At 31.7% G+C, this 60,948-nt stretch overlaps 1 protein-coding gene across 8 annotated transcripts; it reads left to right on the top strand.

The window, feature by feature from the left end:
* The first annotated feature begins 292 nt into the window (after nt 1–292).
* Nucleotides 293–54,281, top strand: LOC118197914 (tyrosyl-DNA phosphodiesterase 2-like). Of its 8 annotated transcripts, XM_085818362.1 has the most exons (9): nt 363–449; nt 15,990–16,042; nt 19,772–19,927; nt 20,673–20,761; nt 24,593–24,784; nt 29,542–29,752; nt 45,870–46,040; nt 51,091–51,374; nt 53,927–54,281. In XM_085818362.1, coding segments are annotated over exons 4-9 (921 nt in total). In that variant the 5' UTR covers nt 363–449; nt 15,990–16,042; nt 19,772–19,927; nt 20,673–20,699; the 3' UTR covers nt 53,928–54,281. The 8 variants fall into 8 exon arrangements, with proteins under 8 accessions (XP_085674484.1, XP_085674485.1, XP_085674483.1 ...); XM_085818357.1 differs by lacking the exon at nt 19,772–19,927 and having other exon boundaries at nt 294–449; nt 15,990–16,046; XM_085818361.1 differs by lacking the exon at nt 15,990–16,042 and having other exon boundaries at nt 310–449.
* Nucleotides 54,282–60,948: the final 6,667 nt, after the last annotated feature.

The following is a 60,948-nucleotide window of genomic DNA, read 5'->3' as shown; positions in this document are numbered from 1 at the left end:
ACAGCGCTACGATGCCTGGATACCTCATCGCCAACGAGATGTCTTATCGACATTGGTCACACCCCCTGCATCTGCTATCCTGTCTCTTGTGAATATGCAAGGCGCGCAGCGAAACATTTATCTCAGTAGCAGATGCTAGGCAAAGTCCATGCTTTGAAATACAGCTGTACGTTCCCACTGCTGCACTAGTGAAATAAATAATTATCTCTTTAGAGAATACATTTATCATCTTCTGCGATATCCTTCGTTTTATCATTCCAGTTATTCTTTATATATATATATCTAACTGTAAAGTCTCCAATTTTAGCATGAGTTCAGATGAGAGTGACAATGAAGACATTCCAGAAGTCTCTGAATGTGAACGTTTAGTTCAAGAATTTGCTAAAGTAACTGGAACGGACACTGCGTGTGCCCAGTTCTATTTGCAAGATCGGAATTGGAATTTAGATGTAAATATTTATAGTTCTTAGTCTCTAGATATATCTTTTATCTTGTGTAACCATCATGTTCTTGTGCTGCAAAATAAGCTTACATCGCATTTGTTCATTGTGTTTGATTTAAATGCTTGCATAACCATTCTGTTTTCCTTAGTGCTAAGAAAAGGGTGTGTATGAAACATTACAAAATGTTTCTGTTATTAAAAATGGAAAGTCTTTCTATATCTTGCATTGCATAAGTTTGGTAAAATCCTAGTGTACGGTGCAGCCTTGGCGCGATTCGAAAATTACCGCCAACACCAAAAATGACCCAAAGAACGTCTATGTATATACTATACACTATATACATAATATGTACTATGTATAATTATATTCTTTGAAGGACCCGTTTACTACTCATCGTATATGTACCGTTTTTATGGTTCGAATCCCGCAAACGGGCTGGCTGCATGGGTGTTTTCATGATTTTCCCCATGTGTAACATGTATACGAGCCAGTTTCCCTTAAAGAGTCCTCCACGAAGGCATTCCTCCCATTAGGCAGACAGTCCTCGAGGCTTTGCCATAATTAAATAACCTATGATGTCCCATTTTTGCTCATCATAAAAGTAGCCAAATCCCGTGTGCACTGGATACTAGGATTAAACACATAAGTTTATTTAATTTAAATAACTTTAATGCTTTTTATGTTGAATTATCAGCATAAAATGGCAGGGAAAAAATGATTTGAATTATATTTTTTTTATTATATTTTGATTATATTTTTTTCCTTTAATCTTAAAATTCAGTCCAAGATTGAAAAGACTCATTTTGTTAAAATATGTTTTGGAATTTTTTATTTTTCTTCTAAATTTTTCTCGAGGGCTATCTGCTTAATGGGAGGAATGCTTTTAAGGACATTTTGGATATAGTACCAGGTTTTAATTTCCACTATTCCATTGGTATTTAATAGAACTAAGATTTGAAATTTCCAGATGTTTCTCATCATATAAATTACATTTTCTAGACTTTTCAGGTCTAATTTAAGTTGGGCTTTCTCTTTATCTCGTTTTTTCTTCTTAAGGTATTGGGATTTCTTACTAGTCTTTGTTAAGCAGCAATGAATAAGAAGGTATATCTTACCATTAGCTGATGTTACAATGAAAGTAAGTGTTAAACCATAACCAGGGATTCCACGTGACTCAACTGGTTATTCCACAAGTCAAAACCAGAATTTAAATGAATTTTTGAATGCCATGTAAACTGTTTAAGTTACCCTAAACGCTCTAGTGTATAATTGGGTGCCCCTTCGATTAATGACAAATTTTTTTAAATTTTGGCGATGAAACCTCATTTCTGGTTATCATGATAGTTTTAACTTTGTTTTAGCTACCTGATTTTTTTTTAATGAAAATAGATTGATGTGTAGATGGACAAATTTAAGGCAGTGCACAATGCCTATTTTGTGCAATTCTGGGATTTTTTTTTAAGTGAAAACAGATCGATGTGTACTTGGACACAGAGTTTGTGCAATTCTTTGACTTCTTATTTTGGTTTTGTGTAGCGGCCATCTTGAAATGGTGCCTTCCTGGTGCCAATCTTGGCATAAAAAAAGAATCGCCAAAGAACAAGCGGCATCCATATGTAAACAATTAAAAGAATAAATTAAGTATTATTTTTCTATTTTTATTGTTTACACTCTGCTAAAGTAGTATGAAGTAGATCTATTAGTATTTAACCCGCTAGCAGCACGCTGGGTCCAATGGACTCACCTGATTAAAGAAACCTTTATGAAAACGTCCCTATTTTTCTCAAGTGGTGGTGGTTCAGTGTAGTCTCCTCCAAGGCCATCATCTTTATGTTTCCGAAGTCATTCGCCGGAAATTTTATTCGAAGTTTTTTTTTAACCAGATCGGGTCTTTCAGACCCAGCATGCGTATTCGCATTGCTGTAAGGTAGTTCATTTGTGGTAGCACAGAAAGCTGCAAACATGTCGCGTAATTTATCCTATAAGAAAGAAATGTTACATTTGCAAAAATTATTAGATGTATCAACTATTGAAGACTCCATTGAAGAAACTGATGATGAAAGTTATAATGAATTTTTTAGTTCTCATGATACTGATTCAGAAATCAATATGCATTCTGAAAACGAAAATGATAATGTCATTTATTGCTTTATTGGAAAAGACAAAAAAACCCAATGGTAAAAAAAAAGCCTAAAGCTGATGTTAGAACTCCTGCTCATAATATTACTAAACTGCCTGGAAGCATCGGTAAGGCAAAATATATGTAGACTCCAGATGAATCATGGGAACTTTTACTAACTGAACAAATGTTGCTGAAACTTGTCAGTTATACAAACATTTATATTGCATCTATTTCTGGCAGCTTTCAAAGAGAGAGAAATGATCATAACACAACTCTAACTGAAATTCGAACTTTTATATTTTTGTGACATATGTCATCTCATGTAAATGTACGGAATCTGCGGGCAGCAGACGGAACTGGCTTGGAAATTTTCCACAAAACCTACAAATTTTCCTACAAATGTTTTTTTTTTTTTTTTTTTTTTTTTTTATCAAGATGTTTGCATTTTGATAACGTAAGAACTTGCGTTGTTGAGAAAGAATCAGGTAAACTGCACCTATAAGAGAGTTTTTTGAATAACTGCCAGAAATATTACACTGTCGGTAAGTTCATAACAATTAATGAAAAACTTACCGAGGAATACATAACAATTAATGAAAAGCCTACCGAGGAAGATGTATGAACCTGAATAATAATTCCTGAATAACATGAATAATAATATAATGAATTCCTATTAAATTCTATATTAATATAATATGTTTTATATTCCTTTAAAAAAATTTTATTTCAGAAAAATATTATAGAAATAGAAATTTTAATTTTTATAGTTTGCAAATTTTTAAGTTTGATCTTAAAATTTTGGCATAAATGTAACACTTTTACCTGAAGAGTCGCACTTTTTCTTCAAAAAACGCGAGCTGGGTCTTTTGGACCCAGTGCTCACGCTCGTGTAACTCAAAAGAGTGCTGGTGGGTCTAGTATTATTAGCACAATCACCTTGGTGCAGTTTGGAGATTTTTTACAGAAGAAAAAATTGATTGGTAGAATTTCGAATTGCACCTTTACAATGGATATAGTTACTGGATGAACTCTTATGTGCATAATTGTCAGAGGTTGGAGAATTCTGAAAATTTGGTGAATTCTGTTAAAATGGTTGTGATAATACAGTACAAAGTCCGTAATCCGGACTCGCCGGGACTTCGGCGATTCCGGATTATAGATCATTTATGAAATAAAGAGGAATTATGATATAAAGGGTATCAAAATTTACAAAAAAAAAAAAAAAAGCTTAATGTTTATTTGTTTACTTTATTAAACATTTCTTTCAATGTAAGTTGTTTAAGTTGCTTCATTTTTTGTGCTAATACTTTCTCTTTAATTCTATAAACAAACATAATTTCTTGTTCAGTTACAAAGTTCCACCTATTGGAAGCAGTATTTTCTGGATTTAGAACCATACTACAGATTTTGCCGTCCATTAATTGATTGATGATTGGGGCATTTTCGTCGCAATGAAAAACTTCTGTTATATCATCTTCATTTATTACTGCTTCTCCATATTTCTTTACAAAATCCAATAACTGGAAAATTTCACCTTTAGTTTGCAATGTCCGAAAACCTTCAAATTTGCGGCTATCATCTTCATCGTCCTCACAATGAAATATGGCAGCTGGCCATAAATTATGCCAAGCATTTTTTAACGTATCTGGAGACACATATTTCCAACGTGCATGCTTAGAGCCTGCCAGAAAAAAAGTTTGTGTCTTTGAGGTCCGGATTACAGACTTTGTACTGTACTAAGTACTAATCTGTTTTTATGAATATGAACCCATTCTATCCAATGACATAGCTAGAGATTTTGCGACTTTTTTCAGTGAATGCTAAAAAAGTTAAAGCTATAAAATATCAAGATGACATAAGGGAAATAAAGAAAAGCTCTGTGATAATTTTTGAAACAAAACAAAATATTAAATTTGCTTGTTTTTCTGTTAGCAAATTTGTTGATGATATTCTAGAAATTTGTTTCATTACTCCAGTTGCTCTTCTGCAGACATTACAGTTTTTACTAAATATGAAATACTCATTTATAGATGCTTCTTAACCAATTAGTGTGTAGAAAATCTCTTCTCAAAAAAAGTAACACTTATATCAATTGTGAGGAAAATTGGAAGTAGAATTACAACATTTGGAATTTCATTTTAGAATAAAGTTCAAAGCAACTGTTCTTTTACCTCTGGGTTTTGTATTTCCAAGCAAGGCTAGAAAATATAACTTTGAAATATTTCATTCTTAGTGAGAAACTCTTCCTAATTTTTGTTATTTAGACCATAATTTGATTGTAAATCATTTTCCATTCAAAATTTTTGATAAGGTAAAGAAAAGCATAGCCAGAAAGTGAAGCCATTTAATTTACTATTCAGTATAAAAATAATTTTCTCCTCAATTCAGTTTCATATGATAATTCTGCTTATCCTGATTTTTCACCTGACCAATAACTAGGAGGGCAAATGAGCTGAATATTGGTAATTCAACATGAGGTCAAGTCATAAACAGGGTGTGGCTAAACAACAGACTTTAAGTGATTTACATTATGTATAACTTTGTATTCATGCATGACATGAACACGAGCCAGTGCCTCTTTCTTAACATGTTCTCATTCTTAAGCTTTGTGCAGAGATTTTTAGTCCTTCCTTCGACTCGAAGATGCCCCACCCCTTAACTAACAGATAACTGTAATGAAATTTGCTGTAATCAAGAAATAGCGGTTGATCTTTACATTATGATAACTTGGCGAAAATTTGGCGACCAACTCTCATACAGCAACCCTCTATTTTTTTTTTCCCCGCCGCCATTTTGTCTTCACGAAGTAAAGACATGTTTCTTTTCTTTTCATCTACTGAACACTTCTTCCAACAATCTACTAGCCGAATTACACTTATGCTAGAAATTTTATCTAACAAAACTGCTTAATCATGACAAATATTCACTGCAAAATTGGGAAAAAGTGCACAATACCATACTCCTTACGCGTTTTTCAAAATAACACATACACATAAACCATGTCACGTCGACTTATTTTTACTTAAAAAAAAATCCCAGAATTGCACAAAAATGGCATTGCGCACACTCTTCACTATATCCATGTACACTGCTTTTTTCTCATAAATTAGAAAAATTTCACGAAAATGTATAACAATTTTCTGAATCTTTAAACCCGGTAAAAAGAACATATATGAAATTACCTGATCGCGTAAAAGTATATACCCTTTCCAAATATGAACATTTCCCCGTATAAAATAAATAAAATATCCAAAAACTTTTACCTCTACATTATCTATTATATTACAAACGTCACTAACTAATTCATACCGCAAACATTACAAATGGTTACAAATACTTAGTGTCAAATATTTAAATTATTTCCATGCACGTTTACGCAAATTACTTTACTTCCACCTTACATTTAGAACAATGCATAAAAATAATATCCTCAAATAATTAAAAATACTAACTTACCTATTCTTCTTCAGAATCTTGATTACGTGTCCGATAAACTTTTCTTATTTCTGTTTCAGGATCTTTAAAATCATACTTATACTTCACAGCAAGGTACCAGGTAAAATAAATAACTTAATAAAATATCTTTACTTCTATCTCGCACAACCTTAAAGAAACACTTATTACTACCCCTTTCAATCCCACTAAATACCCATTTCGAATTCGCTTTAGTTAGGGCCATGGGATCCAAAAATTAACGAACACTGTTTCACACAACACAGAATAAAGCCAAATACAAAATTTCCAGATTTTTTCCCGATTTCCCCCCCCCCCTTTTTCGATTAAAGAACCGTAATTCGTCCATTAATATCACATGACATATCCCATTATCTCTCATTTCCCTCACACAAAATAATGCGTAATCGGAACTGAGTACTGTTCACATTATTACCAAAGTCCCAGGTAGTAACCTTTATCGCCTACAAAATGTCGCCAAACTACCAGTTACCATATTCTAAAGATCAGCCGAAATATCAATTAGAGTTCCTTTGTGTAGTTCAGAGATGATTTTCCTTTTTTATGTTATTTGATTGTTTGATATAAAATGCAGCTTATTATTGAGATTATATATTTTTTTTTTTGTTGGCTGCTCTTTTGACTTTTTAAGTGAATATACACTCTTTTGCAAAAAAATCGAAGCACCGTGAAGGAAGTGGTTGTTTTTCATGAAATTGAATATGTGTATAGCTCATACACAGATAATAAAATGATTGAAAAATCAAGGTCAAAGTACCTGTTCACGGCTCACAATCATCCATCGAGTGTTCAAATTAGTAGTTGGTCAAACCGCGCCACTGTTGTTCAGTTAAGGTTCAACACTCGTTCCTCCCATATACACAGTAATCTGTTTTCGCTTAAAAAACATCAGAGAATTGCAAAAATTTTGATCCATAAAATTCAAACATTTACAAACTACAATTTCATACACTGTACATTTGCAATCTCCAAAGTCCCATTACTATTCCTTACAAAAAATTAAAAATTCTCATATGTAACAAGAACTAACATTAATAGGAAAAATGCCAGTTGAATTTGATAGTGAAATCGACTCTCGTCTGCTGTATGCATACACATACCTAAGTTGTCACATAAATACAGTTTGATGACATGGTGTTTTGTCTTTTGAATGTTTTTCAGGATGCAGATAATTAGAAAATACCCAAATTTAGTATAATTTGAATAATGATGCAAATGGTAACCATCTTTGGGATATACAATGTACTTTCGATTATCTGGGGTAATGCCAAGGAAGCAGGTCATGGATAATCCAAACTATAAATTTTCGTGCATATTGTACATGCTTTTTCTTTAAAAAAGATCAGTAATTTTTCTTTGTTTTTTGAGAATGTTTATATATTTGCCAAATTTCACTGCATATTTTTCTAAGTGCAATCTCATTGTATTTGAATTCCCTTTGGTCGCTGAAGTTCAGTAGAGTTCAAGTCATTGGTAGCTCAGGGCTAATTTAATATTCAATGTCTTCATCGCTTTTATTTTCAGTATCGCTGTCTGCCTCTTCTGTTTTGGGGACATTTAAACGCTGTCCATATCACTCAAGCATTGAAAGCCTGAATCAATCGAATTGCCATTCCTCAATGTTTTTCTGAGTCACATTTTCAATTTTTTGGCACTTCAGTTATTGCCTCGGCTTCTTCACAATTGGAGAAAACTCCAATTTTTATATTAGGAAGAATCTTTCTCCATCATCAAATCAGTGTCTTTGGTTTTACTTTTCTAACAAACCTTTGCTGCTCTATATATGGGCCATTTTAACCAAATAATTCAGTTCTCTCCAAGGTGCATAATTTCCTTAAAAAATAAGAAACAGGTGTTATGGTACATGTCTAAGGTAATTGAAAAACAATTAAGGCTATTTTCAAGTCTGTTACCATACAAAATTAATCAAATTTCATGCCTTTATCAAAGCTTCCAAAATCAACTTACTTTGAAGTGACTTATGTTCCCAAATTTTCAAACAGGATATTTGCCAGTAATACTTAAATTAAATTCAAATGATTGACATTTATAGCCACTATTTTTGACAATATCAAAATTTATGCTAAGATATTATCTGATAATAAGCTCATTGAAGTTATTGAATTTTTAAGAAAGTTGCACCTTAGTTTTTAATTAAAAAAAAAACTAGCAAGCAAAAAAAATGTAAAAGGATAAATTATATTACAGTCACAAGTCGTTAATTCGGACACCCATAATCCGGAATGATCTATAATCCGGACCTCAAAGCTAAAAACTTTCTGCGCATGCGCCGCGTTGACACATGCGCATAGGCATTTACGCGTGCGCATGAGACCTTTACGACTGCGCATAGGCATGTGCGCATATTACGTTTTCGCTTGCGCGTTTAATGTATAACGGACGGTATAAGCTAAAATTATCTAATGATCTATTTCAGTTAATGTTGATGATTGCGTTGCTTCTTAATCTTCGAATTGGATGCGGCTTATTATTTTTTGCAGACTGTAAGAGCAATTTTTTAAAAGTAAACTTGAACTTTTGATTATGACAAATAGAATTTCAGCTAATCTTTGGAATATGGTAACAGGTAGTTTGGCGACATTTTGGTAAGGCGATAAAGGTTACTAGCTAGGACTTTAGCAGTGTACATGGATAAAGTCAAGAGTGTGCGCAATGCCATTTTTGTGCAATTCTGGGATGTTTTTTTAAGTGAAAATAGGTCGACGTGTACATGGATGATACCATGTATGTGCAATTCTTAAAAACGCGGCAAGTAGTGGGCGATTCTTCACTTTCTCCCAATTTCGCACCTAATCTTTGTCATGATGTAACTTTTGTTCCATAAAAGTTCTAGCGCATAAGCGTAATTCGGCTAGTACATTGTTGGAAAAAATTTTGAGTAAAAAAAAAAAAAAAAAATAAATGTCTTTACTTCGTCAAAACAAAACTAGCAGGTTGCTGTAGCAGGGTTGGTCGCCAAAGTTTTGCCAAAAAATCGTTAAGTTACCATAATCCAAAGATTAACCAGAATTTCCCAAAGGATCTACAAAATGAAAGTATGTTTCGATGTCCGTCAAACAAAAAGTGGAATAGCTGCAAAAAATGGAAAAAGACATGAAGAAGGTGACAGAGAGGTTAGTGAAAACGAAAAAATTTCGATTGACAAGTTAGTCGGTATTCTTGGCACAGCAATTACGGGACTTGAACAGCGGAACTTTGTAACTGAACAAGAAATTATGTCTGTTTATAGAATTAACGAGAAAGTATTATCACATAAAACGAAACAACTTACATTGAAAGGAATGTTTAATAAAGTAAACAAATAAATATTAAGCTTTTTTTTTTTTTTTTTTTGGTAAATTTTGATATCCTTTAGATCATAATTGTTCTTTATTTCATAAATTACGGTTTCATATTTTTAATTTTAGAATTTCTGCATGCCATCTTACGAGATTTAAACTGATGATCTATAATCCCGAAAAATCGATAATCCGGAATTGCCGAAGTCCCGACGAGTCCGGATTAACGACTTTTGACTGTAATATGAAAATATCTTTAAAAACTGAGTGGTACCAGGCTTGACATGTGGTAATGGATTTCACCCTGATCACTTACCAAATGTCAAGTCTGTTTTTATTTAGTCTTAATGATATTTTAAGTTTATGTATACTTTGTTTCAACTAAGATATAGGGTAACCATTTTATTTAATATTCAAATTAATTAATAGGTTTGACTTGAATATATAAAAAAAAAAAAAAAAAAAAAAAAAAAAAAAACGTATCGAGTAGTTTTACACATAAATATATTAAAATAACGCTTCAAGTAACTAAGGTTTTAATATATGAAAAAATATGAGTTCATATCATATATCTAAATGTAACGACTCAAATTTCATTTTTCATCTGTATTAAGTATAAATGAAAACCTATAAATATTGTTTCCTCTGCTGTAATTTGTTCAAAATTAATGTGCATTATATCATTTTCATCATTATGAAATATTCTCTTGTTGCAGTCATTTGCTTTAACACTTTACCAATCGCTAGCGGTTGAACAGCATATGCACGTCTGACCGGCCACTCAGCCGCACATTCTCCCTGTTCTGAATAACTGTCAAGGCAATCTGATAAATCATGTGGATAAAACTCTCCAGTACCATTTTTTTTCGCTCATCGTGAATGGTAAATTTTTTAAAAAGGGTGTGAAAAGGGGGGAGTTTACAAAGCAACGCACTTAACACAAGTGGGCTATGTACCTCAATACTTATAATAAAATATAGATGATATGGCAAATGGCAGTTGTTTATCGCCATGGCTACTGATTGATAGGCTGTTTTTAGGTAGTCTCGAGGAAAAAAGCGATTAATAGGCTATCGGTCGTTAGGCATTGACGAAAAAAGCCGATTAATAGGTGGTAGGTTGGTAAAGTGTTATGATGCAAAATTTTAATTTTGCTCTTCTCATCTATTTTGTTTTGAATCACTGCAGCATATGTGTATTTCAGGTTTTTTTTTTTTTTTCTTCCCTTAATAAAATAAACTACCAAAACATGAACACCTCAGGAGATGTATTCACAGGCATTTTATCTGCTTCAGAATAAAACTCACTTTCAGAGTCAATAGATGTTTCACTCTCTGAGGAACTAGAATAGATCTTTTTAGAAAATATTTTGTGTCAAGGTTTCCTATTTTATTTAGAATGCTTTTGAAAGTACTTTCTACAGGAAAGCATTAACATTTTTTTTTTTTTGGCAATAAAAGCTGACATTCCTATAAATAATTTTCCTTTGGCATTAGAAATTATTTGATGTTAAATGTTCCAGAAAGAACTATTTCAGATGCTAAAAGTTTTTACACTGAATGAATGCCATAATTCTCAATGAAAAAAAAAAAAAAAAACCTTACCAACAGTTTTTCCTTGAATTTTTTCATAAAGTTTGTGGACATAAAAATTGGCTTCTCCATAAGATATCAAACAATTAGCCATTCTTTTATTTCAGGGCTTTTTTTCCCCTCTTCACTCTAATAAAATATACTACCAAAACATGAACACCTCCAGAGATGTGTCCACAGGCATTTTATCTGCTTCAGAATAAAACTCAGAGTCAATGGATGTTTCACTCTCTGAGAAACTAGAATAGATCTTTTTAAAGAATATTTTGTCCTTAAGGATATATTTTATTAGTGATTAAAGAAATTAATGTCTGAAACATAAAGTTTGTGGACATAAAAATTGTCTTCTCCATAAGATATCAAACAATTAGCCATTATTTTATAACTGTCCTTATGCCATCAGCAGCTCCTTTACCCTGGTCAGTTTCAAAATGCGACAGAGTGCATCCTGTAAGCCATGATCAAATAGCAAATGTGCAAACAGATAAAAATTCTTTTTTTGGTGATACTGTGTAGAAAGACCATCAGGAAAAAAAAAAAGAAATTAATGTCTGAAACATTAGGTGCCTTGAATTTTAACAATTCCAATACTGGCTTCAGGTTGGCCCATATTGCTGCTAGGCTGTGGCCATAACTGGTTGTATAAAAAGAAATGGGCTTAGTTTCATTACCAATGCTCCCTTCCTATATTTAATTTACGTCAATGACTTCCCCAAACATCCTGGTACAGAAATTGCTCAATACGCTGATGACACAGCCATATTTTCCATATCTATCAACTCTAAACATGCTCAGCATAAACTTCAACTAGCTGTAAACAATATGCAAAACTGGAAAATTAAAATCAACCCTAACAAAAGTATCAACATCATCTTTAAAAGAAGCAATAAAAACCCTGTCTGTAATCCTCTGCAAATCAATAATAGTCCTGTTATCAGAGCCAACACTGTTAAATATCTAGGCATCACTCTGGATGTGAAACTTAATTTCAAAGACCATATCTCATGTATTTGTGAAAATACCAGAAAAGCATACTTAAGCGTTTACTCCATCATTAATCATCATTCTAAACTTAGCCTTCAAACCAAGCGCATTATTTATCTACAATTAATTCGACCTGTCATGATGTATGGCTCCCCAGTTTGGGCGGCTGCCGCCAAAAGTAATAGAAAACCATTGCAAGTTTTACAAAATAAAATTATTAGGATCATCACTGGAGCTCCATGGTTTATTCGCAATATCATACTTCACAATGACCTCAAAATTAATACTATTGATGAAGAAATTCTAAGAAGTGTTCATAAATTCTATGAAAACCTTTCTGCCCATCATTCGTCTATTATTCAAAATATTGGAAATTATGATTTTACAATAGACCAGCCTTATAAAAAACCGCGCACCATTCATCACAATGTTCAATGGTAGATTGCTTAAATTGTATATATTTTTCAACTTTAGCTTTATATTTGAATGTAAAGCATTTGTTTTTTACATACTATTTACTCAAGAATTTGCACTTATAATCAAGATTTCCTATTGGTCCAGGAGGACACACCTTTATATGGAAGATTTTTATTTACTACGTACCTTCTATGCATCAGAATTTGTTTCTATTATTTATTTCAAGTATTTTACTCCTTTTCATACTACAAAAATGTAACGCCACCTGTATATAGACTTTATTATTTAAAAAATGCGCAAATTATGTAATTCTACAGTTCTCATCGACTCTCCAATCAACATCATGGGATAGGCCACGTGACATACAATTCAACTAGATGTTTCTATAACTCAATTCTAGTTCGCTTACTCAAATTGGTTGTAACTACCAACCCCGTAGCGTCAGGTGTGCAGGATCGCACGAATCTAGAGACTGCCCTGACAAAAATAATAAGGATAAGCCCCTACTCTGTGCAAACTGTGGCCAGAACCATACTTCTAGTTTCAAAGGGTGTGTAAAGTTCCCCAAACCTAAGCAGGAAAAACAGAAAACATACCAAAGCCGAATCATCGAAGGCAAATCATATGCGCAAACATTAGCCTCTGGCACTTACAACGAAACTATCAGTGAAGCAAAAAAGATTTTCTCAGACCTAGCGGAACTAGTTTCCATCATCAAAAGCGCAGGTTTCCTGCAAATCACACAGCAAATCAAACAGATAAATAATACCAACGAGGAAAAGAAAACAAATAACAATCTTAATAATGGGTCTTAACTCTATCATCAAAGCACCCATACAAGTTATGATATGGAATGCTAATAACATTCTCAATAAAACTCTGGAACTTCAAAATTTTCTCCTAACTAAAGATATAGACATTGCGTTAATTACTGAAACGCATGCTAATCCCAGCAAAAGAATAAATATTCCAAACTACCGGTGTGACAGACTTAGCCACAAAGGTGGAGGAGTAGCCATTTTTGTCAAAAGCTCTATTCAATCCTGCCTCATCAAGGAAGATAGATCCAATAATCACGAGTTAGTAACAGTTTCTGTTTTACTTCCTTCTTACGGCATCATCTACTTCAATTCTCTGTATAACCCTCCACATAACCCTCTCGACGAAGATTTTCTGAAGAGCATCTTATGTACCAATAATAACAATATACTGGCTGGAGACCTCAAAGCAAAAAATACTGAATGGGCTTGCCGACAGACAAACAGCAATGGCAATACGCTCAAAAATTTCATTACTAACTATCCTGTTTATTTATACGCTCCAGACAACTATACCTACCTCCCTGAGAATGTGAGAGAAGGAGATATTCTCGACATTCTCCTCACCAATATCTCCATACCTATCTTTATTGATTCTACTATAGACCTCACCTCTGATCATATTCCTGTTATTGCTACCCTTGGCACCAACAAAACTGCCAATGAAAAATCCATCAATAAAACTGATTGGAAACGATTCTATGATATTCTTGAAAATAACCCACCTAAGCTTAATAGCCTCAAAACTACCTATGATATCGAAGTAGCCATTGATATGCTTACTCACAGTATCAAGAATGCCTATAATTCAGCCACACAGAAGATTCCTGCAAACAAATTCCAGGAGATTCTCCCCCATAGCATTAGAACACTGATTAAAGAGAGAAATAAACTCAGAAAACGCTGGAACCGGACCTGGGACCCTCAAATTAAATCAGAACTCAATAAAATTAACAGATTAATCAAGAAAAATATTACTAACTACAAGGCTGAGCTTTGGCAAAATAAAATTCAAAAATTTAATGAACCTGGAAATGAATTCTGGAGCTTTGCCAAGCGCCTCAGAATTACTCCCACCTGTAATAAGCCCATCAAAAAAGATGACAAAATTGCAATAACCAACAAGGAAAAAGCTACTCTTATGGCGGAGCATTTTGAAAATCAATTTATTCTAAATGAAACTCCCTCAGACCCTACCTTCACTTATGATGTAAGATACTTTGTTCAAAATTATATCAATAGCCCCACCGCAAAACTCAACACGGATTTTACTAATCCGAAAGAAGTTCTAGAAATCATTAAACGACTCAAAAATAGAAAAGCCCCAGGTTATGATGAAATCAATAACATCGCAATTAAGAATCTACCACCCAGCACTATCTCAAGGCTTGTCAGTATTTATAATGCTTCTCTAGATAAGTCCTACTTCCCCATGAATTGGAAAATTGCTAAAATTATTCTCATTCCTAAACCAGGCAAAGACACCACTTCTCCAGATGGATACCGGCCTATCAGCCTACTGCCCGGACTTGGAAAGATACTTGAAAGAATCATTCTCAATAGAATGCAACAATATATTAACAGACTTCCTCCTGAACAGTTTGGATTCAGAAAAACATTATCCACTACGAAACAACTCGTTCGACTAGTTGAGTTTATAGGCAGTGCTCTTCACAACCACCAGAAAGTTGCATTACTCATGCTTGACGTGGCCAAAGCTTTTGACCGCGTCTGGCATGAGGGGCTTATTTTCAAATTAATCAAGCTAAACTTCTCACCGGATATGACCAAACTAATTTATTCCTTCATCAAAAATAGAAAATTCTACGTTTCTTTTGGACAAGACAAATCAAGTTTCAAATACATCCGTGCCTCTGTTGCTCAAGGCTCTATTTTAGGACCCATCCTTTATCTTTTTTATGTATCCGACTTCCCAAATCCTGACCATGAAATAAACAGATTCCTTGGCTGCTATGCGGATGATACTGCTCTTGCAGTAAAATCCCTTAGCCCCAATACTGCAATATTAAAACTTCAAACTATGATGCCTTTGATCGAACAATGGTGCAAGCTATGGCGTATCGTTATTAATGCTGAGAAATCTCAGCTTCTAATTATCAGCAGAAACAGAAAGACACATCAAATCCTCACTAATGATCTTAAACTCTTTGACAAAAATATTCCCATCGTCAACAAAGCTAAATATCTTGGAATCACCGTTAATCATAGACTTACCTGGACTGATCACTTCAAAATAATTAAAGGCAAGGCCTACGGCAACATGAAAAACCTCATGCCTCTACTGCGAAAATACTCCGAGCTAAATCTCAAAAGCAAAAAACATATATATACAGCTATCATCAGGCCCACCCTTTGTTATGCGTCGCCTGCCTGGGCTACTATCAAAGATAAGGAAATTAAACAACTCCAAATAATACAAAACAAGTTTTTAAGACTAATCACAAATGCGCATTTCTACGTCTCAAATGCCACCCTGCATAAGGACCTACAGATAGACTTCATCAAAGATTTCATTTTGAAGACAAATGAAAAATTTTTCAATAAGGCTCTTAATTGTCCCTTTATGAACCAATTTCAAGTTTTTAACTACGCTCCCTTACCAGAAGATAGAGACCTGAGGCCCTGGGCAGCCCATCAGTTCAACCAAAATTTCACGACTTGACATTTCTGTACATATCTGTATATATTTTGCAATTGTTTTCACTTTATATTAATCCAGATTTTGCATTTACTCCAGCTTTTTATAATTTATTATTTGCCATGTATTACCTTTAATTATATTGTACATATGTATTATACTTAATTTTCTTTATTTTCAGGAACTTTATACCTTATGCATGTTTTATCTTTATATATTCCAGAATTACTTTACGCAAGTATTTATGTTTATTCACTACCTTATCAATTTATGCAAATTTTTATACTATGTATTTCTCCTCAATCTTATATATTATTAGGAAATTATCAGGAAAAGACAATGCTTTCCCACCACCGCGTTTTCCAATAAGTCTGGTTCTCATTCTGTGACGCAGGGTCACCCCCTTTTCTCCTGACCTTTAGTCACCACCACCTAACTGTAAGAACTACTGATTTCAGGTGCCACCACACATCAGGAGCCGGTAAAGCGGCATTCACTAGCTGCACACCGGCCATAGCAAAATGGATGGATGGATCTAGTTCGCTCTCTTGCACCTAGATGGTGCCACCTCTGGTACTTTTCATCTCTTATTTCAAATATTTTTTATCATTACTCATATACGCCTTTATTGGTTATACACTTCCCCACTTTAAAGCCTTAAATGGATAGAAAAAATAGCTCGAGTAATGCACTTTCATTAGTACGAAACTTGAAAACAATGTTATGACCTGACCTTCATTACCAATATATAGGACACATATATGAAGGTGAGCTACCTGAACTCGTAAATGCACTATAGTGAAAACTTTACACTTCTTCACTGAATTTGCAGTCATAATTTTATAAGTAAATATGTAGAAGAGCTTCATTTAATTCTAACAATTTTTTCTCTCTTTCCCATGAATACCAGCGAATGATATGTTTTGCACATTTACTGTCACTCTTTTATTGTGTAGTTATTATACATAGAGTCCAGGGATTTTACTTTGCACACTATAGGTGAATATAATGAATGACATTAGGATCATTTGTATGTAATGCCTTTAAATTAATCAACTTCTGCGCTTTTGAATTAAAATTTATACAATGCATCTGCATTTATTCCATGTTCTCAACACTAGGTGTAAGGGTGAAATATAGTTAATGTTGTACAAGATACTAAAAAATTGGAATTTTCATTACAAAATTTTATGTATTGACTTTGCATTGTATCAATCAAATAATATTTCTGTCATTTCTCTTTCTTTTGTGTTATCGTTTCTTTTTGCCTGCTATAGCCGTACTAATATCCTTACATTAAAAAAAATTAATAAATTTATGCTTTGAAGTGAAGTTCTTTCTATTACATGTAGGTTTGAAAACATTGTGCAAAAAATAGTTGACTTGCAACTGGGTGATTTCTGGTTATTTTTCCTTTAAAATGCTTTTCTATTATAATTATGGTTTGGTTTTTGGAGTTAATTGCTCGTCTGGCACTTGATTTTTGGCTCTTTCATTTTTAATGCTATATTTTGCCTTTGCCACCTTTTCTTGCACATCTGGACCTGACTTTTATATTATTATTATCCTGCTGCAACTTCAAGTTACCTTTAGCAAGTTTTCTTTGATTTCTATAAGCATTCTTGTGTCCTCTTTTTTCACTCCCCAAAAAAATTCTGCATTTTCATTTAAAGAATTAGATCCAATCTGTTCATTTTGAAATGGAATTGTTTCTACGACTATCTATTGAACTTCCTGCAAGCAACATTCAGCTTGATTTTAATGCCAGTTCTTCCTTTGATACCTCTAAACTTTCGCTGAGTCACTGATTTTTTTGCCTGTTATATTTTTCCTTAAGAAGAGAAAGAACTTTTTAAATAACTTGTATACAAAATAAGTATGAATTTATCAACATTATTAAGTTATTTTGTTCATTAGGTTTTCATAAGAGATGTAAATATCATAAAAAAAATTGCGTTTCTTTATCTTTGTTTATGTCTTGTTTATATATTTCTGCATTTTGTTTTAACCTTTTTCATAGCATCTCAGCTTTAGCTTTTCTGTGGGTGTTAAAGCTATCCTGGATGCTAAAATAACATTTATTAATCACAGTTAAAAAATAATAACAAGTTTGTTATCGTAAGTCAAATCTGTTATCAGTAACGTAGCAACAGATTTGACAAGTAATGAATTTGACATTCATTTCAAAGCATTAAAAAAAAAAAAACTGTCTTGCATAATTTGAAATTTTAATAATAATACAAATGTCTTCTAAAATTATCCAATAAATAATATTTAAATCTAAAAGTGAAAAGTACTATTTTAATATTAAAAATTGTGGTAACAGACTTGAAAAAAAAGTACTAACTTGAAGAAGTTGATTATTGCAACCACTGCAATACTTTTCAAATGAAGAGGGAAAAATTGCTAGAAATAGTTGCTTTGACTACTTTAGCTAGTAATTGTGGATAAAATAATCTCACTTGACACAGAGTGAAAGACAAATTATTGATTTGCTAAAGAAAAAACTTTGGTAATTAATTTTTGTCATGAATGTAACTCACTAATAGTTCATATCTAAAATAATTAAAGCTCTACTCTTATATGCGCCCTAATATCACCAAGTGTGGCGATATGTGTTCTGCGCTGGTTTTTGGCACGATTGCATGTTGTATGGCAACCCTGTTGACATTGAAAAATCTTGTGATGGAGTGGTTTAATTGCTTGTTGGTTCGTGTTGTGCGGGTTTTGAAATGGCCTATGTTGAAATGAGAGACATGGTGGCAAGATTTCAGTCTCATATTTTAGATTGTGTACAAAGAAAATTTTGTATTAAAAGGTACAATGTTGGAGTTGTTAACGAGTCTACTCTGTATCTGAGAAGATTGGGGGGAAAGATAAAGTAGTGGAAGTTGATGAATCAAAGTTCGGCAAAAGGAAATATCATCATGGCCATCCTGTTGAGGGGCAGTGGGTATTTGGAGGTGTGGAAAGAGGGTCTGGGAGATTATTTTTAGTGGCTGTGCATGATAGAAGTAGGGAAACGCTGATGCAGTATATTAAAGAGTAGATTGAGCCTAGATACCCTGAACTATTTTTTCGGATGGATGGAAAGGATTTAGGAAAAGAAGGTTTTGAACATTTACTTTTGAACCATATTATGAATTTTCTGGATAATGTGTCTGGCTGTCATATAAATAGGCTAGTGATTATGTGGCGGCATGTTAAAGGTGGTATGAAATTGGTATTTCTGCTATTCGAAAAAGCATTCATTCATGGTAAGCGTATTTTATTTTACTCTTATTCTTATTTTGTAGAATGTTATGTTCATTGTCTTTTTAGTATGAATTTCTGTTGTTATTGTTGTTTTTTTTGGATTGTTCGAAATTTATTTTAGTTTATTTTGTCGATTAGTGCGTACTGCCTAAATTGTGCAATTCGTAGATGTTTTTTAAAGTTGAAACATATCACTGTGTACATGGATACTTGTCAAATATTTTTGGTTAGAAACTTTGTTTTTGCTATATAAAATTTTTGTTTTTGTTTCAGATTTTTAGCTTAAATTGTGTTTTTAAAATGTGGTGTTTGCATATGCAAAAACCGCGCTTTTGGAGACACTTTTTATGCTTAAAGTTTGAAATGTAGACAAAAAATTTAGGTAGTAATATGGCAGCATGGAGTTTCTTGCCCAAAATGTTTGGCGACTTGAGGGTGCATATAAGAGTAGTTCCATAATTAAACTTCTTTATTTGAAAAAAATTAAATTTTACAAAACAAAGAGTTTAAATTACGTAAATTTGAAAAGGGCAGACATTTTTTTTCCCTACAATCCAATTTTTTTAAATTTATATCTCCAAAAATTTCAATTGATTTTTTAATATTTTTAATTGCAGAAGTAGATTTAAAGTCTGTGCGAAGCATTGATCAAATCAAACTTTAAATTTTAATTTATGCTTGAATTTTCTTTCTTTTCCTCCGAGACAGTATACGGAAGCAAAATTTGAAAATGGGCCATATGTCATCCAGTACACAGAACTTCATTTAATTGCCATCTTCCTCAGCTGGATTCAGAAGAAGAGTAGAATGTTAAAGTAGTTTCACCTATGATATTACACCTTACCCATCGGCTGAATTAAACTGGTAACATTTGGGTTAAATTTTTTTCATGTTTGTTTTTTTACATATTCTCGTGCATAGCATCAGGTATGCATGTGTGGGCACGGCTATGCACTAATAATCAAGAGTACATTGTTTTAAATATTTTAAATTTTACCAGTAAAATTTATTTAAATTATTAGAAATTATATGTCACTTTTAAATTGTTCAGTGTTTTAAGCAATATAAGTGCAGTTTGAAATAATAAATTAATAATCTTATGTCACTTCAATTGGTAACACTGGAAACTGGACACATTTTAGACCATGTGGAAGATGAGTTACGTCTTGTGGCAGTGGTAAAACTTAGCAGCTCACATAGGTAACTGTTGTGATAAGAGTGAAGCAGTGACAAATATAATAACCAAAATAATTTAGAAAGACTTCACAAAAAATATTTTTAGCATTGAAATTTTATACATTTAAGGAGAATTGACATAAATCTTGCACACCAGTGGCTGATTTTATGAGACTATTAGATAGTAATAATTTGTCTCACATCAGGTTAACAGCAACTAAATGGGTTGGTTGCATGGGATTTTTCTATATATGATTTTGAGACAGTTTCTCTTGGATAGTCTACTTTGAAGATAGATATTTGTGGAATGTTTTGTAATACTATATTCTAACCAAAGTAAATATCTTCCACAGAGTTGTTTTCTGTCTAGTATCAGAAGATTTTGTTTTATAGATAAGCTTTTTGACAAACATTTTAAAAATTTCCTTTGCAGCAATCTGTAAATGACTTTTTTGAAGATATGAATAATAAAGGAGCTGTTCAGGTGAATGATAAAAAGGAAGCTCAAGTTGTAGTCTTAGAGTGAGTATTCTATGTTAAAATTCTATTCACAATTCTCTCTGTATGCACAGCAATATGTTTTCTCTTAAAAAAAAAGTTGAATATTTGCACAAATTTGGCATCTGTTCAGCTTTGGTATTCTGCAGCAACCAAGCAAACATATGCTATATGTATACCTGAGTTGCTTCATAGGTGCTTTTTGGTGGCATCGTCGATTGACACGTAGCTATTTTGGCGATATACTACTTTGCCTCGTGAATATTTTTCATAACTTTTTTGGGGGGTATGGGTAATCAGAAAGCAGCAGAATAGACCATTTACCAAAATGTTCTGGCATGTTGATTTTAATGGACTTAGATGCCCATTTCCAGAAGAATTTAAAAAATTATTCTTGTGTTGGAGGGACAAATGTTTCTGTGATGACAGCAAGAAAATTCAGACTTTTCTACTGAAAGGCAAGTACCCTCCTTAAAATTGTCAGCGAGAACAAAAGGGTACTTTCCATGTAGCTTGATATAAATGTTGATCCCTTTGAACTATAATTAACCTGTCACAGTAATGCATCTGTAGATTAATTTTATGAATTTTGCAAGGCAAAGCAATTTGTTGCACTATATTGTGTAATATAAAACAATGTACTTTTTTTTTCCTTTTTTTTTTTTTTAAATTTATTTGTAGTAAATGGGCAGATACAGGCATATTTACTTGACAGTTAAATGATAGTTAAACTTGATACAAAGTATTTCATGCTTATGTACTGCAATATGAAGATTTACTATGATACTAATGCTAACAAATAATACAGCACCAATGCATCTAACATATACAAATATGATTCACTGTTATGCATACTGAGACATGCAAATTCTAATACAGTGCTGGAGAAAATTGGGAATACATGTTAGATTGTAAATCCAAATACTTTGGTCGTTATACATACAGCTGTGCTAGAGATATTTTATTTAAATATGTACCAGATGTTGATTCACTGAATTATACCAATTCATTCGTTAGGAGGCGTGTTAATGCGCTCAAGGTAAATTGAAACATACTTGCATATGCAAGTAAAACATTATACAGTCAAAAGTCGTTAATTGGGACACCCATAATCCAGAATGATCTATAATCCGGACCTCAAAGCTACAAACTTTCTGCGCATGCGTCGCGTTCACGCATGCGCACAGGCATTTAAGAGTGCGCATAAGACCTTTACGGCTGCGAATATGTTTGTGCGCATGCGCGTTTAATTTCGATTATGTCAAATAGAGTTTTCGATATACGAGATATTTACTAATATGTAATTTGTATCCACAAAGCGAAAGTATGTTTTGAAATCCGAAATCTGTTTATCAATTTCACACAGCGGATTTGAAGTTGATCTGTCAGCACTATCCTTATCTTCAGGGCAGATGTTTTTATTTTATTTGGCTTATAATTCCTTACTAAGTGTAGTATTTCATCTCGATGTACTCCGTCTTTGATATGATTTAAATCAAGTTCCTCGTCATTATAATTCGCTTCCAATAGTGAAGAAAGTGACCCAGAGGTTATTGAAAACGAAAACATTTCGGTTGACAAATTAGTCGGTATTCTCAACACAGCAATTATAGGACTTGAACAGCGGAACTTTGTAACTAAACAAGAAATTATGTCTGTTTAATAGAATTAAAGAGAAAGTATTATCATATGAAACGAAGCAACTTACATTGAAAGAAATGTTTAATAAAGTAAACAAAAAAATGTTAAGTTTTTTCTTTTTGTAAATTTTGATACCCTTTAGATCATAATTTCTTTATTTCATAAATTACGGTTTCATATTTTTAATTTTGTAATTTCTGCATGCCATCTTACCAGATTTAAACTGATGATCTATAATCCGGAATCGCTGAAGTCCCGATGAGTCCGGATTAACGACTTTTGACTGTATACATAAGACTGGTTGAATCCTTAAGTTATTATATCACTCATATTGATACACTAAAATACACTGGAATTTGCATGCATATGCTGAGTTACAAAGACATATTCCATACAGTCAATTAAAAGGTTAAAATATTTATACACTACCCCGAGCAGGTTAGCGCTACACAAAAAGGTACAACGACCTAAATAAGAAGCATACTATGTAACCATGGGGAAAATATAAAATCCAAATAATATTGGCTTGCAGAATTTTGCATAACTACATAGGCATGGCTTAGTTATAAGCTGACCTTTAATGTGTTTACGAATCTTGGGTGCATGCTACTGAAGAGGTAAAGTACTGCGGCTTAGATTTGTGGGGAAGTAAACTGTATTACAGAGTTCCGTGCCCCGAGTTTCTAGTTTACTCATGATGCACTTTATCTTTTTATGAAATGCTAGTTGTTTAACAAGAAAAATTGGAAATTATTGATTTCTGGATTCTCTTGATTCAGGCCCATTTCACTCAAGTTTAGCTAAATAAAATTTTAATATAATTGATTTATTCTGTGTTATATTTGCACTTCACGGGAAGATTTCTCCCCTTTTAAAATTTCATTATGTCATTTCAGTAGATCTGTCTTTAAAAATAAATAAAATGTATCTATTTATAATTATAATTAATTATCTGTAAATATAATTACTGATGTTTAAAAATTTTTCTTTTTATCTATTTTATATGTAAAAGTATTCATTTCTCTAATATTAATATTCTTCTATGATTTTTATTATTGATTTTCAGTAATATCTGAATTCATAGATTATCTATTATTTTGCTATAATTTGATATTTTCTTTTCTATTTATTGTGCCGGTATTATTTGTTGATATTATAACTGTTATTTGGTCGGGTGCAGTGTAATGGTAGTTAGAGTATATTCTAGAATAAACTGAAGTTTAATTGCTGCAGTTACAGGTTTTATGCCTGTAAAGTCAACTTTGCTTTGTTGTTATGTCATTAGCCCAAAGGGGCCATTTGCCCAGAAGGGCTATTAATTTCGTTTGGGCATTTTGCGTTGATTCACTATTGACAGTGAATCACTTTAAATTGTTGCCAACAAATATTAGAGCCCGGTATTATATTTAAAGAAATTAAATAAAGAAGAATCTGCATAAATGTGTGTATGTTTCTAGCATTGGAATAAAACAACGATACCTAGAGCCATCAAATTTTGAATAACGTACATCTCCACTCAAATATGGGCCTCTGGAAGCAAAAATTTGGAATTTGTTTTATTATCTATTTCATATTTTGTAAAACATTTATGAGTTTTGATTTAGAAACTCAACTATTTCAAAGCAAGCAATAACAACACTGTATGAAAAAAAAAAAAAAAATTATATCCAGCGAGCAAGACTGTGTATCAGACATTCTAAAGCTATGCTCTTTTTAAATATTTTGTGATATTGCTGTTGAATTGAATTTTATGGTTTTTAAGTGTGAAGAACATAATATTTAATTAATAAAAACACACAAAACTGTAAAAAAAGCCCCTTTGGGCGTAGTATAAAATCTAAAAGCTTTCAGTTTTTTTTAATTAACAAACTCTACGATTTCAAAGAGGAATGGCAACAGTGTATGAAGAGGGAACATTTTTTCCCCAGCATGCGAGACTTTGTATTGGAAATTCTAAAGATATGGTAATTTTAAAATTATTTTGTAATATTGGTCTTGAATTGAATTTTATGGTTTTAGTGTAAAGAACATGATATTTAATAAATAAAGGTAACACACAAAACGTTTAAAAAAATGTCCCTTTGGGTGTAATGTAAAATCTGAAAGCTTTCAGAATTTTTTATTTTATTTAATTTTTATTTTAATTTAATTAACTTATTTATTTAGTGAGAAATAAATGAAGCAAATGATGCTTAAACTCTGTTTTTTTTCCAGTGGTAGTGATCGAAGTCTTGCCGCAGCAGCCACAGCACTTATTACAGAATCTGCATTAAGTGATGTGTCAAGTGCAGAACCTGCAAATCAAGTTTCATCCAATAAATTAAAGTTCATAACATGGAATATAGATGGACTTAATGAGAAAAATCTAAAATTAAGAACCAAGGCAATTCATAAGAATATTTTAAAGTGAGTTTTTAATTTTTATTTATTTACTTTTTAAGTACCATAGATTTCCAAATATAAATTGATCCATGTATAAGCCTAGAGTGTGTTTTTTCTTTAAAAATTTATCCAAAATTATTATAAGACAAAATGAGAAAAATAACTCCTTCAGCCTTCAAATATGTCACCATAAGAGTGAAAATGTTGCCAAGCAGGTAAAACAGTTGAAATGTTTTCCAATCAAATTGCTGTAAAATAAAATGCTAGGTGCCAATGATAATAAGTTTTAATGCTGGTAACTCTATTTAAAGCTAACACTTTTTTCTCATTCATTTGCTGTCATGTAAATAATCTGTGGTGCCCTTGTGTGTGTTAATATCTTTGTCATTTTATATTTTACCTAAAAAAGGAATGGGAAGAGAAATTCATATGCAGCAAATTTCAAACTGTAGATAATTGCATTTGCTGAAAATTCCTACAACAGAATCGTTTCTTGGCATTTCTTTATAAATGAAAAAAAATTCAAGAGTCGAGAAAGCCAGGCACAAATTTCAGTAGCACAAGACCTTTCTTTTTGGAAACAATGCAATAAACCAACATTATGAATAATTTCAAAAATAAAACAACTAATTTGCATAAAACAAATAACTCATTTCATTTAAAATTAATTTTTCCATAAACTTAAGAAATAAATTTCATTATTTAGTGATATATGGCTTACACTCAGCTAACGAAAAAGTACCTATGTTTTTTGTGAGATTAGTCGACCTGTTTATAGGCTGACCCCCATAATTTAGCTTCAGATAAAGTTCCAAAAATTCTTGGCTTATGCATGGAAATATACAATATTCTTCTTCTCTCTCTCTTCCCCCCCTTTTCTTTTCTTTTTTTTTTTTGTAATACTTATATTTATATCATCTGGCAATCTGAGTACTGGCTACATTTATACAAGGTTTGACAATAAAGTTCCAAGACTTGCTGATACCTGGCAAGTTAAAGTCACTGCAGCAAGCCATGTTGAGGATTTGTCAAAAAGTATTGTCTCTCATATTTGATGTATATCTTTGCCGACTTCAAGTAGTCTCCAAAACTGGTTTTGAAGACAATCTCTGGAATGTATTTAAGTTGTGCGATCATAAATTTCTGGATATTCTGAAGAGTCCTGAAATGCTGCTACTTCAGTATCAGTTTGAGTTTAGGCAATATAAAGAAGTCAGTAGTATGTAAATCTGGGAAATATGGTGGAGATCCATTGCTGTACAAAGGACTTCAATTTTAGATCAAGAACATCACATTAGAAGGGACAAATGATTATTGGACCCTCAGTCAGTCATTCTATATGAATGATACTTTAGTGGTCAAAAGAGGTAATCAACATTGTCTTGGTCCTTGATTTCAGGAGGCAAATCTTCTTCCATTCCATGTTTGACTTTCTGTTGATGGTTTATAGTGAAAGTGCCAGATTTTGTTTTTGCTGTTCAATCAAAAAGTGAACACAAGCCTTCCATAAATTATCATTTTCCTTGGATCTTCTGTCATTATCTTCCATATTGTTTCACAGTTGATATCTTCACACACATCTTCTATTATGTGGCTATGTGACAAGAGCAGATCATGACCACACTTAGCAGTCTCCCCCAAAAATCTGGTTGGTAGATATTCACTTCTTAGGTCATTACAGATGTCTTCACATCCATCTTAAAAATCGGGCATAAAATCCAAGCACAAGACTGAGAAATTTTGTAAGTCTCTGTAGCTAATTTTTCTAACTTTACTGTATAACTTGGTGTTAATTTTATGTTTCAGTGTGGGATGCTGGAAATTCCTGGAAATGGAAAAAAAGGTGCCTTTGATGACTGATGTTTAGAAGGCTGTAAGGTGTTTGTTCACTTTATTAAATATTCACCTATCAAGCAAAAGAGGAATATCATAGTTATAATCTGACTAATTTTTTATCAGCTCTGGAGCTTAATTGTCAAATCTTTTATTTTATAAGATTCCCCTTTTTTTATTGTTTGAAACGAAGTAGTAGTATAATTATCAATTAACATTCAGTAACACTACATTAAATTACAATTGAAAATTTTTTGTTCCTTATTATCCACATCCCAGGTTTAAGCACTGAATAGAATTGTCAGATTTTAGCATATTTTCGAGTATCTTTACATGCATGTATGATATGCGTGAAATAATACAATCTCTGGAAATAATGCGTGAATAATACAATGCGTGAAATAATACAATCTCTGGAATGTATTTAAGTTGTGCGATCATAAATTTCTGGATATTCTGAAGAGTCCTGAAATGCTGCTACTTCAGTATCAGTTTGAGTTTAGGCAATATAAAGAAGTCAGTAGTATGTAAATCTGGGAAATATGGTGGAGATCCATTGCTGTACAAAGGACTTCAATTTTAGATCAAGAACATCACATTAGAAGGGACAAATGATTATTGGACCCTCAGTCAGTCATTCTATATGAATGATACTTTAGTGGTCAAAAGAGGTAATCAACATTGTCTTGGTCCTTGATTTCAGGAGGCAAATCTTCTTCCATTCCATGTTTGACTTGCATGCTTTGAATTTATCTATGATTTTGCTGAATGGATAACAATGTAAATATTTACTATAAAGATCATTGTTTTCTTCATAAAATTTCTAATTTATTATAAAATGCTTGTTTCTGTTATTATGTATGAACAGAACAATATCTATGAACTGTAGTGAAAGTTTATTGCTAACAAACGTCATTTATTGCCAATTCAGCAAAATTGCCAATGAATTGCCAGTTTTAGGGGGGGGATAATTTGTTGCACAGCATTTCTTTTTCTAGTCATGTTACATATGATTAAAAACATTTAAGGAGTATTGTAATTTTGTGAATACAAACTGCGAATAATAGAAACTTTTGGAAAAGCTAACATGTGAGCTGTGTTAGAAGAAAAATGCATCTAATAATTGATAATTGAATTTTAATAAATTTTTTGTGATTAAAAGTTTAGAACTGCATTTTTTGTACACAACCAAAAGGCAGTGTATAACTCTTATGAGGCAAAGAGTCAGAGTATTAAGATACAGCAGATTCCCGTAAACTTGACTTGTTACTTTACATTTCCTATAACTCAGTGATTTTTTTTTCCCCCCTTAGTCACTAAAATCTGCTGTCAAGCACAGCATTGTTTTTGAAATAATGTGGATTATTAAAAGCCAGAGTGTAATAATTTTTAGCATTGCTGATATTGTGTTAACAGGTACATTTTGATTACTTATTATTGTAATTACTGTACATATTTGTGTGTATGAATGTCTACAGGTTTTCCTATTTTGTTCAAAGCTCTCTTTTTCTAATTTTGCAATTTTTATTTCATCCTCTTTGTGACACTATTTTTTGGATCCTGTATAATGAATATTGTGAGAGGTTTTGTTCTTTTTGTGGAAATTCTAGTCTACCCCATTCCTCCTGTTGATAACAAAATGACTGTCAGATAATTTCTGTCATTTGATTACCCACCCGCATTAGCAAATTTATGGTTGTATCCTACTGTCAGTTAAACTTTCAGTTCATTCTTTGTAGAGTTTCTAGTTTATATCTGCCTTTACAAATATTGTGTTGTCTGTGCAAATGAACTTGTTAGACAAGAAGAAAAGGAAACAGATTGGCTTGCCTAAATAACTGAGGAAGGGGCAAAGTATTAGTAAAAGTATTTTTGGTTTAGGTGTTGAATGAAATATTATGAGTTGTCAATAACCCATCCTTTCTTCCATAAAACTCAACTTTTTCAGTAACTCAACATCCTCTCAGTCCACATTAAGTCAGATTCACAAGAGAACTGTATTCTGTTTTGGATACTTGGCATTACAGTGGCAGAGATCAGCTTTCAATCTGTGCCTCCATAATGCCATGTGTTTATGCTGATTATATGGTTGAGGCTTTGGGAATGAAAGTTTAATTAATTTGTTGGAATACGATAGTATTCTGTCATTATTTTGCTTAGAAATACAAATTCATTTGACTGATGAAATAGCTTCTGTCAGTATTGCAGAAAATTGCCTGATCAATATCTTATAATCATTCTAATTTTAAAATCGAGGAAAGGAATCATTTTATAAGCTTTATATGTCATATACTTGGAAATGATATTTGCAGTCAATTTTACATGATATTTTTTTTCCCCCTGCAAATCCGCCAGTGGTCGAATGGTAAGAATGCTAAATAGTAGTTCTGTAATGGCAATTGAAAGCATATCCCTTCCATATGACTCCATTTACTCAGAAGGTAGGTTGAAAAGACAGAATCTGCTAACAATTCTACTGTTATTTATTGTCCATTCAAGTAACAAAAATTAATAAAGTAACATAACCAAAGAAAATTTGTGAAAAGAAAATTATTCTATTGTGGTTTATGCGCTATCGACCAAGTAGATTTAATTCAATGCAATAAATTTAAATTAAATGCAAGAAAAATGCGTATAATTTAATATTCCGTACAAAGAAATCATGTGGTGTACACATGATTTTTTTTTTTTTTTTTTTTTAAAGTTCTTTTACATGTTGGGGGTTTAAAGTCGTTTTGACTCTTCCAATATAGCACATGCTACTTATAGATTTAGATTTCAAATATGCCGTTGCTCTTCAAAGTGGCTTAAAATTTGTGTTAATCATATTTCTCCCAAAAAGATTTATAGAATGACACATATTTGTTTTAAGATGATTTATAGCAGCATAAAGGAATTTTTTCTGACATGCTAGTGGTTATTCATAATATTTGCACTTTTCTTTTCAGTGAGCAGGCTGATATTGTGTTCTTACAAGAAGTTATTCCTGAATCAGCAGCGTACTTTTTAACTCATCTGACTGATTATCATTGTTTGTTTGGAAATGAAGTTGGTTATTTTGTGGGAATTCTTTTAAAAAAGTCTACAGTATCATATTCTAAATATGGTGTAATAGATTTTCCTAATACGAGAATGATGAGAAATGCTTTGCGAGTAAAAGTAAGTAATTTGAGCTTTGTATATGTTTTTATTAAAGTTAATTATGTCATTCAAAAATAACCGTGCCCCCCCTTTTTTTTAAAGGTTTATATACAAGTGATAGTAATTCATTTTCACTTTGCTTTTGAATTATTCTTCAGTGTATTTTTCTCTTGCTAAGTGGAACATTACATTTTGGAAATGTTAATTAGAAATTTTATATTGCATTATCTTCATTGTTGGTAATATCTTAAAAACTTAAATACTGAATGTTTGAAGTTAATTTACGAAATATCAATAGTCAATTATTACACCCCTTGGCATGTGGCTGTTTATTCGCTACTGTTATTTGACATGTGGTTTATTTTCTTAGAGTAAAATATAGTGAATTCTAAGACAATCAGTCATGATCCCAAATAGTTATAGAAGATGTCTGTTGTTGATGGTGATTATTGATTCACATAATGGATTTACCCTATTTAAGACACTTGGAGTTTGTTAAAAAATGCTGAAATAGAAGTGAGATATATCAATCGTGTTATGCTAATTTAATTATAGATTATAAATATCTGCTACTTAATTTTCTGAAGCATTGTAAGCGAATAATACTTTAAAATACTGGAAATAGATCTTATATATGAAGGGAAAAAGTATGTAGAAACCTTGTTTAATTATTTCAAAAACAGTTATTATTTATTAAAATATTCATCCAATAAAGATTGCTTCAAAAAGTAATTTCAAAACTAATCTAAAAGTTCTTAAAGTAACACATTCAAACAAGCTGAGAATCCTATACCACACATCTTGTAGTTGCAAATGGTAAAAATGTCAACATGACCTTTTGTGACAGCTGAGGATATTCATCTTTTAAACTGCACCAGAATTCCACTAATGGCATTAATTTAAATTTTTCTTGCATGTCATGTCAATAAAATTTTTGTATTTTGCTACTGACATGGTCGAAGGTCATGCATTGACAATAAATGTGTTTGTCACCTGCAATTCATCTTGTTATTCCTTTGGTTGGTTTGGTTTATTTGATTTTGGCAAAGAAGGCTGCCTTTGTGGAGGACTTTGCAAGGGAAACTGGTTCGTATATACATTACTAACGAAGCAAAACCACGAAGGTGCCCATGCAACCAGCCTATTCATCATGATTTCAACTCTGGACCAAAGTACCAGTGTTCAGTGAATTTTATCGCTCGGCCACTGGTAGGCCATTATTCGTTTGGAAAATATTAATTAAAAACTTCACTTAAACCTTTCAGATGCTGAATAATTTCTTCGATAAGTGTGTCCCTTGTTTCAACTCCTTCTTTTGAATGAAAAGCCTTTTATTGTTGGGAAGTAATCAAAGTCACTGGAGTGTACACAAATTGTCCAATCTTTTCCTGAAACTTTTTTGTGAATAGGGTTCCTAAGGTCCTTAAGAGTCCTTAGATTTTTTGGAATCGATTTTTGGTCCTTAAAAGTCCTTAATTTTGGCCAAAATCAGCAGAAGGTCCTTAATTTTAATCATCTGAAATTTCTGTTTGTTTTTACGACTCATTTTGAGTGTGAATTAGCATTTTGAGAAATATTTTTGGCGATTCACTGCCGCATATATGTTTATCTTTTTAATGGGTACATGAGTTATAATTTGTTTCTATTTCTAATACAAATGATCAGATACTCGAGTTTCTAAGCAAGAAGTTAAACATAAGCATTTCGAAATTCATTTTTTCTAGCACAGAGCTCTTGAACAACTTTTCGCTTTCGGGCATGTGAATTCTTTTATTAAATGGTTTTAAATTTGGCGACTTTTCAACATTTTGGCAATTTTAAAATTAGTTTCTATAGAAATGTTTTAATTCCAAGATCTGAGAATTTTTCGACGATTTTTTTTAAAACATCGTAACATTGATAAATTTCATTAAAATAATGGTAATAATATATTGAAATTATATTTAAAAAATAACATTAAAATAAAACATTTTTATTTATTGCTGACATATTATAATGTTTCATTTTGGCAACCTTTTATACAATATTTTGAATCTGAAAAATACACAAGCTATGATGCTATAAAGCACAATTTACGAAACAGCTCTTAGCAAAAGCAAAATAAAATGTCCTTTTTTTAAATTTTTTCACAGTAAGAGTTTTTTTTTCCATGTAATTGTCTCAGAATATTCAAAATTTTCAGAATATGAATCAGTTTTCTCTATAAAATTAATTTTACACGTTTGTACCTCCTTTTTTTTCCCAAAACATTTCTGGCTTTTGCTGTTACAGAAATGGTAGGGATAATTTTTCTTTAGTATTTTTAGACATTGCAGCTTGGAAAGTTTAGAAGGATTTGAAGGCAAGATTTATAGACCGACGATTCTAGAAGATTTGAGAAATATATGACAAAATGAAAAACGTCTCCATGGTATCAGCATGTAATGGATGCATTTTGCAGAATGTTTGCAATGAATTTCTTACTTTTTGGAAAACATCTGGAAGAACAATGAAAACATAATATTTGAATGTTTTACTTCTGATACTAGAATCTTAACATGTTTATCTTCTCTTTATTTTCTGTAATTTTCACTAGACACAAGCGTGAAAGATATTAAAAATGCTTCTAATCTTATCAAATGGGCAGGCATTATAGAAAGGAATTTTTTTATTAATAAAGAAATTGAAAACTTAACACTTTAAAAGATTCACCTAAGATGTCTTAATGCATCATACAGAAAGCTGGCACTAGGCATTTTCGCACCTGATGCAATCTCTGTGGATCCTAAATTTTGCTGCCTATTGCCTTTCTAAATTGTGCTTCAAATGCTTGCTCTAAATTTTAAAAGTTTTGACATTTCTAGACTTTGTTGTTCGGTGTGTCACTAAATTCTAAAATTTCTGCCACAGCAGCTCTGCAGCCGGCCTTTACCATATGCATTTCGTATTTCTTCTGAATGTTCATATTACTAAAGATATAAAATTAGCCACTTTTTCTATACATTCTAAATGCATTTAGTATTGTTTTAGAATAACAGAAATTCTTAATTAAATCCAAAAATTCTAAAATGAAAAGGAACTGTGTTTAAGAAAGAAATTGAGTACATACAGAAAATTATTCTTCAAAGATATGTGCAGTTATTATTACGTAAATTTCCCAATTGTTTATGATTTCAACCTTTACTATAATTTTCCATTTCTATTTCCTCATATGAAAGAGTTATTGAGCCAGATTAAATTAAAAATAAATTGTATAATCTTTGACCACTAATCCACATTATTTGAATTTGAATGTTCATGTTTAATTACATGACCGTGAGCTGTAATTGATTTTGTTAGCATCAGAGCATGCCTTTATGTTCTAAGTTCTTTTTAAATAAAAGGCTTTTTTAAACCTTTGTCTCGTATTGCAGTTAATTTCAGACATAGTGATAATATGCTTCACATCTGTCGGGGTTTTGGACTATTTAACTTTTACCTGATCAATTAAACCCTCATAGGTACATTGTGGAGAGGTTGACAAGTTAGGAGATAAAGCACGCAGAAAATAGCGAGAGCATTGGTTTGCGTATTCAGACAAATCCCTAATTGTTAGAAAAGATCATTAAAAGAGAAGGAAATCAATATAAACTAGCCAAAATGTCTGGGAAGGCTTCAAATTAAAATGACTGATAAATATTTTGTTGACTGTTGTTGTTATCTTAATGTCTTAATTAATGTTTAATTATCTTAATATTGTTTAAGAATCTGTGTCATGTACATGTATTTTAAACTGTGAAATTTTATTAGATTTTGATTTTAATAGGGCTTTTTTAACAAATATTGTTAAAAAATAAAATTTAATAGTGGTCATGTAAATCCACAATGACTAAGGTTTCAAACTACCTAATTTAATTATTTATAACTAACTGCTTACCCTTAAAAATTATCTTTACATATTAAAGTGAGTTATTGCCTTTCATTAATACTCACTGTGTTCACAAGATAAAATATAAAAATGTAAAAATTCAAGTAAAACATATTCTATGCATCTACTGAGACTTAACTGGTTTACAACCCATGGAACTGTACACAAAGCTATGACACTAACTGCATCAAACTAACTTTCAACGCTTGCCTATATCAGGCATTTCAGGTTTGTTCTAATCAGCAGTTCTCTCTCTAGACAAGCAGCAGCGGTGACAACATTCAGGCTTTTGTTATGAATCATGCTGTTTATGGTCTTACTTCTCATTTTAACCTATGCAGTTTGGCATAAAATCTACTTACTTATTTACTAAACCACTACACTGACCAAGTATGTGACAAAATGAGACATTAAAAAAAAAAAAAAAAAAAAAAAAAAAAAATCAACATAAAGCTAACTGTTAGTAAAACGTAAATGTCACTTATCTTCTTTCTAATATGACCAACTATTATAAGTGTAAAATACTTAATGCTACTTGATAAATTGCATAAAGTTTACTTTATTTTCAAACTTAATTATAATTATGTTCTCATTAGTTCATGTTTAGTAATAATGCCCACTTCTTAGGGATCTATTTTACTTTCAGAATGGTAAGTGAAATTCAGGCATACATAATATTTTTAATTGAATTTATTCATTTCACATTTGCTCATAAATCCTTAATTTTTTACATTAAGGGTCCTTAAAAGTACTTAATTTCAGTGTGCAGAATTGTGTACGAACCTTGGTGACCATTAAATATATTTATTTATGAAGGGTTAAATTTAATTCATTGATTTTTGTAAAAATGTCACTTGACCTTCTAAAACCGGGCCGAAATTCTCATAATATAGCCTTCAGACCGGCGCGGTTCAAAACACTTTTGCCCCCTCTTTGACATTTTCCTAATGAGAAAAGTCATTAGTCCCCTCCATGGATGCAGTAAAATTTACATGTTTGTTGGACGCAATTCCAAAGTAATGGGTTGCTAGATTTGTGGGTTTGGTTTTTTTTTTTAAATACTTATTTTGCTTTCATCTAAATGAAGGTCTATTTAGAACAAAACGTATACAATGTTTATATTTCATTTACTATTTCTGATCGATCTCGGTAATAATTTGTGAATTTTATAACTTTGTTTTCACACTTCATTTATATTCACACATTTTTGTATTAGAAATTAGAAAACAAAAACAAAATTTTACAAAATATAATAAATACGAACTAGCTGTGTAAGTCTGCAAGATGGAATGAGATTTTTAATAACATAATTTCATTAACAAAATAATGGTAATGACTAATTTAATGAAATATTCATTAATAATATTTATTACTATTAGATGATTAGAATGAGATTCTATACAACTAGATTTTGATATGAACTTACAGCAAGAATAAAGCTTTACATAAGAACAGCAGAGCTTTAAATCTGCTTTTTTTCGATAATTTTGTTATTATAATATAAAAAAGAAAATTAGAGATACATTGGTTGCGTTTCATCATTTAACTTTAACAAATATTACATTGGACTATCAGGCAAGGGAGGTATATCTTTAAAGAGAATTTTTCTTTGTAAAATTGGCTTTTGTTTATGTTAGCAGAGAAAAAAAATTTGTGACCTTTACATGCAATCATCAAAAGTATTTTTCAGTACAGTTTTAAATGTTTATGAAGAATTATACGTCAATTTCCTTTCATAGGCAGAAATTTGGTCTAAAATCATAGTTATATCCAAAGGTTGAAGTCTATTTCATTTTCAACGAATAGTCTATTTGCACATAATATATTTTCTTCTTTATTTTAGAAAGAGTAAACTTTCACGTTTTCAAAAGAATAAGATCATACTGGGTGTTGATGCTTACAATGTATTAAATCTGTTTTTCATATTTCTTCCAATAATGAAAGCGATTGCCCTGGAATATTTTCAAAGCAAAATTAAGAAAACTGTTTATGCCAAATTTTGCATAAAGTATCTTCTCGTGTATTTTTTATTTAAAGTATGAAATTTTCTTTTTGAAAAATAAAAAAATGATGAATGGAGCAAACTTAATTCATGAAAAATAACTTTGAAATGCAATAATTCCATCGTAATATGAAATAGTGAAGAATAGTGCAATACAGCTTATTCACAATAATCCCCCTCATATGCCTAATTTATGTACTGTCAATTGAGAAATATAGGTTAGTAAATTAAAACAGTTATTTCAATACTTTTTCTTTATAAATTTTTTTACGGGCCCTTGAGTAGAGCAGTAAAGGTGGCTGAACACTTGTAGTTTGCTCGAGTTTTAATCCCAGCTAAAGGGTTTAATTCATGTTTTTTGTGTAATGTAAATATAAGCCAGCTTCTCTTAGAAATCCCTCCGCGAAGGCATTCCTCCCTTTATACAGGTAATTATTGTGTGCTTTGATGTAATTCAGTAAGCGAACAAAATTAATCCAATCAAACCCAGAGAACAGGTTGATTGCATGTGGAGTTTTCCATCAGGAATGTAAATGCGAGCAATTTTCTATTAAAAAGTTTTACACAAAAGCATTCATCCCCTTAAGCAGATAGCATACACCTGCTTTTCCATAATCCGATCCTAATTCTCATACATTTAATAGTAAGTTGACTTGCACATTATTACAGACAAAATAACATTCCTTTTTTAAAGATAAATTTTTTATTAACTTAATGTCTGAATATCCTTTATCTCTTGAGGAGTATAAAAATTTCAGCAAATAAAACTGGCCGAAATTTTATGCAAAGTAACTGATGTTTTGATTCAATTTAGTAGAAGTTATGTGAGCTTTAATATTTAAATACTTTTTGGTACTGAATACCTAAAAGAGTGTCTAAAGATAAATTAGTTTTATTTAATTTACAATGAATGAAAATCATTCAAAGCAGTCATTGAATGAATGAAAATCACAAAAACTATTATGCATGCAGTTGTCTTTTATTTATCTCCTGATAAAACAGACAAAATTGCCTACATAATAGAAGCACTTTGAAAGAGTTAACAGTTCTTAAGGGTTTTATGCACTCCAAAAAGAAAAAAAAAAAAAAAAAAAAAAAGAGGTTAAAATAACATCTTATTATTTATAAGTATAAAAAGGAAGTAAACGGCAAAAGCAGTTTTATCTATTTTCTAGAAGGGCATTAAATCTAAAATATTAATCTAATCGTATTTGCTATGATTAAAAAGCATTAAATCTGGTAAGCTTAAACAGCATGCAAAATCGCTGATGTTTTAAAGTACCAGCAAAAGTTAGTACTAAAATTCTGAGACAGTGCTCTAACATTTGAGAAAGAGGTGACTTCTATTTGATTTTCAAGTATATTGGCGTGAGACGAAACCTGCAGTTTTTTCCAAAATGTAGCCAAACTTATAAGAAGAGGGAAACGATGCATAGCCAGCGGCTATTCTGAGAGCGACAATGGACCACCCAGAGATCTACACATAGGCAATTCTCTAAAATAGGGAGGGGATGGCTGATACGATAGCTGTACCACAGCCGGTGTTAAAGTCATTTTCCTGGTACAACTGCTATACTGCCGGCTTTAGGAAGTTAAGGCAATTTTAAGTGGCTGATTTCTGTGAAATAAGCAACTTTTCTATTCAAAATTATGTTCTTAAAAACAAAAAGAAGAAAGAGTACTCATTGTGTCCCGTAGCTAAAAAAAGGGGGGGTCAGTATCTTTCCTTGATATAACCATCTGACTTCAGTACATAAAAGAACACATATGTGTGTAGTTCCCATGTCCTCACGTACTGTTTTGAATAAGCAATTATTTGGTAGCTGACATTAATGACTAAGTTAATGGCTTTGACAACCCCATCAAGACTAATCTTATAACTGGGGGATAATTTAATGCAGCAATGGATTATGCAATGATTACTAGAACAGTTCTGGGCTATATTTTTAACAGTTTAACAGGCTATACAGCCCCATTAATTATGCCTCTCATGAATTTGCTTCATTGGTACAGATATCAATGCAGTTGTCTCATGGTATTTTATTATCTTCAAGAAAAGAATTTAGGTGACCAGATCCACTCCAGTAGCGAGTGTTGGTAGAGATTTGCATAACAGAAGATCCTGCAATAATGCATTTTGTGCTGACACTTGACTATGAAAATTAATATTGCAAGTCCAGCTATATTCGTAGATTCATCCATTTGTAATGAATATTTGCATGATTTCAGAAGAAAAGTAAGTTTATTCTTTATATTGGTGGTTGAATCTCTGATGTGCTGAGCCACCATGTCATTCTTGGATCTAAGCTATTTCATTTGCTGTTTTTTCATCTAACATACTACAATCTTCATAACAGGAGGTTTTATAAGACTTTTCACAATTCCATTTCCACATAGGCTTCACTTTGTTGATCATCTAATAGCTGAGTAATGAGCCTCAGCTGCTTTTTCATTCACCGGCTTTGTGGTTTGAACCATAAACCATTTTTATTTTAACAGTTTGTCACTTTAAAATAACTTTTTTTTTTCTTTAAATTTGGCATGAATAGTTTCCAAATGACAAATTTTAGCTGAAGCCATAAAGGTGTTTGGGAGAACTTTGCTACATAGAACATGCTGAAGATTACCATTATTGCTCTTGAATCCTAAAGACAAATAACTAAGATATCTAATTAAAGAATTTTAATTTTCATCATATTTCCTAAATTTTGTAGTAACTGCTCTGGGTTTATTACCTGTAAAAGCACTAATTGCAGGGCAGTTTAATTTCACTCTCATTATTTAGCATCTTTATTTGTAGCAGAAGAGTTAAGTTTTGCAGTAGAATGCTTTAGAGTACCTTTTTTAAGTCACCAGCTCTAAAACAAAAATTACACTAACAGCTATCTTTTAAGGCCAAATAAAGTGGGTACTTAAATTGATAAATTGTTAACAGTGGAATACAAAACATAAATACACTATTAACGCAGTCTCTATGTTTTAAAGCTCCGAAGACTGAATATAGCAATCCATCTTCATTTGTTGCATATCACATGATAGGATAATATTTCAGTTGAAAGATGCATGCAATAGAATGTAGCCGCTTGTTAGATTTCCTTATAGTTTGCATTATGACCCCCAAGATGTTGTGTTTTTTTACATCTAATGATGTTATAAGAACCAATAAAGTTTATCAGTAAGTAAAAATTGAACAGTCTCATTTGATTTGAATGGTGTACCGTAAAGGAAATTTTGAAGAGAGTGAAACAAGTGAAAATATGATAGCACAAGGTCATGCGAGTATGTTACACGTGGCAGCACTTTTCATCCATACTCCAAGAATTTTTGTCGGTGAACAAAACTTGTGTGTGGTCTTGATTCCAAGCTCCTACCAACTAGCCAAAAAATAATATCTAATGTTTGCTGTCACCAACTGGACAGTTTCAAGGAATCTATCTTCCAGAAACTTCCAGAGCTCATTAATCATATAGGAACTGCATTCCATCCTGATAACGCAAAACCACGTACAAGTTTGATCACCTGACAAAAATTATTGGATTTTGCATGAAAAGTGTTGCCATGTGCATCATATTCGCTTAATCTTGTGCCTTAAAATTTTCACTTGCTTCGCTTTCTTCAAAATTTCTTTCATAGTATAACATTCAATTCAGATGAAGCCATAAATCAGCAGCTTGTTCACCTTTCCCCCAAATAATGCTAGGTTCTTTTGTGAGAATGATGATTAGCGAAGCTCATTAATGTAAAAGAAAACATTTATGGAATAAAATGGGCAATGTACTATCAACTGCTCTTTTTTTTTTTTTTTTTAAAGAACAGACCTTTAAAGAACAAAAATGTATCATGAATTTTCAGACTACCCAGTACAAATTTATACTGGGAGATTCACCTGTTTCTAGATCTGTTCAGTTGCTTGTATGTAGCAATCAGTCGAGACATGAGCTCGCTATCATCGATACTGAGATTCCTAGTGATTCCTCAGGGTAGCTGCTGTAAAATACCAAAAATTGTTTCAACATTAGTGTTGTAACAGATGACATCGTACCGTCACTTCATTTTTTAATTTTTAATCGCTCCCCCCCCATTTCAGAATAAATGTGACCTATTGCAAAACTTCATAAGTAAAAACTTAATGCCACTTTAAAAATGATTTTTTTTAATGGTACTAGCTTCAGAAACTGGCAATGAAGAAAACTTACTGTCAATAGCTTAAAAACTTGATGAATAATTTAGAGTATATCATAACTTCAAAATTAAATCTGTATCATATATTTCGTTGGGAAAAAATAAAAATTGAAGTTCAGAAATGATTGACATTTTTACCAGAAATAATTTTACTTTTAAAAATAAATATTAAAAATGTTTGATTGATTTGTGTATTGAAAATTAAATAATTTAGTTCAGTAGATAAATTGATGGTTAATAGTCTTGGTTCAGTTATGGAATAATTGTTCTAGAGGTATAATTTAGCATAGATAGATCTATATAGATATCATAATTTCCGGAAGAAACGCCGCGGCGTTTACGTGTTTAAAACTTAAATTTTCAGCGGGTACAGCGTTTCTACCCATGCGGCATTTAGGTGCACTAAAAATAAAATATTTCCTATGATGGTCATTGTACATACTTTGAATAACTTTGTCACTGTACAGAGTTTGGATGGCCTTGTCTTTGTACATAGACTGCTGCTGTTCCCACACAAAAGACCACTCAGTTGCTTTTTGCGAACATTATTTTGTTTACATTCTTTCCCTTGAATGGACCTACATGCCTTATTCACCCTAAACAGGATCTCGGAACAGTAACATTCTTTCCCCCTTTCAAATCAGCATTCTCATCATTTTGAATAGTCTCTCTCCTCTGCCATTCGATGAATCTTCCAGGACCCATCCTCTCCCCACCCCTGCCTTTTCTGCAATTTTTTTCAAAGACGAACATGACTCCACCTGCCTCGCAATAACGAATTTTTCTGGGCATTCTGCCAGATACAGTCCCATCAGTTTGGGTACAAGTACTTGTTGGATAGTTTTTAACTAAGAAGGGAGTGGAAAATTTTTGAAAATTGCACCTAAACGGCATAGAAGCTATACTGCTGGTTTTAAGCTTAATGTAATTTCACGTGCTGAACAAATTGGAAATAGAGCAGCAGTTCGAGAGTTTGAAGTGGATGAGAGATGTATTCGATATTGGAGAACTTAAAAATATGCCACAACAGAAACGAGCCAAAAGAAGTGGAACTGTAAGGTGGCCGAATCTAGAGGACGACCTTGCAAACTGGATAAAGGAGCAACGAAAAATAGGAATGCCAATTTCAACTGTAAAAATCCGCTTACAAACAAAATTTATAGCAAAGCAAATGAACATAAATGATTTCAAAGGAGGGCCTTGCTGGTGTAGCAGATTTATGAAAAGAAAAAATATTTCTGTGAGTACTAGAACAACAGTCGGGCAACAATTACCAATGGACTGGCAGGATAAAAAGGCATCTTTTCTAAAATATGTGACAGATATTATTGACAAAAGAAAAACTTCTTCGGTCACAGATAATAAATATGGATGAAACGCCGTTAGCTTTCGACTCTCCTGCTAACAGAACTGGTGCAAAAACTGTATCTGTGCTTACGACGGGGCATGAAAGAACGTCATTTACATGTGTGTTAGCTTGTGCCGCAAACGGTGACAAGCTGAAGCCGATGATCATTTTTAAACAGAAAACTATTCCAAAGGAAGATTTTCCTAATGACGTAATTATATGTGCAAACGAGAACGGCTGTATGTGCGAAACAGTCATGCATGAGTGGCTACAAAAAGTTTGGCAGTATCATAAGGGATCTTTTTTCCAACCAAAAGGGTTATTGATAATGGATTCCGTGCATGCTCATTTATTTGAGTCAGTGAAAACCAGATGTTAAAAATTGTCTACGACCGTAGCAATAATTCCTGGTGGTTTGACAAAAATCTTACAACCATTAGATTTGTCAGGTAATAAATCCTTCAAAGCTGAAGTCCGAAAGCGATGGGAGTGTTAGATGAGTGAAGGATTGCATACATATACCAAAAGTGGTAAAATTCGTAGAGCATCTTGTGAAGAAGTTGCAAAGTGTGTAGGAAGTGCGTGGAAATCTGTAAAAACATCGTCAATAATAGCAAGGTTCAAAGAAGCTGAAATTATATCTTTAGATAAAGAGACTGTAAACCAAGAGGATGAATGTGACTATCTGGAAGACTTGGACTTGGATCAGGATTTACTAAATCTTTTTAATTCAGTTAGTGAAGAATCAGATTTTGATGGCTTCATGTGATGTATAGTTTGCTGTAATTCCTTTTGTAAGTAAAATTTAAAATTTCCTTTTGTAATCCAAATTTAATATTTCGTTGTTGCAACATTTTTTATAATATAGTCTGAGTATTACAAATATGGACTTCTTTAGTTTACTTTAAATATAAGTATATTCGTGAACGTAAATATATTTTCAACATTTCTTACCTTTAATTTATTTTTGAGTTATGGTTTCATTTCATGCATTTTTCTTAACTGATATGTCATATATCAGGACATAGGTTGAGATTTTGCATCTATATGGCCCACGACGATGTCACGCGCAATTTGATCTATTCCGGCGTTTCTGTGTAATTTTATTTTTTTCCCGCCATTTTTCTTGAGTGCAGCGTTTACGCTGATGCGGCCTTTCTTCCGAAAATTACGGTAGTTTGTTATTGCTTACTCGGCACCACAATGCATCCATATTTGATTGAGTACTCAGCAACGATGAAAAGTAGGTCCAATATGACACACCTAGGCATTCCAGACATTGGTTATCACCACAGGACCCTGTGCCTCGCACGATGAGACCTTTTCTCCACCCACACAAGATCATGCTTTGTATCTGGTGGACTAGTCACCAATTGGTGCACTAATGAGCGCCTTCCAGTGGTCCAAACCATCACGGCAGGCATGTACTCGCAGAAGTTGTTACGTGTGCATCAGGCACTGATGCATAAAGAGCCAGCATTGGTCAATTGTAAGGGTGTATTCCATTTCCATGACAATTATATGAGGCCGCGTGTGTCTCGTAAACAAATAGGACTTGTATTTTATTTATCTTCTCCGTATTTAATCCAGAAAATTTCTACTACTTGTATTTTATTTTTAATTATTACTGCTTATTTTTATGTGAATTTTATATTTTTCTACAATTTTTTAATATGTACAACTATTTTTTGCAAATGAAGACTACAACATCAGAAATTCAACTTTGATTATTGCCAAAACAGCTTTTATTAAAGCTTTCACGAATACACCATGAAGTCTTCGAAGAGAATTATATTAGTCAAAGCCCACCAGGGCTGATACTTCTTATAAGTCTGAGGATCAAGGATCAAGTGAGGTCAGGAACACCATCCAGCGACTTGCCTTTGCCTAGGAGACACTATTCCATCCACCATGCTTCCCAGACCTCATGCCAACAAACAATCACCTTTTCCATTCCCTGGACAGCCATCTTTGTGGGAAATCAACAACCAACCAGACTTCGGAAAAGCCCTCATGTACTTCTTTGTGACCAAGACTCCTGAATTTTACCGCGATGGTATCACATAGCTACCCACTCATTGGCAAAAGGCACTGAATGCCGATGGTGATTACTTTATGATGATTATTGGCCGATGAGTATTATTTGTTTTATGAGTTTTTCTTTCTGACTGTCCAAAACAAACAAGAACATTTTTGGTTACCTTGTAAATTCTGTGAAATGTTGGTCACTTTCATGGGTGGATTCACTGTATTTAAATTGTAATGTTGCTTTAAAGAGCTCTGTGTTTTAAGAAGTTAGGCATACAGAATTAATCTGCTAGGGAGTAGATGTCTTCATAGAGGATTTTCTAAGGAGACTTCTTTCATATTCACATTTATGCATGGGAAAATGAAGAAAATTCATTTTAAGAGAGAGATCTCTTGAAAGACTAGTGAATTTCTTTGAATTACAAATTTATGTATGGATAGCTTTTCAAAATGTTTATTAACCAAATTATGTGAAGATTGCAATTCTGTTAAATGTTAAATAGATATTTTTTAATTAAAATATATTCATTTTAATTTGTCTCTTTATATGTTTTTAAAACAATTTTTCTATGAAATTTATAGTGTAAATCAGCGCTAATTGGTGTAGATGTTTGCAGTTGGAACGTGTGGCAAGCTTTCATATAAAAGTTGATATTGAAAGGAGTTGAAAGTTTTACTCCATATGAGCAGAAATATTTGCACATTGTTAAATGCATAAAAAAACCTAAATTTACTGAAGAAAATCAAAATTAAAAAATCTTTGTTTCAACTATGATCTCATATTAACCGCATTCTTTGAGCAAGTTTAGGTGTATGTTATTATTATTAAAACTTGTTTAAATACTACTAACATATGCTTAATACACTACAGTCAAACCCTGATACAATGAATGAACCATATTTATATGTCTGATGAAGGATGGCTCTGCAAGACAGGTAGAACGGAGTAGGAACCAATATCTAGGAGGATGAGGATAAAGTAAGCACATCTTAGGACACCATGTGACCATTTAACCAAAGAATCTCGATGGGTTTTTCGATTTTATTCAAATTCCTTGACTAGGCTGTCAGGCAGAGCTCTATTCAAGGTTGATGCTACAATGGAAATTTTGAAATTTTTGTAATCCAGGATAGGAAGGTTAAGGATTTGGAGTTTAATTATAGGAAGCAGCTGGTTTTAAGTATTTTGGAGAAGTACAACAAACATATCGATTATGATTGTTGTACTTCCCCAAAATGATAAACTTCTCACTTTTTGATGGAATGTTAATACTAGAAAAGTTTTAGCGACTCGTTACAGAGTCAACTATCTGAAACTGGTTTAGGTATTCTGATTAGCAAAGGATGTTGAAGAGAAAGATGAAAATGGAGATTTGCAAATCTTTAATTAAAGTGGATTGGAAAAAAAAAAAAAAAAAAGCATTTAAGTTTTTTTGTATTATATGATATGGAGTTTTTCAATCATGCAAATGGTAATTTTATTCCATGCAGAGATCCAAGTATTGAAAATCCTGTGGCAGAAATTGAAATGAGAATTGCTGACATGGCATTTTTCTTTTGATGTTAATGAAAATGTTGAAAAAATGCAACCCACAGAATGTGAATTCCTTGCCATAAAGATACCAAGGCTGTAATGCATTCGATTATTAGGGTTTTAATCGCATAAATTGTAGACCAAAAGTGATGGAATCTTTTCATTTTGGGGACAAAAATATGAATATTTTCCTGCAGTTTACATCATGCCAACAGAAAATTAGATTATTTTGGTACTCAGAAGTTAAGTAAATGCTAAAGAAAAATTTGTCAGTATTTTGTGTTATTCATTTCTAGTATTTAATACTTTCAGAGGTAAAACAATAATTATAAATGTGTAATTCAAGAGAAGAATCAAAGCCACGATATTTATGCCAATCAATGTATCATGTCAAATTATTAGCATACAGAGAAACTGGAAAAGAATGAGCAATAAATTTAGTAACTGTGTAAAATAATGACTGTGATTGAATCTAAATATTATTTTTAGAAATAACATTTCCCCCTCCTCCCCATCTTGAGGTAGATGTGACAATGTTAATCTTTTTATTTATTTATCACTCAGTTTTTGCACATTTGTATCAGATAATGAATTTTTCCTTTTGAATCAGATGTGTAGTGAACAGAAATTCTGATCCCTTGAAGTTCATTATAGTGGGGTTCGACTATGTTACTAAGACTTTTCTTTTTCATTCAGTCAAATACTTAGCTTCTACCCTTAATTAATGATTGAAGCTTAAAATGATTTTTAAAAAATAGAGTTTAAATAAATACAGAAAGAAATCAGCTGAAGATATATAAAATGTTGGCATATTTATATAACTTTAGTTCTTAATTTACAGTTCTAATACTTCACATTTCCATTCCATTGATACGAATAATACAGACTTTGATGTTTTTAATAAGTAGAAAAGTGTCTCTCTCTATAATATATATATATATATATATATATAATTAAACAAATAATTTTAACATTGAGCAAAGAGTAAAAATGAAGGAGAATTTTCATTGCCTATTGGATGAACTGATAGTTTTTTAATATACAACTTCTGCATTTTTAAAATAACCTGCTGCAGTAATTGAAATTCAAAAGTGCATTTTGCAATCACATCATCATAGTTTTCAGAATATGTCTGAAAATTCTGTTCATTTCTAGGCAATGTTTAAAAAACTTCCATTGTACTTAGTGAATTCTCATCTTGAAAGTACAGCTGAGGGTTCCCAGGAAAGAAAAGAACAGTTGCAGCTTGTGTTCAGGAACATGTTATCTGCACCTGAAGAGCATACAGTGATCTTTGCTGGTGATTTGAATCTTAGAGATAAAGAGGTACTGTCTTAACGTAATTGCTTTTCTTTTAACATTGAAATAAGAATTTTTTAAAATGCTAGTTACTTGACTTGCTCTGATATAAATTTCCAGTAAATTTTATATGTGATGTATGTTTAAAACGTGATGCACTATTTGCAAAATATTCTCTGCCTTCCCTTTTTTTAAATGTTAATTACATTTTGCAAAAAGTCTGGATTCGAGTTTTGTACTAGTATATGGTTTGTTTTAAAAGTAAAAGCAAAATGGCTGCTTGCCCCCCTTTTTTTTTTTTTTTCAAATATTCTTTTCATTATTTATTGCAGTTAAAAAAACTAATATATAAATAATTAATAAATATTTTGGCTATTGATTTCTGTATCTCAGAACAATGGTTCTAATTTTTTTAATGATATACTATAATTTATAATAAATCGTCAAAGTACATTCTATGTTAATTTCCAACACTGCAGATTAGTTTCTGTACAAACATGATTTAGCAGTTGCTCATTTATAGGCTTGAAGTTATAAGCTGATTCCCCCACCCCATATTTTAGCACATATTGAGGTTGATTGTTTCTTTGACTGCATCCTTTTTCTATTCATTTTAATAGTTGGTTTTTTATTGTTTTTTTTTACTAGTTTCAGCTTATTTTTAATTTTGATGTAAGTCTGGAAAATGTCTGTGCAAGGTAATGGGAGCAAAACCATATTTAGCACAGGAAGAAACTTTTGTGGTACTTAATGACAAGTGCATTAAAGAGGTTGTGTAGAAATAAGTGGGAAATATTATAAATCAGTGCCGAAGAGTTCTCCACACTTTAATAGGATTGTCACACTAAATGAATGAAAGGGTAATTTTTTTTTGGGGGGGGAGGGGAGTAAGGTGCAAATAAATATTTCTATTCCAGAATTCTTAAATACAGTATTTTTAACAAATTTTAAAATTTATTTATTTGGATGATAAATTTTTTATTGCAGTGAAACTTCTCTAAGATGACCTTATTCAGTTCCTGACAGTTAGTCAACCTAAAGATGGTTGTCTTTAAGAAAATATTAGATTACCCAGAAAGCTCTGTGGTTTTTCAAATAAAACTACTTTTTCTTCTAATTATTTTGTTACTTCTGATAAGGTGTGATTTTTGCTTGAAGCAGATGTGTAAATATGGTCTTTTCTGCTCACGTTGCATAATTATAGCGTGTGTTGTGGCATAATTTTTGTTTCAGAGCAGTTCTAAGAATGGGGAGCCCAAAAGTTTTATTTTCTCCATATTATGTGTTTTATTTTTAAAAAAGGGGAAAATGCTAATTAGAACTGCTAACATATGTGCTTCAAATGGGAACCAAGTCCTATTTCTGATGACAGAGGTGGTTTGAAAAATTTAAGTGCAAACATTTCAGCTTCAAAGACAATGCACACTTTGGACAATCCAAATGTGAATAAGGATCTGTTAAAAGAAGCCACCACTGAATATCCACATTATAAAGTTAGGAACTATCCAACAAACTAAATATTCAAAATATGCAGTAGGTGGATCTTTTGAAAAAAAATTGGTATGTAAGTCACAATGATACGTTATTTTCCCATACTTTAAGAGAGCAAAATATGCCTGCTCAAATTTTGGGATGTGGTTCGTTACTGAAAAAACATAAAGAATCTCCTTTTTTGAAATGTTTCATTAATGGAGAGAAGTGGATACTATACAATAATGTGACAAAAAAATATCGTGGATAAGTCAAAAGAACCTCTTTTAGTAGCATCAAAAGGGGGGGCCTGTGTTCCAAAAAAGCAATGCTTTGTGTATTGTAGGACTGCGAGGGAACAGTATATTAGGACTTGTTACCACCAAACAGACAATAAATTCTGAAAAATACTGTTTCCAGACAGAAGTTTTAAAAGCAGAAATTGAGAAGCAAAGCACCTGGTACTAACCTATCTTCAAGGTGTTTTCTTCCATCATGACAATTCTCGTCCCCACATTTCAATACATGTCAGACAAAAACTTATTAAGTATGGCTGAGATGTTTTGTCAATCCTTGTATTCACCACTTCTTACCCCATCAGATCTTCATCTCTTCAGTCACTTCAGAATTCACTGAAAGACTTGGAGTTCACTTCTGTGGAGACAGACCGACAGCACCTTGATAACTCCTTTGCAAATAAGTCTAATAATGTTTTTGAAGAAAGGAATTTTTCAGATGGCAGAGAGATGGCAAAATGTTGTAGAACAAAGGGTGCAGATGTGATTCAATGAAATTTTCATATGTTTTCATATTACTTCATTTATATTTAACATAAAAAAAACCACAGAACTTTCTAGATGACCTAATAAATATTGGTAATGTTCATTACTGTTAAGTATGTTTTCAGAATTACTGGTAGCTTTCTGGGGTGATCACTCTGAGCATTTACATTGTATTTTTAAACAAATTACAGTGCCTTTGATGGTATGTGATTCAATATTTACATTTTTCCATTTTAATAGATTTCCTACAGAACCTGGTTCCCAGGCTATTAATTCAGCTTCATTGCACACTTAAACATCTAAATCTGCAAAAGTTCTTATATTTATAAATGTGATTCTGTAAAGCATAAAGTAAAGATGGAATTTTATATTATATATTTTCAAATAAAATTGTGCAGAAAAAGGCCTTTGAATTCTTTTCATTTTAATGTCATTTACTTAGCTATGAAGCAGCTGAAATTTTATGACTAAATTTCACATGAACTTCTTGTGGTATTCATTCATACAAGTCAGCTATATATACTGAATAGTAATATAATATGACAAAAGCAATTATACGTAATTTAAAATGTACCTTGGTGATTATGAGTATCAAAAAACATACATCATTGGTAGAATATCTCTGGTATTAAGTATTACATTGAAAAGTTCAACTTCAGTTTAGTTCTTAAATCGAAATGAGCAGCAACTTGTGTTCCGATTAATTTACGGTGTATTTTAAGGCATGTTGTCTCTAGACCAGTTACAGATAGCCTTCAGGAAAAAAAAGGCAGAGCATAGGTAGATGGCAAGTTTGCAGCCTGTTCTTATTGTTTTGTAAGAGAAAATCATCAATTTTAACCCCCTTGACATATGAATAAAATTCAAAGCTGATGGGCTTAAAAATTATTTTTAAAACTTTTTAAACTTTTTAAGAAAACTTTTTAAGTACGTGAAAGAGGAGAAAAAATTCTATCACTTTGTAAATAGCATAAGAGTATAAAAATTATATTATATTACATGTAAAGAGTTTTATAACTTTTGTCTTAACAGAACTCTGTTGCAATCTGCTGGTTCAGGGAAAATTTAAACACTTCGGTAAATGTGCCAAGTGATCGAACTAGGTAGACCTAGTGTAAAAGTTGAAAAATCACTAATAATAAAAAATCAGAAATATTATCAAAGAGATGATAATTAAGCTTTGCTTGTTTGTCAGACTTCTGGGAACATATGTAGTTGCCTTGAATTAAAAAGAATCAGCTCTGTAGACAAACTTTATTAACAATCTAAAAACATGAAATATTCTTTAACAGAAAAATGGCCCGCAGCACAGTGTGGCTAAGAATGTTATTCTGCTAAAAATAAACATGAACAATTGTTGCTGTTTACAAAATTCCAGTAGTAAAATAAAACATGTTGCCAGTAACATGCTTATTGTATAAATGATAACATAAAATTAAATGCTGAGAAAATAAATAAGGCAAAAGAAAAAAGACATGCAAATATTAAGTGTACATCCAAACAATATGAATAAGAGTATGTTAATCCCCTTAAACAGAAAAAAATATTCTAGCTGGTGTATTTTTGCAGAATTTCTGTTAGGTTTAATATTTTGACTGAAATATGGTGATTATCTCTTTTAAAGGTACAAGAGAGAATGATAAAAAGAAAAAAAAAAAAAAAATTAGGGGAGGTAGTTATTGCTCTATTACACTTTTTAACCATCTGCATGCAAGGCTGTTTGTGGCAAGAATCATGAACCTGTAGCTTTTATAGTGTTCTAGGACTTATACTATGTGTCTTAAGTATAATAATAGATTTGCCAAAGTATGGGCCTCATCTTTATGATGACCTTGAACATGCCCTGAAACTGATACAGTGCATCTGAAAGTTTTGCTTTTTGGCACTATTGAATGCTAAGGACTAGAACTGCAAGAGGTTTCTTTCAGTGAAATGGGAAATATGTGTATCTTTAATTGTACTGCAAATTGCTTTTTGCATGAGAAATAGAAAGCTCACATTTTTCACCAATAATGAATTTAAATCTTTTACGGTAAGTCGAAGAATCATTTGTGAAATATGTTTAAGCTCTTGAATACTTTTTCATGTTCCTTTTTAAAAATTAATATGGAGTAAAGTCATTTTAATTATTTTTGTTAGCTGCATCACAAACTATTCAAAGCTTCACGGCACACCCATTGAGAACCACCGTATTAAAACCTCTAGAATAAGGAAAATGAATGTTTGAAGTACTAATTTCTATATCTTGTGTAATTCATATACTTCACAAGTTAACTTTGAATTAAATGACTGATTTTAATGTATGTTTACTTAGAGTTAAAAAAAAACCTTACTAATACTTACTGTCAAAAGGTTATTCTTTATGATTATTTAATTTAATTTTGCTGTTCTGGTATTACTGCTTTTGCCTTTCTATGTATTATTGTTTTATTTATATCTGAAAGAAGTTTGTTAAATGTTGGTTCTTTTTGTATGCTTCCCTTTATTTGTCTATAACATTATTGTAAATAATTTTAATCAACCTTTTTTACCCTTAATTAAAGCAGAAGCTTTTAACCTGGCATGGTGGTTTTCTGTTATTTTTTCAGCATGATATTTGTGTGTTGTTTTGTCTTCTGATTTTACAGTTTTGTTTATTAAAGTGTGTTCCACTTATTATGTTGTGCTCAATTAAGATATCTCTAAATACAGTGTGCAACAAACATAATTTTGCTTAAAATATTATTTTTCAGAAATGCAAATTTTGTCAAGTTTTTTGTGTATTTTAAATAATAAAAACTATATTTGAAAGCAGTTGGATTTTTATTTATTTATTACATTTAAAGTTACAAGAGCTAGGAGGCTTACCTGCTGGCATTGAAGATGTTTGGATATCGTGTGGAAGGCGCAAAGAATGTTCATATACTTTTGATATGACTCGAAATGATAATCTGATTTTTAATGGCAAGTTCAAGCCACGATTTCGATTTGATAGAGTTTACATGCGACGCAGCTCGCCTGAGAAACTGAAGCCTGCATACTTTGGTTTAATTGGATTAGAAAGATTATTACCTCACAGATGTTTTCCAAGTGATCACTGGGGTGTATTATGTCATTTTGAAGTGAAGTAGTAAGTTTATGCTCTGTAATCAATTTTTAAATTGTTTTGATTCATATGAACAGTTTTTAAAACATTTATTTATTTTCTATAAATTAAGCACAAAGCAGTTTTATTTGGATTAGTATTTATGAATATGCATTAAAGTAATTTATTACTTTCTTGTGCAAAGTCAAGAAAGTATTGTAATAGCAAAAAATTCTGTGTATCATATTTCAACGGAAGTAGATCTTTTTACCATTCCCAAATTCATTTGGACAATTTTTAATTTCCCCCCCTCCCCCCATTTTTAAAAAACACCTAAAGGTGTATAAAGCAAAGTGTCCCTTTTTGTTGGTGGCTTTACAAACATTCAGATGATCCAGTTTTATGTTTAGTAGTGGTAAAAAAAGCTCTGACAATGTTGATATAAAATATTTTGCTATCAGGCTGAAGCTTTTGTAATGGCCAGTAAATGCACATTATTGTAAGGTCACCATAAATCATCCATTCATGTTCATTTAATTTTATGTACGAGGCCTTAAATTAAAAATTTATCATTTTACTGGAAATGTAGAGAAAGCTCACAGAAACAAGGAGACATATATTTGCCCATTAGGCAAAAAAGACCATTTTGTTGCTTCTTTTACATAGATCAATAACAAATTTTAAATTCTTAATTTAAAAAAAAAAATAATTTCTTAAATTGAACATTCATGATTTAAATCAAATTTGTAATAAATTCTTATTTAATTTCTGATGTGTTTGTTCATTTTAGATTATTAAAAATCTGTTTGTGATTAATTTGTGTTATAATTTCATGAAGAAGTATTAGCATACTTACCGTATTTGATGGCATATAAGACACACTTTTTTTCCTAAATTTGGTCTCAAAAAAGTTACCTGCGTCTTATACGTAAAGGTAATTGCATTCAATAATTATTTATTTGGCTTTTACGAAACGTGAGAACTAAAAGAAACCACGCTATGGAAACTTTTTTTTCCTTGTGTGTGGCCGTCTAAATAAGGGTGTGTCTTATATGCCATCAGAAAGAAAAGTTTTCAAAAAAGTTATATACATAACACAATTTTTAACCTTCTGGCAGGCCCATATTTTTGCTGAGAAAGCACCAATTTCCCAAAACTATCATAAGAATTATTTTCTTGATTTTTAATTAGAATACCCTTGACACTTTATACATGGATTTATGAACTTTTAATATATTACCTTGATGTCTTGGACATATTTTGAGATGCATGTGTGTGTATGTTCTTACAGGCATCACGAAAAATATTCTAGGTCATATATATATGGCCTTGTTGGCCAGAGGGTTAATGCCATTTTTCAATTCAGTATCCATAATACAATAATAGTTGAGTTCATCAAAAGAAGAAAGAACAATTTTTTTCTATATCTGGCTTGCATAATTAATAATTTTATTGTAAATTCAGTTTCTTCTACAGTCTACTCAAATATATTTATGCTTGCATATAATTTTGTAATTTTTTTATGGAACCATAATATTTTAGTTTAAAAGGCGAGGTATGATTCAAGTTGACATTAAAAAATAAACTTACCTGCTCTATCACTAATTATGTAATGAAAAATTAAACTCACAATACCAGAATCTTTCACTTTGATTGCCATAGTTTTCTTTTAGATAGATTTTGTAGACTCTGAGTTACTTGAAATGGAGCAAATTATAAATATTTTCAGTGAAATTTTATTTAGTGTGGTGATTCTATTAAACTGCAGTGCTGTATCCTATCAGTATAGTTGTTAGCTGGCTGCCATATCATTTGGCTTATGTGCAAATGTTGGAAAAGTTGTGGATATTAGTAAATGTGCAGTCTCTTTGTAGTATGGGGCACTTAAAATCCATCAAATCAAAAGTTCAAGAAGTTGGAGTTGAGAAAAAGATTCAAGGCCCTTGAATTTTGTCCCATTGGGTGTTCTTCATCAAAAGTGGTATGAAGCTATGAAAAAAGACATATAGGTGCCCAAAGTCTTAGCCAATGACCTGTGCTATTTTTTCCTTTTTTTCTGAATTGAGTTCATATGATCAGGAGTATATGCAACCACAGCCATACTATATTTTAATTGAATCAAATCATTCATGTGTTCATTATCATTTTGAAGTCTTTTTGTTAGCAGAATGTGTGCATTGTTCTTAAATTATGCATAATCATTATGCAAATACTGAAAAATAAAATTTTTTCAAGTAATGGTAATATTAGGAAATAGTCTTTTAGTGTGTTCATTAGTCTACTAGTGACTAAATAGATGAGCTCATTAAGCTCAGACTGTTTCATCCTAGATTGAGTTTCGAAAAATTTCTGCTTGAATAAATCATCGTTGAAGTATTATTAATTATTATCCAATAATGTTTTTATATATCTGTCATTGTCTTTTAGTTATTTAGATTTAAAAAATATATAAAATAATTGAAGTGTAACCTAATAGATATAGTTAAATACAAAGCAAAGGCATCAAAAGTTAGAATAATAAATTTGGAAGTTCATTTAATTAACTTTAATACTTTTTATGTTTTATCTGAATTACTAAATTTGAGAATTTTTTTTAGGGAAAGGAAGGAATATGGCATGGCTTATGCAAGTTTTGGTTTCTCTTTTACTCCATTTCCTTATCTGTGAATTTTGTTAAATGTCCAAATATTTTGTAATTTTTTATGAAAAATAAGTGATGTGTAAAAATTCTAAAAAATGCATTTTCTTTTTATTATTCTTACTTCTTTTTTCAATTTGTCTTTTAATTTGCACCTAATACAGAAATTGTATTCTCATTACTGAAAGCAGTTTAATATGTTTTGTATTTCCTCCATATGTTTGTGTTCACATAAAAGTTTACATTTATTTTTACTGCTCATTTTTACTTGTAAGAATTGTAAAGAAAAATAAAGTGTTTTTATTACAAGATAAGACTGCTGTTTTCAGAAGCATTCAAAAAGTGATCAGTTCTGCTAACATTTAAATTACACATTTGGGGGGACAGATGAGGGAATAGTATCTAATAATTTAAATATTTTTGTAATTTTAAATGTTTATTAAATATAGGTGTGGTTGATTTTTGGCAACAAGTGAGAGCACATAAGTTCTCAAATTTCTGTTGAATGAATGTACTTGTAAATGTCAATATTTAGAGTTAGGAAACTTTTCACATTGTTTAATGTATTATGCATTACATTAAATTACACAACACTGTTAATTAAATTATTAAAATCCTATATTTAAAATTTTAGTATTTTTATAAGTTTATATAAAATTTTACTCCGCATAGACAATTTGGCTTTCTTGAATATGTTTTTTCTTACTATTTGCTTGACACATTTATTTAAACTAAATTTTATTATCTAAATGGAAAATATTTAAGACTTTAAATTTTATGAAAATTTATAACTATTGTTTTTTATTAAATTACTGCTGAAAATTTCAGAAATGAGAATTATTTTCCATTCTCTTCAGCAATGCATAATTAATCCAGAAGTCAAGAAAATCCGTCAAGTTTGGAAATCCTCAATAGTTTTTTTTAAGTTCAGAAGGGCGTAATTACCTAAGCTAAGATAATTTATAATCCCTCAAATTTAATCTGCCTGTTATTGATTAACAACTTAAAGCTTTTAAAAGCAGTAGATCAAAATTTTAATATCTTTTTTAATTTTTAGTTGGATTAATTTAAATAAAAATGCATTTAATTCATAAGATTTCTAATTAAAAATTTTTATAGAATTATCTTTCATATTTTTCACATTTTAAATGCACAGAAGGTATATAATTTTTCCTTGTTAATATACATGTATATTCATCTAGTAACCTGTAAACGTATCACCTGAGTCAGTCTGTTTTGATAATCTCTGCTGGTAAACCATATTAAAGTTTAAAAGAACCCTTTTAACTGTTAAAATTGAGCTCTTTCAATTTTTTTCCCTTTGTAAGTATATTATGGCAACAGAAAAAGCCAAAGGAAATGAACACCAATTATGGTACAAGTGAGGGTAATGATGTCGGTTCAAATGATTGTTTTGGCCTGATTTAGATAGATGATTCATAATATTCTGTTTTAATGCTCTTTCTAGTCTATGAGGATAATTCTGATCTTTGGTTAAATAATAAGGTGTGAAGATCTCATACCTGTTGTTTTTTTATTTGTGCCACATGTTCACATATTTAAATTTTCTGTTACCAGAAAAGGTGATATATCCTGTATTGTGTGTTTAAATCTAATATTGTGATGGCTAAATTATTTATCCTGGAAAGGAAGTTATTTTTTACTTTCATGTTGTTAGACAAACTTTAACACATGAGCAAATTTTTTAAAAAAAGTTTGATATAAGGAGACAAAATAATGTAAGGGACATAATCCAGCATTCTGAACATTTTAAGAAGGAACATGAATTTTGCCACTAGCAAATCATTTAGTGGGTTCTTTCTAATTTTATTAAATTGCATTAGATTTTACTACCAAGTTCTTATAATCTACTGCTTTTGTAATGTTGCTACTGCTTCATCATTACACTACTCTGCACTGGTGACTGAAAGCCATAGATCACCAGTGGCCTTGATAGTCAGTGGTGACCATGGTGGCCTTGGGTTAAAAAGTCGATCTAAAATTTTTCCCACTGCCCTATGCTAACATGGAGTGGTGATTGACAGCCCTAGGTCACTTAATGATGAGTGTCAGCCTATTGATCACAAGGGACTAACAACTTTCTGAGGTACAATTGTATTTCTGAATAATTTTAATATAAAATTTTGCCTGAAATTACTATAGTGCTTCTTTCTGGTAATATAATAGTTAACTCCAAGTGACCCTCAACAGACATTAATGTGCTTTTATTTTATTTTAATATTTAAATTTGCTCCATTACCCTATGATAGTACCTGAGGTTTGACCCCAAGTGACTCTTAATCTGTAAGTCATCAATGACATTCTAAAATAAATTGATGTGAAGACTCTAAACTTACTGCTCTGTCTTATATCATTGACCTACGAGTTGACCCCAGGTGGCATTTAGGTTATTGCTGACTTTGATGGCTATTGAGAGCCACCAGTGACTACACTATATAGTTCATTAGGACGTGTTACTGGCATAATCAGAACTTCATCATAGAGACGATTTTCAGCTTGAAGTTGAAAAGAAGTACAAGTATTATAATACAGTCAAATACCGAAAATCTGCCGACTTGAAATCTGCGTTGCCTCTCAGAATGTAAATATTCAGTTTATAGGTACCGGAAACCGCAACATTGAGTACGAAATATCGAAGAAAAAATACTTACCGAATAATAATGAGTCAAAACAGAAATACCAAATTATTGATATAAAAAAGTTTAAAAAAAAGATAAAATAAATAAGATAAGTTTTTTCCTCTAATCTGCATCGAAGAAAAAGCAGACGATTCACTCAACTCTTTGTTCAAGTTCATGATTCACGTTGTTGTATTTTCTGAGCTTTCTTATTTCATTTCACGAGATTGTTTAGTGCTGCCTCTTTTTAATCTGGATATTTTGTGGTTAAATTAAGAATATTTTTAATTTCAGCCCTTTTTAATACAATGACAGATAAGAATTGCACTCGTGATTTTACTGCTTGCAACGTTGAAAAACGTAAGCACGTTGCATTGACGGTAATGCAAAAAGTGCAAATTCTGCAAAAGATGGAAGCAGGTGCTACTGCTAGATTTATATAAATTGCGACACGATTGTATATGATATACAGAAAAATAAAGAAAAGCTGTTGAAATTGTACAGTAACAGTGATTCTAACACCGGAATCCGAAACCGGAAATCTCAATGCTGTGTACATATAATACAATGAATAATATAATCAATTTATGTATGTAATAATAATTTAATGCATATAATAAATTATTGCAATCATGTATATAATAATTTAATTAAATGTATCTAATACGCCTTATTCAGTTTGCACTTTTAGTCCGAATATTATGCATCTTTTCTGTCCTTAAATCCGCACAACCTCTGGTCCCAAGCTTTGCGGATTTCTGGAATTCTACTGTATTCATTCACATCTTTCTTGATTTCAGGCCAATAGAAAGAATATCTCGATCATTTGGCTGTCTTCTTGGTTCACAGGTGACTTCCCCCATAAACTAGAATGTGCTAAGTCCAAAATTTGTTTTCTTGTTTCTTAAGGAACAATTAACTGGTTAACTCTTTCTCCTAAAATTTTATCTTTATGATACAAAACATTGTCAATAACAATAAAGTTATTACTTCCATTCTTAGCATCTTGCCAGCATGCTTTTAAAGATGGATCATTCATTTGTTGAAACCGAAATGGTTCTGAATTCGAAACACATTGCTCTTGCCTCGTGCTATCTTTGGAATCATCCTTACCTGTGTCTTCATATGCAACAGCACAACATTCTTTTATTTTCTTAACAGTTTCATTACCCTCTTCATTAATAAGGTTTTCTCTATCATGATTAAGTATTTCACCAAAATTTTCAGTTTCATAAAAAGTCATTTCATTCAAACTATCATTAGTAATGTTTACATTTTTGCATTCAAAATTAAATTTTCTTTTGTCATCTCCAATTAATTATTAAAAGCATTTAACGACAAAAGTAAATCATTACATAACATATCAATCATTGCATATGTTATAAAAATAAGCGACATAAATTTATCTTCACAATACATCACTAAAGGTAGGTTAATGAGAGGAGCCTTTAAAGATTGTCCTAAAGCTGATGTGAGGATAGCACTTCCATGTGGCATATGGTATCTTTCTGGTACAATATCAACCTTAACAACATTTAATTGTGTGCATTTATCTGTTACTGCATTAATTAATTTATCATCCCAAATAAGTTTAACAGTTCGCAAGTCATCGATTAATTCCCCAACTTCTTGATTCACACTAAAATATTTAGAAGAAATCTTAACTCTTACAGCATTAGAATTATTCTTAATTTATTGCTTATTAACAGTTTTGTTTTAAACTGTCTTTCCCCCTTTCTTCCGGATACGTAACACATTTTTCCGAAACATGATTTCACTTTCACAAAATAAGCAAGAAAAAGTTCAAACAGCTGCAATTTTGCTTTTATTAGGATAATAGTTAGTGCCAAACGGGTTGGCGTTAAATGAATTATGAGTGTGGAAATTCGCACAACTCTCAAAATAAGGTAATTTAATGAAGTTTGTTCGTGACTTTCAATTTCCCGTTTTAGAAATTTTATGAGGTCTTCGACGTTAAAATTTTCTTCATCTACTTTCTGGCGAGCAAAATCAAGGGTTATATCCTGAGGAATACATTTCATTATTAACGGATAAAGTAAACTTCCATATGATTTAGCTTTGATTCCTATTGACTTACTTGTACGTTACACATGTCATAAAATTCTCTCAAAGTGTGAATATCATTCGAACTTTGAACAGATCATAAGTTTAATTATTTATGCATGTAATGAAATCTTTTCAGCCATATCTATCTTTAAGAATTTTAAGTGCTTCCTTGTAGTTTTCTGAATCCTTCTATTGTTTTTAAAGCTGCACTGCCTAACAGGCTAAGCAAGTAATTAAATTTGTCAACTTTGGATAATTTTTCATTTTGATATATTGCAGTGTCAAAAGTATTGTAAAATGTCTGCCACACTTCAGCATTTCCATAAAATTTATCGACATAATTTTTGGCAATTTAACAATGTAATCAGAACTTTTATTAACACCAGAAATAATAGGTAAATTATTACTATCATGGGAGAAAAACCATTAGATATTAGTGAATTAACATTTTCTTTTGATAATTTTATGTGTCTGAAATCCCATTTTGCAATCTTTTCTTCATATTCCAAGGCAATTTCGGCTTTGGTTTCAATTTCATTAGCATCAGTAACGTTTTAATTTTTTCATCCAATTCTTTCAAAGCAACTACTTTTAAAATTTCCAGTGCTTCTTCTAGGTCTTCAGTGTTACCAGCAGCCATTAAGGATTCAATAGAACTTGTTACTTTGGTAATGGCTGAGCAAATAACTTTTCATTCTGTTTTAAATGTTGTTAGCTCTTCAGCAATTTTGTTACGTTTGAATTTCACTTTACAACAAAATGAATTGAACAAAGTATTTCTTACCTTTGTGGAGACTGACTCACGCATTTACTTGTGAACTTTAAAGAATCACTTACATCCTCCTTTACTGATGCCATTGTCATACATACTTCTGCGTAGGTTCTGGATATACATTTACTACTGAATGTAGACGTGAACATAATGTGAAGCATTTCTTATAAAAAACACTTAACAGCACGAGCACTTTATTATCACACAAACAAAACAAATACAGAAAAAAGAAATAAAACCATATGTATCAGTATTGTGCTGGTATACAGTGCATCACTTTTGTTACTATCAGTCTTTCTTCTAATGTAAATCACATGAAACAGAGGTGTTGCACGCCGTACGGCTAAACTGCACATGCATAGTCATCGCAGGATTAATGCTGCATTGTTCTGTAATTTAATTTCAATCTGCACTGTACTATAAGTCATCAGTGATTAGCATACTTGCAATACACCATGGGCTCAAATTTAATTCAAATGTCTAGTTTAGTTAAATGTTTCATATTGGTGACCGGCCGAGCGGTAAAGTCGCTGAACACTGGTAGTTCGGTCTGAGGTTCGAATCCCACAAATGGGCTGGCTGCATGGGCGTTTTCGTGGTTTTCCCCAAAGTGTAATGTGTATACGAGTCAGTTACCCTTAGAAAGTCCTCCACGAAGGTATCCCTTCTCTTAGGCAGACAGCCCTAGTGTGCTTTGCCATAATTACACACATAAATACACCATATTGGTGACCTATAGATTAATCCCAAGTGACCCTCAACCTGTAGGTCACCTTTGATCGTGAGTGGGTATTGGTGACCAACAGCCTTGGTAGATATCAGTGTGCTTTGATTTAATATCTATCTAAATTCACTGCACTGTTCCACAGTGGTGATGTGTGAGTTGATTTTATCAGGGTTCATACGGTCCTTAAAAGTCCTAATTTTGGCAGAAGGTTCTAATTTTAATCATCTGAAATTTCTGTCTTTTTTACGACTGTCATTTTGAGTGTGAATTAGCATTTTGAGGAATATTTTTGGCGATTCACTGCCGCATATATGGTTATCTTTTTGATGGGTTCATGAGTTATAATTTGTTTCTATTTCTAATGTAAATGATGGGATACTCGAGTTTCTAAGCAAAAAGTGAAACATAAGCATTTCGAAATTCATTTTTTTTGTAATAAAGAGCCCTTAAACAACTGTTCGCTTTTGAGGATGTGAATTCTTTTATTAAATGTTTCTAAGTTTGGGGACTTTTCAACATTTTGGCGATTTTAAGATCAGTTTCTATAGAAACATTTTAATCCTGAGATCTGAAAATTTTTCGACGATTTTTTTCAAAACATCGTAACATTGATTAATTTCATTAAAATAAAACATTTTTATTTTTCACTGTCATATAATGTTTCATTTCGGCAACTTATTGTACAATATTTTGAATGTGAAAAATAAACAAGCTATGATGCTATAAAGCACAATTTACGAAACAGCTCTTAGCAAAAGCAAAATAAAATGTCCTTT

This window comes from Stegodyphus dumicola, chromosome 6 (assembly GCF_044657685.1).
Source record: "Stegodyphus dumicola isolate Sdum_Otavi_A_Nest chromosome 6, ASM4465768v1".
Lineage (NCBI taxonomy): Eukaryota > Metazoa > Arthropoda > Arachnida > Araneae > Eresidae > Stegodyphus > Stegodyphus dumicola.
The sequence above is the reverse complement of the archived record's forward strand: the minus strand, read 5'-3'. Positions and strand labels throughout refer to the sequence as shown.

Excerpts from the sequence above, each read along its gene's own strand:
- LOC118197914 (XM_085818357.1), top strand. The coding sequence starts at position 309 with ATGAGTTCAGATGAGAGTGACAATGAAGACATTCCAGAAGTCTCTGAA. Across the intron at positions 20,762-24,592 it reads GCTCAAGTTGTAGTCTTAGA|TGGTAGTGATCGAAGTCTTG; the intron begins GTGAGTATTCTA and ends TTTTTTTTCCAG. Across the intron at positions 24,785-29,541 it reads ATTCATAAGAATATTTTAAA|TGAGCAGGCTGATATTGTGT; the intron begins GTGAGTTTTTAA and ends TTTTCTTTTCAG.